General features: G+C 43.1%; 1 protein-coding gene and 2 long non-coding RNA genes across 4 annotated transcripts in view; all 3 read left to right on the top strand.

The window, feature by feature from the left end:
- The first annotated feature begins 20,453 nt into the window (after positions 1 to 20,453).
- On the top strand, positions 20,454 to 22,487 carry LOC146696219 (uncharacterized). The gene is made up of 3 exons (XR_014923080.1): positions 20,454 to 20,921; positions 21,726 to 21,881; positions 21,966 to 22,487. It is a non-coding gene; the product is annotated as an uncharacterized LOC146696219 (long non-coding RNA).
- Positions 22,488 to 28,585: 6,098 nt separating this feature from the next.
- On the top strand, positions 28,586 to 33,756 carry isl1a (ISL LIM homeobox 1a). 2 transcript variants are annotated; one of them, XM_085474296.1, is made up of 6 exons: positions 28,586 to 28,747; positions 29,087 to 29,276; positions 30,003 to 30,262; positions 31,119 to 31,405; positions 31,870 to 32,037; positions 32,960 to 33,756. In XM_085474296.1, exons 1-6 carry the CDS (start codon positions 28,720 to 28,722, stop codon positions 33,074 to 33,076), a joined length of 1,050 nt encoding a protein of 349 aa, XP_085330422.1. In that variant the 5' UTR covers positions 28,586 to 28,719; the 3' UTR covers positions 33,077 to 33,756. The 2 variants fall into 2 exon arrangements, with proteins under 2 accessions (XP_085330422.1, XP_085330423.1); XM_085474297.1 differs by having other exon boundaries at positions 31,122 to 31,405.
- A 36,421-nt stretch (positions 33,757 to 70,177) lies between these two features.
- LOC146696221 (uncharacterized) overlaps positions 70,178 to 72,089 on the top strand; it is a 5,779-nt gene continuing 3,867 nt past the window's right edge. The window contains exons 1-2 of the long non-coding RNA XR_014923197.1: positions 70,178 to 70,401; positions 71,512 to 71,646. This is a non-coding gene — a long non-coding RNA (uncharacterized LOC146696221). The remainder of the gene's footprint in view (positions 70,402 to 71,511; positions 71,647 to 72,089) is intronic.

A 72,089-nucleotide genomic window follows, 5' to 3' on the forward strand; every position in this document is an offset into this window, starting at 1 on the left:
GTCTGGCTCCGCCTCTGCCCAGTCGTACCTGAACAAAGTTATAGTACTGCTTCACCCCATTAGAGCACTTCATTCTCAAAGTGCGGATCTACTTGTGGTTCCTATTCCTAGTATTTAAAAGTAGAATGGGAGGCAGAGCCTTCAGCTTTTCCTCCAGCTTCCAGATCGTATTAGGGAGACAGACACTATCTCTACGTTTAAGATTAGGCTTCAAACTTTCCTTTTTGGTAGCAATTTAGATAAGGCTGTGTAACACCTGCTTAGTATAGTAAGGTTAAGCTTATAGAATAGATTCGAGAGGAGTAAAATAAGTTTGAGGGAACTGAGTGTAACAATGTTGCAACGGTGCAATAAACCAATGTAAACAACAAGAAAATTATACCAAAGATCGACAGAGAAGAGCGCTCTTTTGAAAATAACAACAAAATAAAATAAAATAAAATGAGTAGTCTCTTTAGACCTGACTCCAGATGAGCAGGATATTGGGAGTTCAATAGTTTCCAGAGAAACGATCCGTATGGAGGAAGCAGTTTTTGCTCTTGCTTATCTGAAAACCTGCGATTTGAAGTAATTCAGACTGTAGCTCTACTCCTGCATCCAGAACAGCTGGCCACACTGCTTCTGGATTCGCCAAGAGTTTTCACAGGGTCTGGCTCGCCATCCATATCCAGAACCACTTCAGAATCCAGATCCAGGATCACAAAAAACCAGTCTGCACATACAGTACAGAGCAATAAACAAAATAGTTCTTAACAGTTTTTCTAAATAAAATGAGATCTCATAACGTTTTCAAAATCAAGTACACTGTTGTTTTAACATTGTTCTGTCTCTATGAATTCAATTTGTATTGTTTTACAGCATTACAATCAATTGTATTTATATACCCCTTTTTAAGGCACATGTAATCACATCATGAAATGTTTGTAACGTAACTAGTTTAAAATAACTTATTTAGATTAATCAACCCATAACTGAAGTGACAAAGTGCAGAAAAAGCACTGAACAACATTTATGGCAAAAAGAAAAGTGCATCCGTCAGTAGTTTTGCGCATTTGTGAAGATGCAGCAGCATGCTTTTGTTGCATTCACTGAACTAGAGAAAATCAAAGTGTGTTCAAGGGGTGTTGGAAATAATAATACAAGGTAAAAACAAAAAATACCAGTAACCATTAGGGGTGCAACGATACACAAAATTCACGGTTCGGTTCGGTTCAATACTTTGGTGTCACGGTTCGATATTTTTTCGATACAAAAAAATGTTCATGCTTTTTAATTTGTCATTTATTAAAATTATAAATATATATTTTAACTCAGTTTTTAAATTTAATGTTGCTGAAACAACAAAGTAATAAAAGAATAAATCTATCTGATGGAGAAATCCCTCATCTTTGGAAAAGAGAGTTTATTACAGAGAAATGGCTCTTTCAAAATAAAAGCTATACTCTACGCTTCTTCTGGGCTATATTCTCAGCAGCATATTAAACATATCAGGTCCCCATAAGGAGAATCCTGTGCTAACGGCTGTCTAAATGACTCGGGTAAAGTTTGTAGCATGCTGCTTGTTGTTTTTGTCTGCTTCCACTTGTCTTTGCACTAGGATGATGTCGGAGTAAATGTGCAGTCATATTCGTTGTGTTCCCACTAGTGCTGTCAGCGTTAATCTGAAATGACGTTAACGCCACAACACGGCAAATCTCCGTTAACGAGCTACCGCCGATCGCCCCGTGCGTGGGGCTGGATGGCCAACATGTTAACGAGCAAACTGCGCTAACGCACTAGTTCCCACCCATGTAATTGAGCATTGCATGGCACATCCAACATACTGTTTTACTTTTGTCCATGACGCGCTTACCTTCAGGGTCATACGTCACATGAAAACCAAAATAGTTCCAAACGCCAGATCTGAATGAGGGTGGAGGAGGTTCAATTTGCCATGTTGCAAGGAGAGCTTAACTTCTGTCTCGCTAGCTTGCGCTGCGCTCAGTGAATCTGCGCTTGACAGTGCAGATTCACTGAGCTCTCAACACAGACAGCATCGTCAGAAGGAAAGTTGATAAAATAAATTAAAAATTTTGTATTGTTCATACATATGCGTACCGAACCGAAAGCACTGTATCGAACGGTTCAATATCGATAAGAGTATCGTTGCACCCCTAGTAACCATGTCTATAGGGGTTACAGCTATCAGGTGACTTCCCTGAATCCTCCCTTAGCTACGCAATATGTTTAGGCTGAAAGGAGATTTCCATGATGATGATGAAGGTTGCCTGGCTCTTTTCCACAGCGTGTATTTCTCCTGTCGTCCTCCCCTAACACCCAGAGAGCTGCCCAGCCAGGCAAGATAAACTTTACTCGTCACGATGAGACGTCTTCCCTGTCTCGCTCAGTCCCTGCATCCTTAAATGTCTCCAGTTGTCCCGAGTTCCCTGTGACTGTCTCCTTGGTGCATTTAAACCCCTGTTCCTCCCTGTCCTCATCGTCTGTTGTCTTCGTCTCCGTTATCAGTCATCATAATTTTACCATCTCTGAGTAAGTCTGCAAATTTCTTTATTAAATCATAAGATTCTTAAATTCATCAAGTCTCTCTGTGCCTGGGTCCTCGTCACAAAACATGACATCACTGTTTTGTACATTTTATCACAATTTAATCCCCATATTTGAGAAAGAAAAGCAAAACACTTTTTTGACCAGTCTGTAACAAAACCATCAAATCAGATAAAGGTTATTTAAATGCTGCAAACAAAGAATGGATTGGAATAAAAAAAAAATACATATCCTAACCTTAATTACATGTGAAATATGAATAAATGAAAATACACTCCAAAAATAGAGTCCTTGAAATGTACAAATGTATAAAATATTGATAAATAAAATTATAAAAATGGAGGAACTTTGCCTATGGTACAATGTATGAAAAGATCTTTATGTCATGGTCCTGGGCCATGTTGGCCCAGTTCTCTTGTATGTTTGTATTTTGTTCCCTATTTAGGCCATGTTTCCTGAGTTGCCCTGTTGTGTTGTTCCCTAAGTGTTTTCCCTTCGTGGCTTTTACCCCCTGTGTGCCCCTCTGTGTATCTGTGAGCCCTCGTCTCTCCTTATGTTTTATTCCATGTTTCCCCAGCCCGTTATGTCTGTTTTCCCCGTGCTCTCTCTCCTCCTGTCTGAACCTCCGTACTTCCTGTTTGACTCTGCCCGTCTCCCGTCAGTGTTATGTTCACCCCGCCCTGTCTCGTTATGGTTATTTGTGTCAGCTGTGTTCCCCGTGTGTTCCCACTTTCCTCGTTAACCCTCTGTGTATTTCTGTCTGCGTCTCCCTCTGTTCGGCGTCGCGTTCTCCCTCATGTTGTGTGGATCTTCCTGTGTCTACCTGCGAGTGTTAGTTTACTTTTCCCCAGTTTAGTTTTGTATTTCCTGTGTTCTGCCGTGCCAGCATTAAAGCTGTGTTTCTCGAGTTCATCCCCGTGTCTGTGAGTTTTGCATTTGGGTCCTCCTCCTGCTTGCCACACAGCGATCCATGACACTTTACTGCAGATGCTACTATGGCTCTGCAGATTTTTTCTTTTATTTTAACCTATGTCGCCTCACCTTGAGGTTGGCAAATCTGTCTATCACTTTTTGGTGATCAACTCTCTCAAGCAGTTTAACAGTAAATGTTGTGCCTGTCACTGTTCCCTGTCTGTTTTCTTACCTGGTTCTTCCTGACCTTGTACTCTCTCCTCACGTTCCCCTCTTTCCTCGCTCCCTCTTTGGACTGACAATCATACACAAATAGATTGTATTCAATTAGATGAAAAAATGACATTAATATGAAAAAAATATATATATTAAGATCACTACAAAAAAAGTCCTCTCTCAGTGTACTTTCAACCAAAAGGCAAATAACCAAACCACATGAACATCTAATAAAAGATAAATATTGAAACACTGATCCAACATTATTCTTGATTGACGGATCATTTGTTCTTATACTTTTACCTGAATGTGGCTCCTGGGTTTAATATCAGCACATGCACATATGACAAAATAAACAACTTCTCTCATTCCATTTCAAACAGGACAGTGGTAACAACAGCAGGCTACAGACAATTTCAAGTTTTAGATTTTAAATAGGCTGTATGAATTTCAATGGGAGCAACAGGACGGTCAAATGTCGCTGATTTTACTACAGAGCAGGACGGATTGTAGGGCAGCAAACATCGTCGGAAAACACGTTTCCAACACTGCAGGTTACCTGGTGTAATGTTTTTCAGCTAAAAAGAAACATGGCCTGACTCCTACCTAACTGTAGAAAGAGTAACTGAAGGTTAAATGCAGCTAACATGTCCTGTTTTAAGCCAGGCACTTACACCTCCGCTCAACTGCGTCTCAGCCACCATCGCTCTGGCAGCAACGGCGCTAGAGCCAGAGTAGGGGAGAGGCGAGCTGGAACAAACCATTTTGGGAGAGGGGGGGTTATCTATACTTTTGTTGTTAAAATGTTACGTCTGAATCAAGTACTGAATGCTTTTTATATTTTTAGTAATGTGTCACACAAACAGCAAATATTGTCAAAAAAAGTAAGAAATCTTTGGGGGTGCTTTGATTCATTTGATCTTTCTATAATCTTTTTATAGAAATAGAAATATGGAAATGTACTGATAAGTGATCAGAATTATAATATTTCTGACTGAGACAAAATTTCCCCGATTCAAATCGAATCGAATCGTGGATTGAATCGATTTGGGATCTTGCGAATTGGAATCGAATCGATTCTAGAAATCAGTGACGATATCCAGCCCTAATTTTATATTTATTATATTATTTTTTCTATAATTGTTTATTATTTTTCAGTATTTTGTTATGTTATTAATTGGTATATGTATAGAGAATGCACATCGTTTGTTAAACATGCTTACATGCCACCATGTGGTTTAAGACATTTTGACCAGTTTTAAATATCAAGGTTTAAATGAAACATTTTGGCGGTTTCCAAAAACCAGCTGACATCATGGTGACAAAGTCTTGGAATGTTTTTAAATCTTTTATATTCAGTCTATCGAGTCAGGCCCTGTTCTTGAAATACATCTAACTTCAAGGCAGTCCTTTCTATATTCATCTCAAGTCTCCCCCAGTCTCTGTGATTGAACTCTAATCATTAATAGTTGGATCTTTTAATCCAACGAGGCAGAGTGACTCGTTTTCTAAGGCGTCTCTATCGCCGACTTTTTTCTTTTCCTTTTTCTTCCTCCAGATATGTGAGATAAATTCAGTCCGCAGCACTCACAGCACAATCGACATGTTTGTGTCAGATCTGCTGGAGCACAGCTGAAGTTACATTTCTTCATCCTCTCAGATGCTCATTTACACCACACCGCTTCCTAGACAGTGCTCTCTGTTATTGTAAGTGATGCATTAGGGAAATTCTGAAATAATGATCATATAAATATTTGTAATATTTTTTTGAGTGAAGTGGAACTTGAAATAAACATTATTCTTGTTTAAAACCCTTTTAGTAGACGACTCGTGATGAGATCTCACTGCTTTGTATAGGAATGTAAACTGGACTGGGTTGTTTCAGTCTTCATATATGACCTGTGCGCTGAACTGCAGGACTCTTACCTGCTTTTCACTGTGGAAAATAATGGCCCATAACCATTCTTAATTCTAGTTCATTATTGTATCACAGAGTGCTGTCAGTGCTGCTGGTTTGCTAAGGCGACAGCTTCACATCAGAGCTCTGAAACCTGAAACTGGACACATTTAAACATTCACTGCTACTCTCCCAGAGAGCAGATGTGGACATCAACTTAGTTTGACTCAGATTAAAGTGAACAGGTATTCTCAGTGTGTATCCTGTGTTCTAGCAGCCAAGGGTACAGCTGTGTTAAAGAGACTTAGCAAGTTAGAATCAAATAATGTTTATAGTTTTTTAAATCGCCAAATTAATAGGATAACGAATAATGAATTACAGTATTAATTGAAAGCATTTCAGGGAGTTTTTAGGACTTCCTGATAATAATGAATTACAGTCGTCCAGCCTGGAAGTAATAAATGCATGAACTAGTTTTTCAGCGTCACTCTGAGACAGGATATTTCTAACTTTAGAGATGTTGCACAAATGGAAGAACGCAGTCTTACATATTTGTTTAATATGTGCGTTGAAGGACATGTCCTGGTCAAAAATGACTCCAAGGTTCCTCACAGTGTTACTGGAGGCCAAGGTAATGCCATCCAGAGTAAGAATCTGCTTAGATACCATATTTCTAAGCTTTTCAGGGCCGAGTACAATAACCTCAGTTTGATCTGAATTAAGAAGCAGAAAGTTAGCGGCCATCCAGGTCTTTATGTCTTTGCTAAACTGAAACTAGGAACATAACTTGATCCCAACAATTTGTATTTTTATTTCCTGAGCTGCAGGCTCCATGCTCTCTAAGTGTTTGAGAGGAAAGATTAAATATTAAAAGCAGAATTCAAACATAGTCTACAGACAAACTTGAAATGAGCTCAGCCAGTACAGTTAGGGTCCTGTTTTAGGATCATATAGTAATGCTCACAGTAAGATAAAAAATAAAGACCACAGTGCCATCCAGTCCAGCCCAGTCCTTGGTGTGGCACAGGCAGCAGCATATACAACAACAAAAAGGAAAAACTACCCTATTCACACAGGGTCATTCTTTCAGAAATCAGCCAACTTGCATCTACATCTATATTACAAAGTTTGAACTTAGGAGGGCTGTGAATGTTTTCTTTGTATAAAAAAACCTCTGCCAGTGTGGCTGTGGCTACAATGTAGCTGCCATCACCAGTGTGTGAATGGGTGGATGACTGGATGTGTAAAGCACTTTGGGGTCCTTAGGGACCAGTAAAGCGCTATACAAATACAGGCCATTTTTTTTTTACCATTTAGAACATTTTTTGAAAATATAGTCAGCTGACTTGCTTTCAAACCAGTTTGACATTAAAATCTGAATAGAATAGGAATCAAAACTGTTGAAGACAAGTCCTTAAAACATGAACCAAAAGTCCATCACTCCTGCAAAGTTGTATATTTGGGTACACACTAATAAAAACACTGTCAGTGACAATTTCTCAATAAACAAATATGACAATTTGTAGCACAAAAAAATATCAGTTGATAGTCTGATCAATAGAGATAAAAGATTAGAGTTGTTTTGAGTTGAAACTCTAATTATAATGTTGAAAATAACTCTTAAATCGAATTTCCCAGAGGAACCCACCCGAGGGATTAATAAAGTTCTATCTAATCTAAATATTTTTATTTTTTATTTTTTAATATCTGCTCTCTTTCTCTCAAATCATGACACATTTACATTTTCTGATCAGACATGTGTGACCTGCCTCTGACTTTTATGACTCAAAGTTTGTACATATATAAAGATTTCTTTGCAATTGTAGCTTCACATTTCAAACACTTTTTTAGACATTTGAAAAACAAAAAACAAACAAAGCCTGACTTTCACTTGTTTGTCACACTGAAATCAAAGGCAGTGTTCAAACATGAATATGTTACAAGTATTACACACAAACCCCACCCCCACACCCCCACACTCCAGCTTTAATCTGATAAACCTGCTCTCGCTCCAGTTTCTGCCATGATGCCACTCATCAAAACTAAGCAGCTCTGTAAACAAGAAAATGACCAAAACACCATCAAACTATTAAAATAAAAGTCCAGAGTGACCAGGACAATAGTGCTAACCAGTACACCAGTGCAAAAATACCAGCCTTAAACTGACTAATTTACTTTACACTAATTATGAACAGATAATGAAACTATTTGTTTTACTGAACGCCAGCAAACTTTCTGTGTGAAGCCTTCTTGTTCCCTGTGCCTGTGTGGTTTCTCTCTCTGTACTGACTCATGTGTTAGGTTAACTGGTGAGTCTGTGTTTGCCATTGATAATGAGTGTGAGAGGCTGTCTGTGTGTTTGCCCTATGATGGGCGTCTTACCTGTCTATGCTGTTAAAGTCTGCCTGCCTGAAAGTTATGTTAGAACCTCGGTGACCCTGAATTAGATAACTGATTAAGAAAAGGGATGGATGATTATTTTAAAGATCCATCCATCTTCATCCGCTTTATCCGCCGCCGGGTTGCCGGGGCAGCAGCCTAAACGGGCAACCGTGGCTCAGGGGGTTGGGAATCGCATCTGTAACCGGAAGGTCGCCGGTTCGATCCCTGGGCTCTCTGTCCTGGTCGTTGTGTCCCTGGGCAAGACACTTTACCCTACTTGCCTACTGGTGTTGGCCAGAGGGGCCGATGGCGCGATATGGCAGCCTCGCTTCTGTCAGTCTGCCCCAGGGCAGCTGTGGCTACAACTGTAGCTGCCTCCACCAGTGTGTGAATGTGAGAGTGAATGAATAGTGGTATTGTAAAGCGCTTTGGGTGCCTTGAAAAGCGCTATATAAATCCAATCCATTATTATTATTATTATTATAAGCACAGAAGCCCAGACCTCCCTCTCCCCAGCCACCTCCTCCAGCTTATCCGGGGGAACACCAAGGTGTTCCCAGGCCAGCCGAGAGATATAATCTGTCCAGCGTGTCCTGGGTCTGCCCCGGGGCCTCCTCCCGGTGGGACATGCCTGGAATACCTCACCTAGGAGGCGCCCAGGAGGCATCCTTGTCAGATGCCCGAACCACCTCAGCTGGCTCCTTTCGATGTGGAGGAGCAGCAGCAGCTCTACTCTGAGCCCCTCCCGGATGGCTGAACTCCCCTATCTCTAAGGGAGAGGCCAGCCACCCTTCGGAGGAAGCTCATTTCCGCCACTTGTATCTGCAATCTCGTTCTTTCGGTCACTACCCACAGCTCGTGGCCATAGGTGAGGGTAGGGACGTAGATCGACCTGTAAATTGAGAGCTTCGCTTTTACACTCAGCTCCCTCTTCACCACGACGGACCGGTGCAGTGTCCACATCACTGCAGCCACAGCACCAATCCATCTGTCGATCTCCGGCTCCCTTCTCCCATCACTCGCGAACAAGACCCCGAGATACTTGAACTCCTCCACTTGGGGCAGGAACTCATCCCCAACCCGGAGTGGGCACTCCACCCTTTTCCAGCTGAGAACCATGGCCTCAGATTTGGAGGTGCTGATCCTCATTCCCGCTGCTTCACACTCGGCTGCGAACCATTCCAGTGCGAGCTGGAGGCTCCCACCCGATGAAGCCAACAGAACCACATCATCCGCAAAAATCAGAGATGAGATTCTGAGGCCACCGAAATGAAAGCCCTCCGCCACTTGGCTGCGCCTAGAAATCCTGTCCATAAAAATTATGAACAGAATCTGTGACAAAGGGCAGCCCTGGCGGAGCCCATCACCCACCGGGAACGAGTCCGACTTATTGCCGGCAATGCGAACCAAGCTCTTGTAACGGTTATATAGGGATCAAATGGCCCGTAGCAATGGGCCAGACACCCCATACTCCCACAACACCTCCCACAGGACACCCCGAGGGACACGGTCGAATGCCTTCTCCAAGTCCACAAAACACATGTAGACTGGTTGGGCAAACTCCCATGCACCCTCAAGTATCCTGGAGAGGATAAAGAGCTGGTCCAGTGTTCCGCGACCAGGACGAAAACTGCATTGTTCCTCCTGTATCCGAGGTTCGACTAGCGGACGAACTCTCCTTTCCAGCACCCTGGCATAGACTTTCCCAGGGAGGCTGAGGAGTGTGATCCCCCTGTAGTTGGAACACACCCTCCGGTCCCCCTTCTTAAAGATGGGGAACCGGATGGGGGCAGTACCTGTGGATCTGCCAATCCACAGGTACTGCCCCTGATCTCCACGTAACATTGTAGAGGCGCGTCAACCAGGACAGCCCAACAACGTCCAGAACCTTCAGGAACTCGGGGCAGACCTCATCCACATCAGGGGCTCTGCCACCAAGGAGTTGTTTAACTGCCTCAGTGACCTTGCCTCCGGAAATTGGCGGGTCATTCCCCTCATCCCCACACTCTGCTTCCTCCTCGGAAGACGTGTCAGTGGGATTAAGGAGGTCCTCGAAGTATTCCTTCCACCGCCTGACAATTTTCTCAGTCGAAGTCAGCAGCGCTCCGCCAGCACTATACACAGTGCAGGTAGAGCACCGCTTTCTCCTCCTGAGACGCCTGACGGTTTGCCAGAATCTCTTCGAGGCAGTCCGAAAGTCTTTTTCCATGGCCTCTCCGAACTCCTCCCCCACCCGAGTTTTTGCTTCAGCCACTGCCTGAGCCGCATTCCGCTTGGCCTGTCGATACCTGTCGGCTGCCTCCGGAGTCCCACAGGCTAACCAAGCCTGATAGGACTCCTTCTTCAGCCTGGTGGCTCCCTTCACCTCTGGTGTCCACCATTTGTTTCGGGGATTACCACCACGGCAGGCACCAACCACCTTGCGGCCGCAGCTCAATGCAGCAGCTTCGGCAATGGAGATGCTGAACATGGTCCATTCGGTCTCAATGTCCCCAGTCTCCCTCGGAATGCTGTTGAAGCTCTGCTGGAGGTGTGGGTTGAAGATCTCGCGGACTGGGGCCTCTGCTAGACGTTCCCAGCACACCCTCACTACGCGTTTAGGTGCACCAGGTCTGTCCAGCGTCCTCCCCCGCCACCTGATCCAACTCACCACCAGGTGGTGATCAGTTGACAGCTCAGCCCCTCTCTTTACCCGAGTGTCCAGAACATATGGTCGCAGGTCTGGTGATACGATTACAAAATCGATCATCGACCTACGGCCTAGAGCGTCCTGGTGCCACGTGCACTTATGGACACTCTTATGTTCGAACAAGGTGTTCGTTATGGCCAAACTGTGATTTGCACAGAAGTCCAATAACAAAGCACCGCTCGGGTTCAGATCAGGGAGGCCGTTCCTCCCAATCATGCCCCCCCTCCCTCCCCCCCAGGACTCTATGAAGGCTGGGTACTCTGAACTGCCACTCGGCACATAAGCGCAGATGACAGTCAGGACCCGTTCCCCAACCCTAAGGCGCAGGGAACAAACCCTCTCATCCACCGGGAAAAACCCCAACGTACCGGCAGCAAGCCGAGGGGATATTAGAATACCCACCCCAGCCCGCCGCCTCTCTCCAGGGGCAACTCCAGACTGAGACAGAGTCCAGCCCCTCTCCAGGAGACTGGTTCCAGAGCCCAAGCCATGCGTAGAGGTGAGCCCGACTATATCTAGCCAGTACCTCTCAACCTCACGCACTAACTCAGGCTCCTTCCCCACCAGAGAGGTGACATTCCATGTCCCGATTGCCAGTCTTGGCAGCCGGGGATCAGTCCATCAGGGCCTCCGCTCCTGGCTGCCGCCCGGCACACAATGCACCCGACCCCTATGGCGCCTCCTGCGGGTGGTGGGCCTACGGGAGGATGGGCCCATGCCTATGCCTGGCTCCAGGCCCTATCCCGGGCAGGGTAAACTGTTCTCTCGATGTTTTCTTCATAAGGGTCTTCTAAATCGCTCTTTGTCTGGTCCCTATTTTAAAGATATTTTTGTCAAATTTAATCACAACAGAAAGACTCAAACATAGACTTGGGAAGCTAATACAAGTATACAAATGAATGAGTAAAAATAAACAGATTAATCGGTTAAACAGGTGACTGAGAGCCAGGCTTGCAGGCAGTCTTGCTTGGAGCAAACACAGTGTTTGTTCTGGTATTCTCACAGGAACACCAGAAGATGGAGGGAAGAGTGAGGAGGGTGAGAAAGAGGAAAGGAGGGCAGAGTGGCACCAAAGACAGAGGATGGAATATCTTTGATCAAAACATGAAATATTTCAATTAAAAACTATTTATATGGCAGTTGAAAACAAGCCCTGGTACATTAAAATCAAAGAGTGGTACCTGATGCTTTTATGTGTTGGAGCCCACCTGTACCTAACTTAATTCACTGAACATATTTCAGAATGGCTCAAAATGTCTATACAGGGTCTCAGAGTGGATTGTAGGGCATTATATCCATGTTCTGGGACGGACTGATACATCTTGAGGAACTCAAAGTGCTCACGAGCATGGTTGCTTCCATTATTAAGAAGCCCAGATGTCCTCTTATCACCCAGTAACTCAGTATCCCAGTATGCCGTGGTCAGGGTGGCTTTAGCTCAAGAGGTGGAGCAAGTCATCTACAACAGGGAGAGACCCCTGACAGGACCTCACACGGGGAAGGTCCTCTATCATGATTGGTTAAAGGACGCAGGGACAGAAGACAGAAGAAAAGCAGGGAAAGCAGGCCGTGAACAGGAAAAATCACAGCATACAGGACACTGACAACAAGTTAGCATTAAATGTAGTAGCACCACAGAAACACTGGTGTGTGTCTACAGGAGGATCACCTGTTTAAGCCCTAACGATAGGCTTTATGAAAAAAGAAAGTTTAAAGCCTGAAAGTAAAAAGAACATCTCCCTTCTAAATCCAAACTCGGAGCTCGTTCCACAGGAAAGCTCTCCCAGTTTATTTATGGAATCTCCTGGAAACACAAGCACACACTTTGAGAGCCCAGTTATTTATTGGCACAGTATCATTTTATGGGGTCTTTGTCAGTAGAAGACTTTGTCAGTACTGCAGTAGTGCATGCATGCAAGAATTATAACGAAATGTCTATATACAGATACAGTAGTAGTAAAAATCTAGAGAGCATCTTAGAAATAAACACACTGCTCAAAAGAAGTAACAGTTTTTAATCAGAGTATGATTCAATTACATTCAATTTTATTTATATAGTGCCAAAATCACGACAACAGTTGTCTGGAGGTGCTTTATATTGTAAAGACTACAATATTTAAACATGTTGATCTGGTTAGTTAGCAGAGGGGCTGTTACTCAGTTTCAGCTGCTTCAGTGTTAATAAAGCTAACAGGACAGTTAGGATGGGAACACTGAGACAACTTGTCATGCAGGTTGGGAATTCTGGATACAGAAGTTATAGGCTGTTTATTACAGGCAGAAAGTCTTTTTGTAGACAGGAGCTCCGGTGTGTTGTTGATGGGAGGTCCGTCTGCTTTCAGTGATTTGGCTCCTTTGGCTCAGAGTTGGCTTTTACACCTCTAAATGGTTCTTCATTTGGAGCTTTTTATTTTAGCCTAATTTAGCAATGATGAATTCTTTATGTGTTGGAAACTAGATTTTATTCAGTGTTTTTGTACGATATTTCTTTTCATGCGTTTAATAGGGAGAAAATAAATGGTTTTGAGGCCTGGACAAAACAGTCTTTTGCCCTCCACCATGGAAAATGACTGAAAATAAGGCAGATCTTCATTTTACAAATTCTGCACTCAGCTTTGCTGTCACCTGGATCACTGAAATGCAGCTTGTTGCTGCTACTTTCCATTTTTTCTTATTTCTTCACTTGTTTCTTGCATTTAAACCAGGCCCCTTTTCTCTCTGTAGAGAGAGCCAGTGGCTTGTACCACTACACTTACTGTCTTCTGAATCTCTTGGTTTTCTCACATAATAATATGATCCTAGTCTGTCTTTGTACGTGACTGCCACACCTGACTACATGGAGTCTTTGCATGTGGCTCTGCCCAATGGGGTCAACTTTTATTCACCACAAAGAGCAGGCTCATTCGTGAACAACACATCAGTGCTATTGGGGCAGACAGGTAATCCACTCCACAAATCTGACTCCTCTGAATCCAGCTGTATTTGCTCAGCAGTTTGTCTCCGTGTAGCCTCTGAACACAGCAGACTTAGGTAAGTAAACATTCTTTCTCAGGGGACTCACAAACACAGAGTGAGTATCTGCCAGCTTGTGACCAGAACTAGCTGGTGGTCGAAGGATGCTGTCAAGCTGAAGAAACACTGCTGTGACTCGGGGGGAACTGGCAGGTACCAGAAGGCTTGAGTGTGGTTATGGCAGGAGCTAAAGCAAGAAATCAGGTACGGGAGGATTTCAGTGAAATTATGAAATAAGACTTTGTCATGTACACTGAACTGGACTCAAATGCAGGACTCGAGAATCACAGTCAATCTGAATAGGGCTCCAGGGATCCAGGGATGGAGAAACAGACATCTGATATCCAACACTCTTCCCTCAGAAGCACTCACAGTCAGGCAGGCTCACCATCCAGGAGGGAAATCCAGGGAAGGTCTGTACATGGGAAGGAGAAACAATGTTAGAGTTCAGAGACGAGAAAGCGAGCTACAGACAAAAGCAAACAATGACAGATAGTAAGAGGGAGAGAGAGAAAACAAACCTTAGTGGAAGCCAGGGAGGACAGGAGGACCATGACAGAGTTTTTGCTTGGCCTTGATGAGATTCTGCCAAAATGTCAGGTGAATTAGGAGGAAGAAGCATTGCTCACATTGTGCAGAGTGGGGAGTGCTGCTGACTTCAAATGAGGACGTAGTCGGGCAAAGGAAGGAATACTTAAGGGTCTAATTAATTAATCTAATTAATTCACAGTTGCAATATCCTTAGAGGAAGCAGAGTATGGGGATGGGGGGGATGGCTCACTCATCCATGAGGGTGAGGTGGAAAGAAAAGAGTCTGGACCTCTTTGACTTTTGTGAAGATGTTTCATCCAAGAAGCTTCTTCAGTTGTAAGTTTAATTAGTGGAGAGTCTCAGATTTGTAAGCCCTACTGGGAGTGTCCCCATCATGGACCTAGTATTGATCCTCTGCCTCATCACACGAGCCAAGGCACGAGTCACAATCAGCCAAGGTTTCAGGTGGACCCACTGTAAGACCTAACCCCACCCTATGATGTGACTTACTGAGATCAGATATCCCAGCGTGTGAGTGGGTGTTAAGGTGTCTGGATTATAGATGGCAGACAGTTGGTGTCATAAGCCCCGCCCTCTGTTCAAAGATGGTCGCTCACAGTGGACATAAATGGCTTCTCTTACTCCTCTTTCAAACCATCTGTCTTCTCGGTCCAACATGTCAACATTGACATGCTCAAAGAGTGACCTGTGACCTTTAGATGCAGATGGACTGCTGAGTCTTGTCCTGTGGAGGTGGCTCTTCTATGTTGTGCCATGCGCTTGTGAAGTGGCTGTTTGGTTTCTCCTATGTAGAGGTCTGGGCATTCCTTGCAGCACTGCACAGCTACATTGCATTGTTAAGTTTGTGTTTGGGATGAACCAGTTTGTGTCTGAGTGTGTTGCTGGGTCTGAAGTAAACTGGGATGTCGTGCTTGGAGAAAACTCTCAAAGTTTCTCTGATAAACCTGCTACATAAGAGATGACAGTGTTGTTCTGTTTGTCCTTCTGATTCCCCCTCGCTGGTGTCTGGTCTTCTTTTCTGTGCCTCTTTGCTGACTTTAAGAACGCCCATTTAGGATAGCCGCATGTTTTGAGTGCTTCCTTTACATGTGTGTGTTCCTTCTTTTTCCCTTCAGGCTTAGAGGGAACATGTTCTGCCCGGTGGTGTAGGGTCCTAATTACTCCAAGTTTGTGTTCCAGAGGGTGATGGGAGTCAAAGAGGAGGTACTGGTCCGTGTGTGTGGGCTTCCGGTAAACTTCGATGTTGAGATTTCCATTCTCCTCAATGTGCACAGCGCAGTCCAGGAAAGGCAAACAGTTATCTTTTGTGTCTCCTCTGGTGAACTTGTTTTTATCCACTTACTTAATGTGCGCAGTGAAGGATTCCACTTCTTGTGTCTTGATTTTGACCCAGGTGTCGTCCACATATCTGTACCAGTGGCTGGGTACTCTTCCTTTAACAGAGCCAAGAGCCTTCCTTTCCACTTCCTCAGTGTAAAGGTTGGCTACAATAGGTGACACGGGGGAGCCCATGGCACAGCCATGAGTACGTCTGTAGAAACCCTGTGGTGGTAAAGCAGAGGTCTAACACTGTGCACAGCTGATCAGGGGTGAAGCGGCCTCTGTTTTCTAAGACATACTGCCTTGCACTACCAACCAGTGGTGGAAATTGCCTGCAACACTGGAAGTGGATGTTTTCAAAAGAAAGGGAAATACATGTACATGGAACCCATAATACCATTGTTACCTCAGTGCAAATGAACTAGCTTTGTAAAGTCTGCAACTTCACCCATTACAGAGATTGAACTAATTGAAACATAAGAGATTATGGCATGGTTATCTCGCTCAAAGTTAGTCCTGTCCTGTCTCCATCCTGATTGCTCTTGCTGATGTTGATGTATGCCCAGCCAAAATGTAAAAAAGCCAAATGTAAAGTATCTTCCTTCACATGGTCATGGGGAAAACAAGGACAAGAATAAGCCTCGGAGAGGCTTGAACTAGGAAGTGAACAAACACAGAGAAAACTGCAGACAAACTGTTCAAAATGTTCTCAAGCTGAAGAGTGAACTTGGAGACCTACAGCTTATTGGTCAGGGTTCTCCAAGAAAGGTGGCCTGCACTATTCAGGGATGCTCAGGTAAGGTTTTTTCCTTACCATCAAGAACTCTGTCCACTGATGTCTATCTTGGACAGTTCCTCCCGTTGTCCTTTTCCTTATTTACTAGACTAAAGAAGAGTTCAGTCATATCACAACAGTTTCCTTGGAGGAGACACCTGGATACCCCCCAAGGTTTCATTCTTACAACATGATGGAAATAGAGCTATCACTGTCAGAGCCAGCTTGTTACGATTGTGAACACTGGGTCTGTGCAGCAAGAAGGGACCAGCAGGCTGTGTTCAACAAACAACAAAACAAAACCGTAAAATCCAGTATCATGACCGATCGATATAGTGAGGCTCGGTATCTGGCCTTTCTGTGTCAGTCAGCCACTGTCCCAGAGCCGGTGCTGATTTTTTAAAACTGAAGCTTCCTTAATATGGTAGGAGCTCAGTAGTTGCTGCTAGCTCAAAGCTGTGTAAGGTTCATACTGGTGAGAACCCAGATGGTCCAGGTCGTCATCACGCAGGCACTGAGAAGTACTACTCAGCTGTATTTCCACCATTTTATTCAAGGGAAACAGAGTGAGGCACAGCTCCCTGTGGGGTGAAACAAAGCTAATGGTTAGTCAGGAGCTGGCTTGTGCTCACTGCTCGTGTCTTTCTTTGTCTTTATTGATAATAAGGTGTGTACCAGTACCAGTGTGACAAGTAAGTGCTACAATTCCTTTGTGCGTCTCATTCATTCCCACAATCTCTCTAAAAACTAATCCCCTTTTCCCTTTCAGATTTTCCCAGAGAAGTCTGTGTCATCTCTGTCTGTTTTAATACACGACCACTGCAAATAAAGTCTGCATTCACTTCAAACTTGTGTTTGTGAGTCCGTGCCTCGAGTCGACCCTTTGGCTCGACCTGACTGAACAATCTGGCTAAATTATGGAGCCTGCAGACTCTGCCTTCGCTCGTTAGGGAGCATGATGAACACGGGCAGGTGCAGCTCTGCATTGCTTTCAGCTCCTGCTGCGACCCCAGCTCCATCACCTAAACCTCCATGTCTCTCTCTTGTCCCCTTGGTCCATGTCCTCAATGAGGTTTTCAGTAAGCATCAAGCACTGTCACTTCCACCTCACCATCCCAATGAAACTGCGCCGTTGATCTCCTCACTCCCCTCAACAAACACTTAGAGGTGGGGATAATAAGACTATCATCTTCTCCAGTATGCACTGGCTTATTTTTTGTAGGTCATGCTGAATCATGCATTGACTACGGGGTTCTGCTAATGTCCTCTGCTTTTGAGCCTTTTCACTAGATTAGATCTGCAAAATGCCTATCATCTATTAAGAATGAGACAAGGCACTGAGTGGAAGGCCGTGTTCAACACTCCCATAGGTCACTATGAGTACCTGTTGATGCCCCTCGGGCTGACAGATGCACCCGCCATTTTCCAGACACTTGTTAATGATGCTTTAAGAGACTCTTTGAATCTGTTCGTTTTTGTCTGTGTAGATGTTCTAATTTTCTCGAAGACCCGAGCTGAACATACTAATCATGTGCGCCTGGTGCTCTAGCATCTACTGGAAAACAAACTGTTTGTGAAAGCAGAGAAGTGTAAGTTTCACACCACTTCATGACATTTCTGCTTTATTCAATTGAAAGTGGATTGATGAAGACAGAGCCAGAAAAAGGGCAGTTGTGGAGTGGCCTACTTTCTCCAAGCAATTACAGAGATTTCTTGGTTTTGCTAACTTCTGTTGCCATTTCATCAAAGGCTACAGTCGCATTGCTGCACCTCTAACTAAACTCGCCTCACCTTCCAGGGAGTTTTTGTGGTCCATGGAAGCAGTTCAAGCCTTTAAGGAGCTCAAAACCAGGTTCAGTTCAGCACCGGTCGTGTGTAGGTGGATGCTTCAGCTTTAGAGGAACACCAACACTGGCTGGAAGAGGCTGAACGACCATTTATTGTTTGAAGAATCTCTCTGCCTAATCACCCTTGAATTGGGCTGCCCAACCCACTGTTTGTTCCCTCATCTGTTTGCTCCCAGGTCCTGCAATATACCCCGTGGTAAGCTGCACCATCTCATTACTCAAGCGCACCTTTTGGTGGCCCTCTCTAGAAAAAGACACCAGCGAATATGTATACCACCCTGTGACACCTGTGCGCACGACAAGAGCCATCATCAGCCACCTTCAGGACTCTGATTAGCAATCCCTGTTCAGCCGGGGTCACACATCACAGTGGACCTCACTGGCTTGGCATGGTTTACCCTTTGGTGTTGTTTTGTATCAAGGCCTGCAGCTCGTGGGCTGCAGTACAAAAAGCTTTTTAAGGCTTTCCATGGTTATCTGGTTATCATCCTCAATCTAATGGTCAAACTGAACAGACAAATCAAGAGCTGGAGGCAGCGTCATCTCTTCTAACCCTGCTTCTTGGTGTAAATAGAATATGCACATAACACTCTCACCTCCTCAAAAGGATTGTCCCCTTTCAAGGCCTCTTAAGGGTACCAGCCCCGACTTCTCTCCCTGCAGGAGACAGAGGTAGCTGTCGGTGCAACATCTCCTGCCAAAGAATCTGGAGACAAAGGCTGCCTTCCTGCGTGCAGTGGAATAAACCACTGGGTTGCTGACCAGAGGAGGTCTCCAGCGCCACAGTATGCGGTTACGTGAGAAGGTTTGGTTATCCTCTGCGGACATTCCTCTCTAGTGCATGTCAAAGAAACTGGCCCCGTGCTACTTGGGACCATTTCCCATTGAGGAAATCAGCACTGGGCTGGTTGTTGCTGTTCTGTGTTTTCCTCTGTGAGCCAGTGTGTCCCTGGTAGAGCTGAGGCCCTCTCCCAGCATTGCCTTCATCAGGTTGGTGTTTCTAAAGCTGCAGTTGCGCACCCATTCTCTGGCAGATTGTACTATCTCTGTGGTAACACCTGGTTTCCTCAATTAGCTACTGTCTTTATTTATTCTGAGCCTCTTTTTAACCTGTCTGTGTGTGATCTCCAGCGCCTGTTCTTCACCGCTCACCACCTCAGCCATTCGGGTGATGTGCTTCACCCAAGCTCTGCAGCCCCTCTGATGTGTGCTGCAGCTGCCAGCCCCTGTCTCCTCGTACCAGTGTGACAGTTAAGTGCTACAATTATTTTGTGCGTCTCACTCATTTCTCTCATTCACTCTAAAATGCTAATACCCTTTTCCCTTCATTTTCAGATTTGTTTAGATGCTGTAAATAAAGTCACTTCAAACTCATGTTTCCGAGTTCACTCCTTGAATCCACCCTTCGGCTCGACCTGTGAGTATGCTGTGTCTTGTATTTTGGTTTTCTTTTGTCATCCAGTTCCAGAGAAAGATATTCATTAATGTAGAGGTGCAACAATCTATCAAATAACTGATTCTCCATTGTCAACAATTCTTATATTCAATTCATCGGCATAAATGTAAAAGAGTCTAAGAACTCTGATTCTGGGTTTTAAAATAAGTGATTTTTTTCTCCTTCAGGAACTAAACTAAATGTCACGGCTGGCGGAGTGAGCCGTGTGGAGTGGAGGAAAAGGAGGACCCAAAATGCAGCAAACTGATGATACGAGTGAAGTTTATTTACACGGTGGCAGTGGCAAAAACAGGCAATGAAGCATGAGTAATGACAAACCTAAACTGGGAGAAACTAAAGAGCAAACCTGAAATCTTACAAAACGGAGAGCGGAGCAGAGAGACGCAGACCAAGGACCAGGATACCAAGAAACACAGACGAGCCGACAACGAACACAGACCGACACCCACTATATATACACACACACACACACACACACACACACACACACACACACACACACACACACAAGGTAATCGGGTAATCGCACACAGGAGGGAAGAACAGCTGATCTGAATACACATGACTGGAGGACACAAGCTGAACACAATGACAACAGACACAGACTTTCAGAACAAAACAGGAAATCTAGAACCGAACCGGACACAAGGGGGGAGGACACAGAATAACTAGACAGAGGGAAATAATCACAAAACACAAAACGCTGGGTCAACGACCCAGGACCATGACACTAAATATCGTGTATTTGTGGGGAAAATGATTTTTGTGATTAGTCTAGGAGAGTAATCATTGCACTTCTACTTTGCTGTTCAATCAATTTGCACACACTCAAAAAACAGATTCAGGTCCTCCTTTCAAAGAACACATGCAAATTATGTTAGTTGTTCACAAATGCAATTAAAAAATACCAAATTAATTTGATTTTCTTTGTGTAAACCTAAAATTATTCAAAACCAGCAGAGGCTGATTCTGAACACAAAATGAATGAGTTTGTTGGGGCACTGGGGGTAGGAGGAGTACATTTTTGCACTTAAGTATTTGTAAACTCAAAGAAATCAATTCAAGCCCCTCTTTAAGCTTAAACATTATTTTTAATCTCATTCAACGCAAATGTAGCACTCCAGCGTTACTGCAATTATTATTCGTGTGGTGAACCTAAATTATTTTCTCTCAAAGCAGTCTTTGTCACAAGAACACAAAGTTACTGAGTTACACAACGGTCCGCCTTCTTTGAAAATTTTGCGCTCTTTCAGGATCACCTAAATGAATGCAGCTGCTCTTGGCCTCTCTGTACTTTTTGGATAAAACTACACCTTCAGGTAAGGTAACATATTATTTTTCCATATATCCAATTGTGTATTTCTTTATCAGCTAAATCTATAATGCTATTTATCATAGAAGCTTGTAACAGTTGTTTTTTGAACTTTTGGTGGTGCTACCATTCTCTTCTCTGCTTGAATACTATTTTTTTTTTTTGACAATATAGCCAGGTCTTTTCAAAAGTGCCTTGTTTTAGAGGAGAAATTGTGTAGCTGCCAACTTTTAAGTCGGAGCGTGTGCTAGCTTATTAGCAGCTAGCCATTGTGCTCAATGAAAGATGATGTCCTATAGCTAACTTCTTTCTTACTGTTTTCTTTTTATAATCTAAAAATTATGTATTCTGTGTTTATTATTATATGCCATTTTCTAGTAGAAAGTATTGTTTTGAGGTGTCTTTAAAAGCACTACATAGTTTACTGAGGGTGCTACCAAAAGCGAACCATGTGGCCGGAAGAGTAACTGCAGGCAGCACAATGCGCACTCCCATGACGTTCAAACCTATTTCTTATTATAAAAGATTTCGGCTACGTCCACACTTACACAGGTATTTTTGAAAACGGAGATTTTCCGTTTTCGTTTTAAAAAATAATCCCGTCCACAGGTAAACGCAAAAATGAAGGAAAACGCTGCTAGGAACATGCCAAAGCAACAGGTGGCGCTATATTCCTAAACTCAGCTACAAACAGTTTAGGTCTTGACAAACTTCACTGATGGTTCAAATGTTTAGCAACTTTCAGTGTGTTGATTCAGCAGTCTGTATTTAAACTTCTAGTTTATTATATTTATGTATGTTTTATTTCCAGGTGAATGCAGAGTTCCTGCAGATCACTACAAAACCCCTGCAGGCGAAGTTCTTGGCTCAGCTGGACAATTTAACAGACAAGCTGATGCAAAATTTTCAGGGGAGCAAAGGAGCAAAGGGCCAAAAGATCAAGGATATCATGGCGATCAGTAGTTTGGTCGGTACTAATGATAAACCCATCAATTAAATGCAATCAATCAATTCCATTTTTTTCACCATTTTTTTTCCACCCTTGCATTAGTATGATGACATCGACATAAAGAGGGAGCATACTCTTAAAAGCCTGGTGATCTACTTTAATGAAGATCCAGACCTACTGTTCAAGGAGTATCTGGTACGCTTATCACACCTTCTTTTCTAGATTCAATTTGAGTTAGGTTCATCGCACACAAAATCCTCATATATTCAAAAGAGACAATATAATTGTGAAATATGTATTATTCTTAATAGTCATTGTTGAAACTTGCACTGGAGAGCACTTTTTAAGGGGACAGTTTCAGCAAAAATTCAATTGTTCATTCTTTTGGTGCTGCCATGTAGGTATCTACTGCCTCTATAAACACAGTAAATGTGGACAAAACATTCATCCATTTTCTGTCAGTGTTTCAATTCAGTTTATTTATATAGCGGTATATCACAACAACAGTCATCTCAAGGCACTTCAGAAAGTAAACACTCCAGTGGAGTTCAGTTTATTATGCCAATTAGTAAAAAGTCTTCATTATAAGGAACACAGCAGATTGCATCAAGACACTAACTAGTGTCACTGCCATTACAGCAGTCTCCTGGTTTCAGGAATAATGTGCATAAAACAAGCTGTTTCAAAAGGTTCCCAATTGTGATGAAATAAGGGAAATTGACCCAGCCCACACACACACACACACACACACACACACACACACACACATATATATATATATAAAAAAAAAAAAACACCCAGCACGCCCCTGCGGGCGGTTTATCCTTCAAGCTCGGGTCCTCTACCAGAGGCCTGGGAGCTTGAGGGTCCTGCGCAGTATCTTAGCTGTTCCCAGGACTGCGCTCTTCTGGACAGAGATCTCCGATGTTGTTCCCGGGATCTGCTGGAGCCACTCGCCTAGCTTGGGAGTCACCGCACCTAGTGCTCCGATTACCACGGGGACCACCGTTACCTTCACCCTCCACATCCTCTCGAGCTCTTCTCTGAGCCCTTGGTATTTCTCCAGCTTCTCGTCTTCCTTCTTCCTGATGTTGCTGTCATTCGGAACCGCTACATCGATCACTACGGCCGTCTTCTTCTGTTTGTCTACCACCACTATGTCCGGTTGGTTAGCCACCACCATTTTGTCCGTCTGTATCTGGAAGTCCCACAGGATCTTAGCTCGGTCATTCTCCACCACCCTTGGGGGCATCTCCCATTTTGACCTCGGGACTTCTAGGTTATACTCAGCACAGATGTTCCTGTACACTATGCCGGCCACTATATATATATATATATATATATATATATATATATATATATATATATATATATATATATATATATATATATATATATATATATATATATATATATATATATATGTATATATATATATATATATATATGTGTGTGTGTGTGTGTGTGTGTGTGTGTGTGTGTGTGTGTATTTATGTATATGTGTGTGTATTTATGTATATGTGTGTGTATTTATGTATATGTGTGTGTATTTATGTATTGTTGGGTTGTTTCAAATCTTCAGTGACTGCCATACTATGGTGTGAATTGCAATGTTTAGTAGGTTATCATTGTGAATTTGCAAGTGTCACTATAAATATATACAATGATTCTGAAGTGAAATCTGATTTTACAGATTCCAGTTTGTTTTCAGTATTGCCTAGTAGTACAGAGGTGTGTGCTATTCAGATTTGACATTCATTACAAATGTACGTCAGCACTTTTTTGTGAGCACTTTGATTTTTGTTAAGGTTGATTTGACCATGTGACATGTATGTTTATTTACAAAATATTCTGTTTCTGCTTTTAATTCAAGTGAATAAACCTGAGTTGTAAAAACAAATTCATTTTGTCATTATTTTAATAATTAAATTAGTTTTCTGGTAATGAAAATTATGATTTAGTTGAACTCAAAATAATGATTTCAATGCAATGAAAATCTAGCTCAAGTGAATGACATTGTATTGAGTTGGACCAACCAAAACCTTTCACATCATTTTAATGTACTTTTTTTCATTTTAGCAGTATTTACGAAATTGTGTTCTACTGACTCAATTTAATTGAATTGTCATGATGTATGTAGATTAGGTTGGACCAAAATAGATGTATTACGTGGAAAACCTGCCATCAGTCCAATTGAGTTCATCCAATGACTTATTTTTTTGAGTGCATCTGGACTTACTGTTGTTTTTTAATCTCTCATTGCAGCATTTGTGCTTCCTAACCCTAATGGAGTTGAAACAGTTAAATGAATAATTATAAAAAGGTTTCATCTCTACAGACAGAGAGAGTTCTCATCTCTCCTATCTCTCCTTCTATCTCCTCTCCTTTCCTCCGTTCCCTTCACCTCCTTCTTGCCTTCTGTCCTTTCACCTACCCCAAAGGTCATTTTGTTTATGACAGAACTGTTTTGTGATCCAGTTCTTCAAAGTAGCACACTGAATTCAATTTTATTTATACAGCAAATAACAACAAAAGTTCTCTGAAGGCGGTTAATACTGTAAGGTAAAGACCCTACAAGAAAACAGAGAAAACCCCAACCATCATATGACCTCTGCGAGTGAGCGCTTTGGCAACAGTTGGAAAAAAAATCTTTTAATGGGAAAAAATCTCCAAGAGAAGCGGGCTCAGGGGGGGGCGGCCATCTGCTGTGAGCGGCTGGATGAGGGGAGGAAGTCATTAATGGTATTAAGACTGTTTGAGGGGGAAAGAAAGTCTTCAAATCCACTGTGGAAGTGTTGCATACACCTTCACCCTTTACAGAGCAAATAAAATCATTTTATGTTTTTGGATCATTTTACGGATTAAAAACTTTGACATAGTCATCGTCTGGTGTGTGAAGCTGCATTTCCTTGAATAATGGAGGTTAATTAGCTGAACAGATCAGCAATAAATAAATATTAATTAGATTAACTATTGTCTACTTGCAAAGAAGAGTTAGAATGATCAGTTTCAATGAGTAATTATTATAGGGACCTTATTTCTTTTAGTATTTTAAACCCTGTATTTCCTATTGCTATTTACTAGAAATATGTAGTAAAATGTATCCAAATAGTCCAAATGAGTGCAATTTTTCACTCATTTAAAATAAGTACAAACTGTTACCTCAAATTATTGTGTAGATTTTATGTGTTGTTTTTTATGGTGTAGCAGGTATAATTTTTCCATGGAAGGAGCAGGTAACATGCAACTAAAGGGAAACAACATCAATAGTTATCTTTATTCCTATAGCATTTTAAATACATGTAAACAACAATGAATAAAATCTACTAAAAAGATCATCTTTACAATAACTAAGAAAAAGAAATAAGGAGGGTTGCTGTGAGTTAAGCCTGGGCACAGGGTGTTTTAACTGAAAAATACAAGCAAAAGATTCATTATAGTGATTTAATATTAAGAAAAAGCGAGTATTTGTATGTCATCCTGTGCTGTACGATATACTGTAGAATCTCCATGTTGTCTCCATGTTGAAGGCTAAACTGTGGCCCAGTGTATTACTGACGTACTGTAGTTGCTACAGCTTTACACATGACACCACATGCAATTTTGAATTTTGCATTCATTGCAGCATTTATACTTCTGGTGGTAGGATTGGAGAAGTTAACATTAAAAGCAACTATAAGCTCTGATTACAGCATGCAAGTGAACTGAAGGACAGTCGTATATTATTTGGATTTTTTCCACACAAAAATCGAAATAATATCATTCATAACAAATAATAACATCTTACATTCATCTTCAGTGGGAACGTGTGTAACATTCCTTCTTGGAACTCCAGAGTTGCCTGACCAACAGTAGTTCCTGTTTTTCTGTAACTGCAACAGTGGAAACAGATACTATTCCTGGATGTTGCGCGGCAGCGTGGAGCTGCTCTGTCGTTTAGGCTCTGCTCCTTATATGTGATGAAATTTGCCTGCAGTCATGGCCCGCGGCTATGGCTGCCCTAGAGACAAAAGAAGATGGGCTGCCACCATCATGTTTAACCACCCCTGACACATCATCACCCTTATTGTGCCTCTCAATCTGAACACACACACAGCAGCAGCAGTAGTCCAGGGCAGCAGTGCTGCAGCACCATCTGTCAGCCTGGTGTCAAGTGGCCCTTGTCTCCAGTGATTATAAGAGCTCCTGCTGCCTCAGGTGGTCCATGGACCAGCACACCATCTAGAGGGCCAGGCCAAGCCATATGGTCTGTGGGGCACAAGGGGGCACCCAGGGGAGGTAGATCTCCTCTTGCCACTGGACAGTACAGACAGCATCCACAGCCCACACTCGTGACTGTCTGCTGAAATGTTCTCGTCAGGGTTGAGATGAGGGTGAAGGACTTGACAGATATGATTCAGAGTTTCTGAAAGAAGCTGAAGAAAACTGTCAGATAGGAGGACAAATCAGTCAGGCCAAAGCTAGCCTCTTATTGCCTTAATATTATCATCAAAGACAAACTTGTGGATGTTTCATGTAAAGGTTCATCCAGATAAAGTGATGAAAACCAAGTTTTTATTTAGAAAGTTTGGTGAGGCTGGATTTTTGCAAATCACAACAACCATCACCTCAGTGTAAGGTGTACAGTAATACAGACCCTAACACCCAGACAACCCCCTGTGAGCAAGCACTTTGGCGACAGTGGGAAGGAAAAACTCCCTTTCAACAGAATTAGGCTCAGAGAGGGGCACCGTCTGCCCCGACCGGCTGGGTGAGGAGGGACAACAGGACAAAGAGAGGGAGAAATAATACCTCAGTCTATTGTCTTAATCACATAAGAATAACACAGTTTTAGTCTGCTTTTCCTTACATCATCACTAATATATCACATGGAAAATTTGATTTTACAACTAATATTACAATTATATTACACAGTCTACTCTATTGACTGTGGGGCTAAAATCAGCAACTATTCTTTGCATGCGTGCTCACCCATAGAGACACATTTCAGCCTAAATAATATCCTGACAGTGAAATTTTAAAAGAGGCTTTTTCTGTTTAAAGTTAAAGAGAAGGACTATTTACACGTCCAAAAGTGTGTTTATATCGTTAAGCATCAGCAGATTTATATAATCTTGTTTTGATAAGTTTGACATAGATAAATCACTCGTAATATAATTGTATCAGCAAATCCAAAATGTTTTGTATCAATGCTTTCTGTTTTTAGTGGACAATGAAAAGACAGTGATCACATGTGTATTAAAAATAACACAAACTAGCATTGCAACAGGAAACAATAAAATCTTAGTTACTTCCTGTACTTACACTAAAAGGTTACAAATAAGGATCATCGTGTACACAGACAGGAAATAAATGGAAAAACCACACAGTGTCTCAGGAAGGTGCGCTGGGCCTTAACATGCCACCACCACATACTGACAGAAGTTTTTAGATCTCTGCTTTTGAGATGGAATAAAATTCTTCCAGAAAATATTCCCTCATTCTGGGCTTAATGATGGTGATGGAGAACAATGAAGGGAAATCTGAAAACAGTCATTTCATATAATAAAACTAATTGTTTGTGTTCATTTGTTCTTGTATTTGCATTTGGACATTTTGCTAAACTGTAGATTGTCTCAATCATCAGTCTGTCTTATGATGTCTCCACAGAGCTAAGAGAAGAATTCCTCTCGTTTCAATTTTGGGAATTTCTTCTTTTTTTGTTTTGATAATAATAATAATAATAATAATAATAATAATAATAATAATAATAATAATAATAATAATAATAATAATAATAAATGTTTAATGTTATTGGCCCGCCACTACATTAGTCTGACGGTAGCATGACACAATTCATTTCCACGACAGATTCTAGCGTGGTTGTGGAGGCTGCTGCAGGTGTGATGTGTCCACTCCCGCTGTGTTAGTAGTTACTTACTAACACAAGAGGGCGTGTTGGTGTGTGTCTGGGCGGCTTCGAGGGTCCCGGCCTGTCAGATTTCGGGCTTTCTGCTGAACACCGAAGCAGGACGCGTCTGCTCGTATCTTTCGTTAGTTTTCGTTACGTTACTTTTGTCTGTGTAAAGAACTCTCACGTGCAAGTTCGAATTGCTTTCTGTTTCTAAAAGCTGGCCGCACAGCTGTTTTCTGAATTTCCCATTTCGAGGAATTTAAAAGAAAAGAAAGTTTACGCCCACGTACAGTTGTGTTAACAGCACAGACAGCCCACGGACAGTTAGACAGACATATTCTATATACATATCTCCCACGAGGTGCAATATAATTGTGGATCTAACTGCACACTGATAATCGCTTTAAATCTATGAGCGTATTCAACAGTGCGCGCCCGGCGATTTTTCGCTGTGGCCTGCTATATGTTCCATCACAGAGACGGTAACAGTGATGTGAGGCTTTCCTTTACTGAAATAATATACCGTAACGATTAGCTATATGAACAATAAGCAGCTTTGCTGCAAACTAGAATAAAATGAGAGAAAATGAACAGATCAGAAGAGGGCAAAGCAAAGCTGAGAAACAATTGATATGCAGCAATAAGTGTGCCAGTGTGTGTGTGTGTGTGTGTGTGTGTGTGTGTGTGTGTGTGTGTGTGTGTGTGTGTGTGTGTGTGTGTGTGCTGGTCAGGGTCTGCAGAGCCAATCAGCTGCTCATGCAGATGACGTGCTGATGTCCTACGTCAGCCCCGTCGCTTGTCAGAGTTGCACACACACTGGAAACACACACGTACACACACTCCCTATCCGAGCCGGACAGTGCAGCTCCTGGTCCGGCAGCCCGGCAGCGGAGGACTTACCCAGGCTTCCAGGCTCCGCAGCCCGCTGTGACAGTGGACCTAACGTCGCCTTACTTTGTGGACATGGGAGACATGGGGGACCCGCCGAAAAGTAAGACATGTGTTCGATGTTGGATCCATGCTGGAACTTAATTCTTCAGAACTAAGAGTTGACTTGGTTACGTGGTGATCTCCGCAAACACAGTATATGACTTTCCCCTATTAAACTCGGCACACACACACACGCATATATATATATATATATATATATATATATATATATATATATATATATATTTATATATATTTATATGAAAGCTGTGTTACCTCCTATATAGTAGTCTTGATGATGATAATAATAATAATAATAATAATAATAATAATAATAATAATAATAATAATTGGTGTGCTAAAGAGTGTTTCATGTGTTCTTATGTTGTTGCCCTTCCAGAGAAGCGGTTGGTGTCTCTGTGCGTGGGCTGCGGAAACCAGATCCACGACCAGTATATCTTGCGGGTCTCTCCGGACCTTGAATGGCACGCCGCCTGTCTCAAGTGTGCCGAGTGCAGCCAGTACCTGGACGAGTCCTGCACGTGCTTCGTCAGGGATGGAAAGACTTACTGTAAACGGGACTACATCAGGTAGGACGGCCGGGACGGGACGGGACGAAGAACTGGAGCAGCTCGAAAATTGGAATTATGTTGTTTTGATATTTACAAGATCAAGTTGAGATGATGCGGACTCGTTTACTCTCCCTGGAGTCCCTTTGCCACCGGGCACATTTCATTTGACGTGTCAGAATCACAGTTACTTGATACAGCAGCTTATGTAGAAAGTAGCGCCAGCATTTCGTAATGCGGCGATAAGACGTGGTTTAACGTTCTGGAACAATATAATTCATCCAGACCACAACTCAAGGTCGCAGGATACTCCGGAGCAAAGTCTGAAAAATCACACAGAGCGAGAACCCGCAGGACGTTTCTGTGCAGACAGCAGACAGCTCACTCTCACAATTCCTGTTCAACTTCACCAAGCTCATTTACAAGTTCATAGTTTTATTTAATTATATTTGTAATAATAATAATCACAACAGCAGCAATAATAATAATAATAATAATAATAATAATAATAATAATAATAATAATAATAATAATAATAATAATAATTTAAATTAAAATGTGGACATCTCGGGCGTTTTGTAATTATTACAAATAAGTAAATATTAAACCATTATTATTATTATTATTATTATTATTATTATTATTATTATTATTATTATTATTATTATTATTATCATCATCATCAGTGTGTAGTGGCCGAGCTGTGTGCCGTGTGAATGACCAGCCCTGCATGTGTGTGCCTCGCAGGTTATACGGGATTAAATGCGCTAAATGCAACATCGGCTTCAGCAAGAACGACTTCGTTATGAGGGCCCGTTCCAAGGTCTACCACATTGAGTGTTTCCGCTGCGTGGCCTGCAGTCGGCAGCTCATCCCGGGGGACGAATTTGCTTTGCGAGAAGACGGGCTCTTCTGTCGAGCAGACCACGATGTTGTGGAACGGGCCAGCCTGGGCCCCGGGGACCCGCTGAGCCCCCTGCACCCCGCCAGACCGCTGCAGATGGCAGGTAGGACTGCTGCTGCTGCAGACCGGCACTTCAGCTCACACGGTGTGTTCAACGCTGACTTGGTGTTTCCTGTATTTTTATTTTATTTTTGTAGTCCTTAAAAATGAAAGACATTTCGTTTCTTGTGCTTCAAATCTGTCAAACGCAGGCTGCGATATCAGAGGGATTTACTGCCCATGTTTGATCTGTGTTTAACGCGTTTCCATCGAGGGGAACGTGTCCCTCCTGCCACAGAGAGTGGAAGTGTTCTGCTGTCATATTTGGTTTGTTGGCCTTATTTTAGTGGACCTGTTGTCTGCTCATGCTTTTGGCTGGTGTAACTTGTTTTCTGCAGACTGTGGGAGGATTAGAGAAAGGCCTGAGGTGCGCTTCTGTCCGAAAAAGTCCAATTATTCTTGTTGGAGGGGATCAGTAAACACGGCTGCTGGTCCTTCTCATAGTTTTGGTTATTCCTATCAATGTTTTAATGGCTTTGGGCAGCCTGCTCCATTCCTGCTGTAACAAATAATGGCTTTGGTTCCGATATGTCAGAGTGTTCTTCCACATATTAATCGAATATTGAATGAGACCGGAAGCTAATTAAATAACGAAAAAGCGTCTTTTCCAAAGGCCAGCTTTTCTCTGGATGTGTGAGCGCAGTTCTGAGGTTCTCTGATGCTCAGGGACCACAGCCGCGCGTTTTTTAATGTTACCAAGTCAAAAACATTTCTACAAGATGCTGAAAGAGATTCAGAATTCACAAAATTGTGGAAGAAGCATACGTGTGTGGAGAGGAATTAAAGGGAGTCCGCTCGCGTGTCCGTGTTTGGAGTCTACGTGTTTCATTTGATCGGATGTTTTTCACTTTTTTCCATAGCAGAACCAATCTCTGCCCGTCAGCCCGCTCTGCGGCCTCACGTACATAAACAGCCCGAGAAGACCACCCGGGTCCGGACGGTGCTGAACGAGAAGCAGCTGCACACGCTGCGGACCTGCTACAACGCCAACCCGAGGCCCGACGCTCTAATGAAGGAACAGCTGGTGGAGATGACCGGCCTCAGCCCGCGAGTGATCCGGGTCTGGTTCCAGAATAAGCGATGCAAAGACAAGAAGAGAAGCCAACTCATGAAGCAGCTACAACAGCAGCAGTCCAGCGACAAGACGGTAGGTGCTTAACGCGATCACCAGCCCACACACCCGATCACACACGATCCACTGACACCCCGTGTATCAAAGAGGCCCGTGATGTGGCACCGTGGTCGGCAGGCTGCTTCCGTCATTAATCAAGGTGTCAGTCCCAGAAAGGCCTCAGAGCAGATTTATTCATCAAGTTCAAATCAGAAGTTCCGTGACAGGCAAGAAGGACTGTGCACGAGCTCACCCGGGCTCTGAGGTCAAGCATGCACACACACACACACACACACACACACACACACACACACACACACACACACACACACACACACACACACACACGTCTATATTTATGTGAAATACGGACATAATGTGATTGATTGTTCTGCTGATTGAGCAATCGTGCACGTGAGTTTACACGGCAACACCCCCTCGCGTGTAATTCTCCCAGTAACTGTGCGTGGTGCTGAGCAGGATGCTTCCGTTTCTTGCAGAACATCCAGGGAATGACGGGAACCCCGATGGTGGCAGCCAGCCCGGAGCGGCACGACGGAGGCATCCAAGCCAACCCGGTGGAGGTGCAGAGCTACCAGCCGCCCTGGAAGGTGCTCAGCGACTTCGCGCTGCAGAGCGACATCGACCAGCCTGCTTTCCAACAACTGGTTCGTGATTTCCTGGTTCGCGCTCAGACATTAACACACTGCTGATATCAAAAGTGCTGTGATTTCAGTTTTTGAGGACATTCAGCAGCTGCTCTGAACAACTTTTTGTTTTTTTTAATAGTGTGTGTCGTTTGCGAGCACTGCTAGGTCCCTTATCTATCTATCTATCTATCTATCTATCTATCTATCTATCTATCTATCTATCTATCTATCTATCTATCTATCTATCTATCTATCTATCTATCTATCTATCTATCTATCTATCTATCTATCTATCTATCTATAGATATAGATATATATATAATTCTTAATCTGTTGAAGAATATTGAATTAGCATGGACACATAACCACTGTGACCACTGACGCTACGTTTTCTACGTTTATTTCAAGTATGTAAAATTTCGAGGGAATATGGTCAGATGCGCTTAAGCGCACAGACACGAGGCTGTGGGTAACCCGAAAGACCAGCAGTGTTTGTTCTCCACACCGGCCACACACGGCAAAGACACGTGCAGCGCACCCGGACGATGTAAACCAGCTTTCTAAATAAAATTAAAGCATTTTGTGTTTTTCCCGTTTGGTTCCGTTTACTCTCAAATTAACAGACTTTCAAATACCTGTAAAAGCGAACACCATGCCATCCTCGTTCCGCTTCTTTTATCGCGCAATTGTAAAGCAGTAGACTACAAATCTATTATTATTATTATTATTATCATCATCATTATTATTATTATGACGTCGATGGTTGCAGTGACGTTGACGGACGGATTTCCTTTGGAAACTTTGCTGACACACAGGCTGAACTGCGTCCCTGAGCAGCAGCACTGACCTGCCCACGAGTAGATGTAATCCAAGGCCTTTTAGTGTGCACGTGTAAAAGTTTCAGCTGTGCTTTTAAAGGTTCGCTTAATGTGCTCTGCAGGTGAGTTTCTCGGAGGGAGGACCGGGTTCGAACTCGACGGGCAGCGAAGTAGCGTCTATGTCGTCTCAGCTTCCAGATACGCCGAACAGCATGGTCTCCAGCCCCATCGAGGCCTGAGCCGGCGCTGCGTGGACAGACACACACAGCCCCTTTCATATCACCCTTCTCGACTGCACCAAGCAACCCCCTGGTTGTATTTTGACACTGTGAAGACAATCATGGGATTTACCACAGTCACACATTCTAACGTCCAGAGGAGATAACGCGACGAGTCCTCGCGGTCGGTCGGTGCTGCCCGTTTGCCAAACAGAGAAGGCATGAAGCTGGCTTCACCGATGAACGGGACCCGGCGGCGAGGAGAGAGCTCGAGATTCTCTGTACTCGCGACATGCCGCACGCGACTTTCAATAGAAACTGTTTTGTTTTTTTTTTTTTAATTCGACACACGCACCTCGTCATATAATAAATGACTGTGTGGGGTGTGGGCGGGGGTTCTCCATTAACTACATGATTTTCTTAAAGACCCAAGTACTAAAGCATTTGCAACAAGGTATACCTCTATTTTGCCACAAGCTTCGTGGGACATTTGTGCGAGTTAGTGTCCGTCCAACATTTTTTTTCTTCCCCAAAGATGTGTAAATTAATAATAACTTAAAAAATACTGTTAGCTCCGGAAGGAAATGTTTTGTTTGTTCCCGTGCAGCAAGATTATTTATTATTTATTGTCAACAAACTTGCCACCTTTTGTGTAACTTTCTTAACTGAAGTAAAAAAAAAAGAAAGAAAGAAAACCCCAAGGCGTTTGGTCTGTCGCTTGTTTGTCGGAATCAACAAACAAAATGACAATAAGGAGTTTACCTGCACGTCTGACGCGTGTTTCTCTGTGAGCGGACACACATCAGCTCTGGTTAAATGCCTGGATGGGTAGACTGTGGTTAATTGGGTGTCATGTTAGTGCAGATGCTGTGTCAGGTTACGTATACTCTGCTACCTGCTGCAGCGCAAAGTGCACCGCTAAACATCTCCAGCCTAACAAAACGCCCGACCTTTAAAATCTTCTTCCGTCTAAAATGTGCCGCGTGGATCTTCATTTGTACGCATAGCTGGATTACGTTTTAAGAGACACGGCCACACTCGGCACTGCACACGGTGCCATAACGTGGCCGCAACAGAAAAAATTCTACTTGTTTTAAGAAAAGTCCAAATTAAAAACACTAAAGCTATTCTTACTATTCCCTTTGCCATTAAATAACCGAGTCAAAAAGAAGGTGACAGAACCCACAAACGCACACGGTGCGTGCCGTGAATTTAAGCTTTCAGTATTTGGACAAATGTCCAAAGCAGTCTCAGGGTTTTGTGAACATCGCTGTTCTATAATGTTTCAGTGTGGATCAAAGTGCAGGTTTTAAACAGTGTTTGAGTTTATTATTTGGTGTATGGGAATGTGTGACTGCATGGCTGCGGTGCGGGGTGCTCATAGCAAACAATATCGACTTGTCTGGATTATACAGACACTCATTGTTTTCTGTTTGACATTAAAATGTATGGATTTGTTTTTGAACAAAAACAAACAAACAAACAAACAAAGAAACAAAGAAACCCAAAACACTGTAAGAAATGTAACATCTAAAAAACAGGAATCAGCATTTTGTCCTAACGGCTAATGTTATGATTTAGAAACGATATATTTAATATTTGAATGATTTCACTAATTTCTAATAATAATTACATATGTGTCTAAATTTGTGAATGAGAGAAAGCTAATTCTTTTTAAATGCAGGTTGCTCTGAAATGTAAAGTGGTGCTCCGCAGCGTCAGCAGGGCTGTCTGAATGCTTTTTACAATAAAATCTCACTGAGTCAGGAGGTTTAATGAAAAACAGAAGAAGACAAACTTTACAACACAACATTGTTTACTATTGTCAGAGAAAAGATGCCCGTGCCCTGAATCATCAGTATCCAGCTTTTACAATACAAATACTGTACTGCAAAAGCATTAACCTCCAATGCAGGTTGTAATTCGTGCATATTAAAATGCGGTTCTGTCCTTCATAGCTGGGACGTACAGTATATGATTAAAAGTCCAAGCTGTTATTACAGGGATGGCAGTGAACAGAAAAGCCAAGTTACAGGATGGTTTTCTTGATCATTTTGCATTTTACTCTGCATTACTGATCGAGCATTTTTAACTCAAATGTAGCAATAATTCCCAAAATCAAATTAAGAATAATGTTGGTAGCAGCTGCCAACCACAGCAGCTTCCATGCTCTGTGTCATCCGAGTAGAGTGACTGTTTATGTGGTTATTGCTTTGGCTTGATGGCGATTTGGAAACATCACCTTGCTGAGTTTGGGAGTCTTCAGCAGCATGTGTAAAAGACAGTTATCATGGTTAAACACCCATACGTTCCTGTGATGTCTTTCTCACCTCCCATCTTTGGTTGTGCCAGACTGTATTCACATGAACACCAGGCATGTTCTCGTCAAACTCTGACAGCCCAGAACATAATAGAAACGCTCAGTCTATACCTTACATGCACAGTAATTATTCAGCACATTTTCTGAGTCATTAGCTTTGTTCAGACTAAAGAAAAGCTTTGCCTCAAAGACCAGAGTCATATTTCAATTTGACCACAAATGGCAGATGGTAAGAGTTTTACATATAATAAAGTGGTTTTTTTTAAAGAGCTGCTATGTTTGCAGTGGGTAGAGATAGAGCAGATAGAAGGGAAGCTAAGCACCAGCACAAAGACTTGTGATAACGTACTCTACAGGTTTGTCTGGCTCAGGGACCGTATTCAGAGCTGACGAGGAACAAAAGCAGCAGTGTACCTTGGGCAGGCTGAGGGAAATAATTGCTGGCCTCTGGATGAGACCACATTGAATTGGCATGGGAAATGAGCAAGGGAACTAACCCTCCCAGAAATGTGGCGCCTGACCTCTCAGAGGCACCAAGGTTAGAAGAAATAGGAAGTCTGACAGAACGACTGGTCACAGGCTTTAAGGAGCTGATGCCACGTTTTCTTTAATGACAGAAACCTACATCTGTATATTTAATATGTGTTTTCAACATAACGCTGTCACTTATTATCCAAATTGCATAAAATTCTGGCATTAACACAACTCAGAAAATATTTTTGTTAAATATGTGCATATTTGTCATTTTGGAGAACTGAGTCCTTCCATCTAAAATCATCAAAATTGTATAACATTTATTCAGCTGAACCCTCGTCAGTTTGCCCAAATGTTTTATGGTCCAGAGTCTGAATAAATTGCTGTGAAATGTTAGCATCATATCTCAAATACTTTTCAAGATATATGCTTTTTTTGGAAAATGGTCTGCAAATGCAGCTCTGAACATCAAAGTCTCAAAAACTATTAAAGATAAAATACAGAATTCTTCTCTTGCCTTTTGTTCCAGGACCGGTAGTTTGGGGCAAATGCATTAACAATGTCTAAACACTGACTAGTTATGAAGAAACAAAATCAAGCTGCCCAATATTGGAGTGCACACTAAATACAAAACTTCACATCGCAAAAGACACAAAGTGACAGTGTGTGAATGGTGCAAAAGAAAATATATATTTCATTTTAACATCGAATTCTTAGTTATAAAAGTTACAAACATGGTATTTTCATTCAAAGTTCATGCTGGGTTGTGTAAATACCACAAGTTGTACTACAAATAAAAAAAAAAGCAGTAGATAGTCTAAACTGGAGTATGCAGAGGGTACTCTAATCATAACTAAGAAAATAATTTGGTCAATATTTATTTAATTCTTTGTCAAATCAACACTTTGACTACATGGTCTCTGATTTCCACAAACATTTAATGGTGCAAAGTTAGAAGAGATGTATATATATGTATATAAATATATATATATTTTAATATATATATATAAAATTCTGTGAAAGACATTAAATGCTTAATATATAAAATATTCTATGAACCCAGGTACCGACCACCTTTCTCACACATTAAAATCTGCTGGAATCCACAGCTCAAACGTAGAGTGAACGTGACATTTTCTTCATGTTAAACGGTTTTTTTAAATTATTTTGAGTGTACATAAATATTCACTTCACAGGATTTTATATTTTAACAAACCAATACTAAGACTAACAATGTAAAGTATCTGTCCTAAATTACTCATCCTGATTTAATGTGATAGTAAGAAAGAGAAATGAAATGTTCAGTTTTCCATTTTTAATTGTTTTTAGATATTCATATTCAAGTATTGCCTCTAACTCCAATGTGCAAAACTAAAAAAAACACATGAAAGTCAGCTGAAGAGGCCTTTTAAAATAAATAAAATACTATTTGATATTTGAATCGAAAATATCTAAAAATATTGAATCTAAAATCTCAGGTTGGGCTCACTGGAAAGTTCATGTTCTGTGTATCACACAGAAGTACGCTGGTTAAGAACCAAACTGTTTTGGCGCGCCCTGCTCAGCCAGAGGGAATCAAACTTTCTCAACACGTCTGAATCCAGCAGATATGCACGAAGTGTCTTTGGGCATTTCCAGTAACACGACGGATGGAATAATAACCGATGTCTCATGTAACTGATCTGTATTCATGATTTTAGAGGTAGTTGTAACTTACTGTTCACTTGTTGTCATTTGCTCTAAAACTGATCCTCTAACAGTGGACTCATTCCTGTGCTTGTCCTGTTAGACTTCAGTGCAGCGTTCCATACCAGCGATCACAACATTATACCACAGAGACTGGAATACACCAGCAAGTACACAAATATGTAGGACGCCTTCAGCTGCATTCAGGTCAATTTATATAGCAACAATTCACAACAACAGTCGCCTCAGGTCACTTTACATTGTAAAATCAAGACTCTAAAACATTAGGAAGAAATCCTAACAGTCACACCACCTCCTGTGAACGAGGACTGTGGGAAAGAAAAGCTTCCTTTCAACAGGAAGGAAGCTCTGGCAGAACCAGCATAACTAAGGGAGGATTCAGGGTCACCTGGTCCAGCCCTAACTATATGCTTTAGCAAAAAGGAAAGTTTGAAGCCTGATCTTGAAAGTAGAGATAGTGTCTGTCTCCTGAATCCAAACTGGAAGCTGGTTCCACAGAAGAGGGGCCTGAAAACTGAAGGCTCTGCCTCCCATTCTACTTTTAGCAACAACTACTGGTTTGACCCTTTAAACACATTCCTTCCTGGTTAAAGGGAGCGTTTTGCTTGTTAGTGGCGATGATCTGATCTGTGGGTTTTCTCTTTAATACTGTAAGGTTTTTGACATGCGATAGAAAGTGCCTTAACATAATGGTTGCTGAAATTTGCACTATAGGAATAACTTGCCTTCTTTTTAATGTTTTTATTAATCATCAATGAGGTCTGCATGCTAATAAAATAAGAGTTAGGCCATCTTCATCAGCAGTTCACTGTTTATGTGGATCTGCAGGGCTTTAGAGAGACTGTAGTCATCACACAGATAGGATCTCAGAAACCAAGGGAACACAAAGCCAGTGATCAGGGCAGACACCAGTGCCACAAGAAGCCATCTGACTGGGATTTACGTGTTTTTAAATTTGTTTTGTGTCAGAAAGCAAGACATAAAAATGGCATGTCAAACTATGAAAAGACGAGCAGAGACAAGGCAGAACATTACTGTAACGTTAACATTTAGTTTGCACTTATTTGAAAATATTTCAGAACATTTTGCTGCACACTTCCATGTTTCACTTAAAATATACAGAAAGTAAGCTGGTCCCATGGTCAGTACATCAGTGGAAATCACTGGACCTGCTACAAGACAAAAAGTATTAGAAGTAAAGTCGAAACTATAACAACAGGTGGAGCAAACAGAACAATAAAAATACAGAGCAGGAGCAAAATACATGTCAAACAGACAGACGGAGGCAACAACGAACAGAGGGAGACGCAGACAGCATTAGGACAGAAGCTGCACAGCACAAACAAGACGAGGGACGGTCCAAAATAAAACAGGAAGTAACACACACACTGAGACCTGAGAGATGTGAACTTCACTCAGGGACTGGAGATAAATGGACAGTGAGACGTGACTGACAGGGAGACAAAGGATGAAACACAGAGGGACCAAACTGACAACGGGACACAACTACAAAGACAGAAAGGGTTTACAAAAGAAGACAAATGGTAATACAAAAAGGCTACGAACAGACAAAGAACATTAGCACGTTACTGATATTACAAAAGAAGCAGACCAGAAATTCAAATTACTTGATCAATGACCCAGGACCATGACAGAGCGACCTGTAGCAAACATGTGTCATAAGCTGGGACACACAAGAGTGTCATTTCGAATGCATCACATTATGTTTGTAACTTTTAATTTCACCAGGAATTTCAATCCCTGAGGGAATCCCTGGAACTCAGCCAGCAGCAGGTGGAAACACTCGCTGCTGACAACGCCTCGCTACGGGACTCGGTCAAGTCTCTAACTGAGAATGCGACCCAGCTCTGTGACCCGTCATTGATCTCCAGGCCCGCAGCATGAGAGATAACCGTGCTTTTACTGGTATCCCAGGATAGTATTAATCAGTCAACCAACGATACGTCACACTGGTCTGAGCCTTCTGTCCTGAATAATAATAATACGCCCGTTTTACTACAAAAATAATTAGTTCATAAACTTGAATGTTGTGGGGTAAACAGGTGAGGGGGGGGCTTGGTTCCCCCACTAAAACTTACCAAAATGCTAGCAGGTCAAACACTCAGAGTGCCTGAATGTATTCAATGCACAATAAACAATACTGATGATATTTTGTTGCAATATTTTTTCCCAACTGTGCTCACACAAAGAAACAGAGACGACGTTTGAAGAATGTTGCCAATAAATGAAACAGTAACAGTATCAGATTGTGACTGTATTATCAGATACTACATTTTGTGGTATCAATATAGATGTTGGACATTAAAAAATCTTGTCTGTAATACATTTCAAAAAGAAAAAACCCTAACTCCTAACCCAGATTATTGACTGAAAATGTGTGGAAATATCATATTCTACTTTACTCCAGCTGGCTGATGTCCAGAACAGATAGGTCATATTAAAATTTAAACAGGTGCACCTTAGTCCTTACTTTAAGGAGCCAGTGAGCCGGGACTGCAATGCATTAATGATTTCTGACTCAGAGAAATGGTTTTTTATTCCACGTATCTACACAGTCAAACTATTTGCTCTTTGTGCTAACTTTGTATACTGTCCACTGAGACACCTGACGTGAAGCCTTCCACAGGTGATTAAACTCTGAAGCTGCATCATCAGACAGTTATTATCAATGAATGATTGTCCTTTACAGTAGCTGACTTCTAACCTTACCTCCGATTCACCTCAGACAACATGAATCTGTATATTTGATCAGTCATTTCTTACAGGAAAGACTATAAATATAGAGTCAGGTCAAGTGAATATTATTTTCATTATACAGTCTCTGCAGCTGAATGGAATACTGCTCTGTATAGATCAAGGTCTGATGGCAGAGGGTCAAACACGCTGTGTGTGGAGTGGGCGGAGTCCTTCAAAACAGCAGTGGCTGTGTGATGCATTGGCAGGGGTGGGGGACCCCCATAATCCTCTCAGCTGATCTCACCTGGACTGCACTGTGCAGCTCCCAAAGTACACAGTGATGTAGACGGTGCATCCACAAGAAGTTTGTTTTCCACAAGAAGAGCCGCACTACTGCGTCTTCTTACGACAGAACTAGTGCTGGCAGACCATCAGAGAGGAGCACAATAAAGAACTTGGTGCCTTTGACTCTTCAGAGCCCCTGATGAGCAGGCAGGGTGGCCAGTCTGTTACAGTTTCCTTGGTGTGGTCTGCATTAAGAGACAGACTGTTACTGTATCACCTCCCTCTGTAAAGGGCTTCATTGGGTTTCTGATGAGGCCCACTACAGTTCTGTCCTCAGCCCTCTGTACCAGGAGGTTGGATTCAGATGTGCTTTCATGGATGAGCAGCACGGACAGCAGAGGGCTGTCAGGGCTCCTGTGTTTATCATAGTCATGTCCGAGGTTCTGCTGCCAGCGAGCACTGACTGAGGCCTCTGTGAGGATGTCTAGAATCCAATGACTCATTGGGATGTTGAAGCCTCACATCAAGACTCATTCGCTGTTGGGGGATGATTGTATTAAATGCTGAACTGGAAATGATTCAAGGGAATCTGATGCATGTGTCCTTATCTGACAAGTTTGATAAGGTGGAGTGCAAGTGTAGGAGAAGGTGTCATTAGTAGTAGTACGTCCCATGACCAGGACTAGGGGGGATAGTCATTAAGGAAATTCACCGTTGACTTTTACATCACTGGGAAAGTGGGAGAGTGAGATCTCACAGGCCTTTTGTGTCCTTACTGGAGGACAGCACACTTTGCTCTGTGGAGGGTACGGACCTCAGGTAGACTACAGTTATGTCTCTGATGGACTTCCTTATTCTTCCCTCTCACATTCCTCCAGGCAGCTGTGCCGGTGGCTGCTTCCCTGGACATGGTCCACAGTGTGCTCTTACACGTCTCGCCCAGTGTTGCCGTGCTCCTGTATGGGCTACTGGCCAGGTCTCGTTCAAGTGCAATGAGACTTTTTATCTGAATCTGGATACACGTAAATGGTGTTCGACCTGTAGCTGGATGTCTGTGTCACGGATGCCGTACAGCCATGTTTGATTGAAGATAAACACACACCAGGTCCTTGCTTCAGTCCGTGCGGTCTGATGAAGTCTGGGGTAGTCCAGTTGATTTTCCAAAGAATGTACGCTGGTCAGGAGTAAAGACAATGGATCTAGAGGATTAAAGTAGTGTAGTGAGCCTTTGCTTGACAACCTTCCAGCTGTCACACTGCTTTCAGCATGTTCACTCTACATGCAGAAGCAGGCCTCGGTTTGATTAGTATACCTAAGCTGTGTAACTTCCCTGTTAACAGTGTGGTCATAGGTACAACTTGCTTGTGCCCATACTGGGCTTCAGTACAGTCCTCGCACATAGTGCATTAACTGAACACCTAGCACCTATTGTTGCCAAAGAGGCCACTACATCTGAGTGCACTGCCAGTTTGTGACCCAAGCACGTGTACTCAGCCATCCCAGACTTGTGAGTGGAAGGCCTAACCCTAAGTGTTTTACCAGGCACAGTAGTCTAATACAGGGATCAGGCCAAATCTTTTCTATACCATGTAGCAGATCGCCAACATGGCGGTGCAGTTCCTTGACTGAACTTGCCTTTTCCAAGTCCACAAAACACATGTAGACTGGTTGGGCAAACTTCCACGCACATTTATCTAGAAGATAAAGATATGTTCCAAAGTGTTGCAACCAGGACAGAATCTGAGGTTTGACTTCCAGATGGACTGTCCTCTCCTGTACACTGGCACGGACCGTCCAGAGAGGCTGAGCTGTGTGATCCTGCTGTGACTGGAGCACACCCTTTTTTAATTCAGAGGCACAACTCCAGATCTGCAGCCAATGTTGCAGGTGTGAGTCAGCAAAGACAGCACCATAATATCCAGAGACTTAAGGTAATCAGAGGTAATCTTAACCACACTGAGGGCCCTGCCACCAAGGACTTCTTTAATTACATCAGTGACCTCAAAAGTGGCTGTAGCTAAGAAGGCAGAGCGGTCTACTAATCAGAAGGTTCAATCCCTCGCTGCTCCAGTCTGTGAGTTATCTCTCTTGTCCCCAGGCTGTGCTTCCTCTGTGGAAGCTGGGATGGTGGAGATCCTCTAGGTATCACTTCCATCGCCTGACACTTGAAGTCAACAGCACCCCACTCCCACTATTCACAGTATAGGTACCATCTTCCCTTCCTGTGGTCCCTGATGGATGATCTGATATCCTCGTGTTGGTGTTGTTCCCACATCATCATAATAAATGTTGTAAGTGACCAATCACATTGTTGTGACGTCCCCCTTTTATGCCTTTGAAAAATACCACCTTAAAAAAATCAACTTCACTTGCGAAAAGAGAAACCGCTCCTGTCCGCCGATCCAGGGACTTGAATTCTTTGCATTTCAGGATACTTTCCTTAATAAACGGTAAGCATTATATTGTCCTTACAGAGGCGCTTTCTCTTCTCGCAAGTGAAGTACATTTTTTTAAGGCGTTTGTTTTTTTCAAGGTCGCGGATGACGTCAGCAGAAGGTGATTGGTCACTTGCAATGCTGAACCTGGAACAACATTATTTATGATGACGAGGAAACAACACGAGGATATCAGATCGTCCTACAGGCAGCAACCAGAGGCACATGAGTATCCCTGCCCACTGCCTCTCAGCAGGGACCTTTCCAGGTTGGAACAGAGTGCAGCTCCTCTCCAGGAAGCTGGCTCCAGAGCCGGAGCTATGCTCTGACATGAGCAGAATATATGTTTACCTGGATCGCAACTTCAGGCACATTGCACCTGTTCCTGGAAAATGTGCCAGTTTAGTTGATTTACAGGTGTTATTTCAGTCGCCATGTTGGTGATGTCATGTCGCTTAACTGGCCCTAATTTCCTTCAGGATTATTAAAGTATTCTGATTACTCGCTTTGATACAGATTTTTACTTGTTGTATAATCTTGTTTGTTTTTGTTTGTACCTTCGCTTTATTAATTTTAATCTATTTTAATTTTTTTTAATTGATATCTTTTTCGCCCGCACACACACACACACACACTCACACACACTCACACACACAGGACACACACTCACACACACTCACACACACAGGACACACACTCACACACGCTCACACACGCTCACACACACACTCACACACGCTCACACACACTCACACACACACACACACACGCTCACACACGCTCACACACGCTCACACACACAGGACACACACTCACACACGCTCACACACACAGGACACACACACACACACGCTCACACACACGCTCACACACACAGGACACACACTCACACACGCTCACACACGCTCACACACACACTCACACACAGGACACACACTCACACACACGCACACACACACTCACACACACAGGACACACACTCACACACGCTCACACACACTCACACACACACACACACACAGGACACACACTCACACACACGCACACACACACTCACACACACACACACACACACTCACACACGCTCACACACGCTCACACACACAGGACACACACTCACACACACGCTCACACACACACTCACACACACTCACACACGCTCACACACACACTCACACACACAGGACACACACTCACACTCACTCACACACACACTCACACACACGCTCACACACACACTCACACACACTCACACACGCTCACACACACACTCACACACACAGGACACACACTCACACACACTCACACACACACACACACACACACACACACTCACACACACGCACACACACACTCACACACACAGGACACACACTCACACACACAGGACACACACTCACACACACGCTCACACACACAGGACACACACTCACACACGCACACACACGCTCACACTCACTCACACACACACTCACACACACACACACACACACTCACTCACACACACACTCACACACACTCACTCACACACTCACTGCAGCTCTCTGTATTTGGCAGCAACAGGCTGTCTGCTGTCTGACCTGCATTGGAGCTGCTGGAGTAAAGTTTGCTGTTAAATGGAAGTTTTTGCTCTGATGGAAACTAAATCTGACTTCCAGCTGCTTCAGCTAACGGCGCGTTAGCATGCTGCACAAACAAGGCAGAGTGGCAGTGCTACAAAACAAATCAGGTATGGCGTTAAAGCACTTGAAGTGATGTGCTGTCTGCTAACCCTTTATCCTCTGTTACTATCACAGCCTCTCTCTGGGTGAAAATGAAAACACACTTGGCTTTGCAGCACTCAGACAAGCACAACACCTGAGAGTTTTGACCTTCCTTGTTTTGATAGGCTGGATTTTTGTGCTCAGGGTCACCACTGAAATTGGCACAACAACACTGAAAACCAAAACAAGCTTGACTGGAAAATCATTCAAAATGCTCTTGCCTGGTATGCATATCACACCAGAAATTGATTCTGCCCCATCAGCACCAACTGACAGGGACAGTCAGGAGGGATTCTCCCACAGCTAAGCCATTGTTCACATGGTAAGCATGGAATTATGCTTCATGCTCTATTTATGCACAACACATATAGATACACACAGTACTTTGCTTAGAATCAATAAAACTAAACATGTAAGCAAAGCCCCCATAACAGAAATAAGGACAGCTCCAGGCAATAACACACACAGGAAAATGTAGTTTCTAATTTTCTATTTCAAAAAAAAATCTTAATTCTCAAAAATAAGAGTAATTTTATCGTTGCCTCAACACGCGAGAAAGCAAAAGTATGTTCATGGACTGCAGTGGAAGTCTAAAGATAAATGAGATGCGACTTGTTTTCAGTACTTATTGTTAAAGATGTAATAGTTTATTAGTGATTCAGTTCTCCACATGTAATTCTGCTTTAATAATCATCCCAAAAATATCCAGTCCCATCAGGATTATAATTTCAAACGTATCCACACCCGTGGTTTGATATATGGAACAGAAGCTGAATTAGTATCCATTCAATAGAATAGAATAGAATAGAATTCAACTTTATTGTCATTGCACATGCACAGGTACAGGGCAACGAAATGCAGTTTGCATCCATCCAGAAGTGCTTTAGTGATATAGATATATTACAATATATATTAGCAATAATATAGATATGTGAGTATATTACAGAAATGGGTCTATTATGGTATGTTATAATGTACACGGTATGAAGTATGTTGTGAATATTCTATAACTATAAGTATGTACAGGCTGTAGTGAGTACAAGCTATGTACAGGCTATGAACAGGATATAAATATGAAAAACTATACAGAATATGAAATAAATAACTTTACAGAATCTGGGATATACAGCTATACAGAAATGGGAACTATGCAAGTTGTAAACAGTTGTAGGATTAAAGATTATCGAATGTACAGAATGATTATTTACACAGAGCTATACAGTAGTGCAGTTAAGATAAGTGAGGGTGTAGATAGTTTCTACAGAGGCTATATAAAGTGCTAGTGGTTGTGAGTGGTGGTTCAGTCCATGTTATTATTGTGTTTGAGGGTACAGTTGTCCATCGTGGGTGTGTGTATGTTCAGTCCATGTGTTAACGTGGGTCAGATGTCAGGAGGCAGAGTTCAGGAGTCTGACAGCTGTGGGGAAGAAGCTGTTCTGGTACCTGGTGGTCTTAGTCCGGAGGCTCCTGTAGCGCCTCCCAGAGGGCAGGAGGGTGAAGAGTCCATGTGATGGGTGACTGGGGTCTTTGATGATTTTCCCAGCCCTTTTCAGACACCGCTTCCTGTAGATGTCCTTTATGGCAGGAAGTGGTGCTCCGGCGATGCGCTGGGCAGTTTTCACGACCCTCTGCAACGCCTTCCGGTCCGAGGCAGAGCAGTTCCCGTACCAGACTGTTATACAGTTGGTCAGGATGCTCTCGATGGTGCAGCGATAGAAGTTCACCAGGATGTCTGAGGACAGGTGGTTCTTCCTCAGAGTCCTCAAGAAGAAGAGGCGCTGGTGAGCCTTCTTGACCAGCTTGGAGCAGTTGGTCGTCCAGGTGAGATCCTCGGAGATGTGGACTCCCAGGAACTTGAAGCTGCTCACACGCTCCACAGCCGTCCCCTTAATGTGGATGGGTGGATGTGGGTCAGCATTCCTCCTGTAGTCCACGATGAGCTCCTTGGTCTTCTCGGTGTTAAGCAGCAGGTTGTTTCTGTCGCACCACTCAGCCAGACGATCCACCTCCTCCCTGTAGGCGGCCTCATCGTTGTCACTGATGAGGCCAATCACCGTGGTGTCATCTGCAAACTTAATGATGGTGTTGGAACCATCAGCAGGTCTGCAGTCGTGGGTGAAGAGGGAGTAGAGGAAAGGGCTCATCACACAGCCTTGTGGTACACCGGTGTTCATCGTGATTGTAGATGAGCAGCGGTTATCCAACCGGTTGGTCAGGAAGTCCAGTAACCATTTGCAGATGAGGGAGCTGATGCCCAGGCCTGTCAGTTTCCTGATGGGTTGTGAGGGGTGGATTGTATTGAACGCTGAACTGAAGTCTATAAACAGCATTCTGGCGTAGGTGTTGTTGTTGTCCAGGTGTGAGAGGACAGAGTGCAGTGCGATGGAGACTGCATCCAAAGCTCCTTTATGTAAAAATGTATGATATTTATTTATAATAGTGAACCAAAAATACTGAAAAATTATGTTATTGGGCGTAACTACTGACCTCGTCATGGCTGCCTATCCTGCATGTGATAGCAGTCGTTTACTACATAGACTAGAATAAAACGCTGGATTTGTCCAATTTGAAACAAATGAGGAGTTTTCCTCCAACAACATACATTAGAAACACTTGATACATTTGATACTTCCATCCATGCATCCATCTCTTCCACTTACCCAATTCAGGATCACAGGGGGGTGGAGCCTGTCCCACCACCACAGGGCCAGAGCCAGTGCCTGTGAACCCAGATGAATACAAGTGGTCTACAAACATGTCTTAAAGACCCAAAGGCCGGGGTGATCTGACTTGACTAACTATATATTAAATAACAAAATACTGAACCTGGATGGCGTTATCCAGGATCCAGTGGTCTTTAATGAATAGTTAAGCTCATACATAAAACTAATCTCTACCTTTTTAAAGCTGCAGAATTTTACCATAAAAGATTGTGTCTTAGAGTGATGCTAAAATCTCCTCTGTGCAGTTTTATTTCCAGGGTTTACTGTTGTAAAAACCTGTTCAGCTGGTACAGGGACTGTATTCTTCCAAACAGTGCTCTTTGCTACCAGCTTACATGTGGTGCCTCGAGATCAGCAATAAAGCTCCTCTCCATTTGTTATCAGGAAATAGACATCATCTCTCAGGGACGAGGAAGTGGAGTGTTTTTAAAAAAAATCAAACTTATAAGTTTTACTTTACAATATTATTTCCCAATAGAAAGATGGATTTGAATTTAGAGACAGAAAGCGACTGCCAAGACAAACATCGTCTGAAGAACATTAGTAAGGCATCAATGACAGAATTATAACAAGCAAAGACTTTTGACAGGGCTTTTTCACAAGGAGTACTTTACATTATATTCCACACTATGAGGAATCATCCTCAATGGAAGACCTCATTGGATGATTGTAGGGACGAGGCCAAGGCTCTTTGAGAGGCACTTCCCTGCAGCTCTTGAGTTTGGTACAAGCTTCTGCTCTTGAATGATGAATAGCCTCCTCAACTAGCGGATGTGTAATGAGCCATTCGCAGCCATGACAACTGGAGGCTGCAAAGGTCAGAAGTCTTAAAGAGAAAGAAAAAGCATGCTTTCGTATACACACACACACACACACACACACACACACACACACACACACACACACACACACACACACACACACACACTCATAAAAAGAATTTACTTGAACTTTCAGTAATGTACAAGTTCTTTTTATGAGAGAGTCATAGATATAAACCTGCCTGTCTACATATAGACATACGCTCTGTTTGAACACTCATTTAAAAAAAATGCGTTATTTTGTTCTAGATGTATCTTTTCCAAAACAAGAGATAGATTATTACCACTATGCTGACTTTTTGAAACATGGCAGCACTTTATTTTCCAGAATATATTCTGTAGTATTTTTCCCTTTGCTTTAAAGGAGAGAAGACAACAAACAAGGCCTGTATTTTTCCTTCAGTTGTGGGCCTGCCCCTTGTGACTGCAGAGCGGTGGGTGGTGGTTGCCTGTTTGTCAAAGGCCCACTAGCCTTGTCCATTTTGACATTCACATGGGAGCAGTAATGATCCTAAAAGCTGCAATTAAGCTGACTGTCGCGTTCCGGGGAAGTGTCTGGTGCTGGCACTGTGCAGCACCTATTATTCCCAGTGGGAATACTCTCTAAAGAATAGCATTTCTTCTCTTCTCCTCTTCTCTGCCCCTACCCCCATCAAATAACTTTTATCTGTCTTCAAAATGTTTAAACCCTAACACATACAGATTTTTCTAAGGTACTCGTGAATAATTATTTTTATTTCATCAGAATGTCTGTTTTCTGTCGACAGCAGATCACCTGCCTCCATCTCCTCCTATCCAGCAGTCTGTCCTGCCTCGTGGCTGAGCCGAACCAGCTCACCCTGAGCCGTCCCTCTAACGTACTCACTTGTCCTCCTGTTCATGCTGGTCACTACTAACATCAACCTTAACAGCTTCAACTCTGCCACCCACAGCTCCACCTTTTGTCTCTTGTGCCACCATCGCTCTGTGGCTGTAGCTCAGAAAGTCCAGCTGGTCATCTTCTAATATAGCACCAATGGATAAACAACTGAATCTGGACTATTAAACATGAGATATTGCTCTTCTAAATCCCTGTTAGTTAATGATTTAATAATTAACATACTAACATTTGGATTAATTTTGCCTAATTTTGCATGGTTACATACAGCAGGATGGTTTAAACAGGTCAAGTCATCCTAACAATCAGAAACCTTGAAGAACAAACAGAGAAGCAGCAATCTTTTACTCCAGCTTATTAATCATCCAAAGACCCAGATAGTTTGAATTTATATTAGAGTCAGACTCTTAGCCTTCATTTCTCAAACTATTCATATTATGTTATTTAGTATTACTCAGTTCTAATAAAATAATCATTATTATATAACTATGATTAGTATATGATTTAAGCATTCATGCAATGTGAAAACAACGAAAACAACACCTCGGTTTTTAGAGGCAGCTGGCTAAACTCAGAATGTAAATGATCACATTCATCATCTTAATCACACTCTGGATCTTGTCCCAACATATAGCAAAGAAACTGAACATTAAACAGCAAGTCCTCTTTTGTCTAACCACTTTTTAAGACACCATTAAATTTGGAAAACATTGAATTTCATTACACTGTCTGTCCACTGTTATCTCCTTCAGTGCCATGTGTCAGCACAGTCTAGACCTACCTAAACTCCCCAGAGGTCGGTAATCTCATCAATAGTGTTTCATCCTCACTACCCTGAATACTGTGGCTCTTCTGAAAAATAAGTCAGATTTTCAAACATGCACCTTAAATGAGGTAACACACAGGCTGGAGAGGAAATGGTGTTTTTCACTAATCTAGAAACAGTTTGTTACGTTATAAAAAACAGTCCTCCATAAGGCTAGGCCATCTTACTGACTGATAGGTCACTGATCAAAGAAAACAGGAACAACCCCGTGTTTGTTGTCAGCACTGTAGCCATGCTGACAAAATCAGAGCTCTGTTGAGCCAAGTATTCCTTAAACCTTAACTAGGAATTGTCACCCCAAGTGTGGGGGATGGACACAGAGGACCCAAACACAGGACTCTTCTTCATACGTGGTTCCCGCTGGTACAGCGTCCGCGTTGACGATTTTAAGTTCCTCCTTAATTTTGTCCATCCACCGTTTCTTCGGTCTGCCTTGAGGCCGGCATCCTTCTGGGTCGGTCCTCATAGCTGTTTTTGCTACAGAGTTCTCATCGCTTCGAATCACGTGTCCATACCACCTCAGGCGGGACTCAAGCATCTTTTCCTTAATTGGGGCTATGCCTAGTTGCTTCCGTATGTCTTTGTTCGTAATACGGTCCCCTCTTGTAATTCCCAGGCTCCATCGAGCATGCGCATCTCCATGGTGTTTAGAGCCTGTTCATGTGTGGTCAACGCGGGCCAACATCTGGAACCATACAGGGCTACTGGGTGGACCACCGTTTTGTAGATTTTTCCCTTGAGTCGATCTGGCACTCTTCTGTCGCTAAGGACACCAGTGACCTGTCGCCATTTTAACCATGCTGCATTTATTCGTGCTCGGACATCGGAGGTGATATTTCCATCGTAGGTGATGACTGAGCCCAAGTAGCGGAACTCTTCTGTCTTCTTCAACTCTTCGTTGTCAATTATGATGGTGCCATCAGTTTGGCACCCCAACCGGTCGCAGCAGATGGCCGCCCCTCCCTGAGCCTGGTTCTGCCGGAGGTTTCTTCCTGTTAAAAGGGAGTTTTTCCTTCCCACTGTCGCCAAAGTGCTTGCTCATAGGGGGTCATATGATTGTTGGGTTTTTCTCTGTATCCATGAAGCGCCTTGAGGCGACTTTTGTTGTGATTTGGCGCTATATAAATAAAATTGAATTGAATTGAAATTGAATTTGGGGGCCTCCTTCCAGGTATTCGGTCTTTTTCGTGTTGAGCCGCATACCATATTCATCGAGCCAGGTCTTCCAGAGTTGAGTCGTCGTTTGGGTCTCCTCTCTGTCTTTGCTGGTGAGGAATACGTCATCGGCAAAGAGGAGAGACCATGGATGAGGTAACTGATGGTGTCCATATGAAGAGGAGGGGTGACAGAGCTGATCCTTGGTGGATCCCAACACTAACTGGGAAGGGAGGCGATAGTCCAGCGCCGCATCGGACTGAACTGGTGACGTTGTCGTAGAGGAGCTGTATCCATTTGACATTCGCCTCAGGGACACCATGCGATCTTAGGGAGTGCCATATGAGGTCATGGGGTATCCTGTCGAAAGCCTTTTCAAGGTCTAGGAAGGCCATATGTACCGTCTTGTTCTTTTCCCTATGCTTCTCCAGCAGGAGGCAGGCGGCGTGCATGGCGTCAGTTGTTCCGCATCCCTTTACAAAACCGCATTGTTGGGGGTGACATTGACAATTTCCCGAAGACGTGCATGGATGACTCTTTCGAATGTTTTCACCGTGTGACATAGTAGGCGAATAGGACGATAATTTGAGCATTCGGCTACATCCCCTTTGTTCTTCCATATGGGTGTGGTAATACTGGTCATCCAGGCCTTCGGGACTTCCCCTGTGCTGACAATGTTGTTAAACAGTTCTGTCAGGATGGCCATTCCCGGTCGCCCGAGAAGCTTCCAGACTTCGGTTGGGATATCGTCTGGTCCAGTTGTTTTTCCATTTTTCATCTTCTTGACGGCCGTTTCCACTTCAGCGGGTGTAGTAGGCAGGACTGGTCCGGGTACTGGGTCGGCGCTTATAATTGGAGGGTGAGGGAATTCTTTGTTAATGATCTCCGAGAAGTAGTTGCTCCAATGCCTTAGTATGGTGGGCGGATCTCGGAGGACCTGATGGTTGTTGTCCTTGATGCATTTGACCCAAACGCAGGACTCACAGGTTTATTATTGAGACAGGATGAACTGAATTGAGCTAGACTGTAAACACACGAGGAATTGATGATGGCGATACAAGGAACCGAGGAAAACTGAGGGCTTAAATACACTGGATAATGACGATGACTAGAAACAGTGTGAACACGGCTGAACTAAATCTAACTAATGACCCAGAGGAAGTAGAACTAAACATATTGCACAAAGACAGCCTAACGCATCTTTTTGCTTTTTTCTCTCTGCTTTTCAGTTTCAACCCTGTGTCACTGGGAGGAGCTGAGAGGCGGGGCTTCATGGCTGAGTCTTGTACAGTGGGGCAAAAAAGTATTTAGTCAGCCACCGATTGTGCAAGTTCCCCCACCTAAAATGATGACAGAGGTCAGTAATTTGCACCAGAGGTACACTTCAACTGTGAGAGACAGAATGTGAAAAAAAAATCCATGAATCCACATGGTAGGATTTGTAAAGAATTTATTCGTAAATTAGGGTGGAAAATAAGTATTTGGTCACCTCAAACAAGGAAAATCTCTGGCTCTCACAGACCTGTAACGTCTTCTGTAAGAAGCTTTTCTGTCCCCCACTCGTTACCTGTATGAATGGCACCTGTTTGAACTCATCATCTGTATAAAAGACACCTGTCCACAGCCTCAAACAGTCAGACTCCAAACTCCGCCATGGCCAAGACCAAAGAGCTTTCGAAGGACACCAGGAAAAGTATTGTAGACCTGCACCAGACTGGGAAGAGTGAATCTACAATAGGCAAGCAGCTTGGTGTGAAAAAATCAACTGTGGGAGCAATCATCAGAAAATGGAAGACATACAAGACCACTGATAATCTCCCTCGATCTGGGGCTCCACGCAAGATCTCATCCCATGGGGTCAAAATGATCATGAGAACGGTGAGCAAAGATCCCAGAACCACACGGGGGGACCTGGTGAATGACCTGCAGAGAGCTGGGACCAAAGTAACAAAGGTCACCATCAGTAACACACTACAACGGCAGGGAATCAAATCCCGCAGTGCCAGACGTGTTCCGCTGCTGAAGCCAGTGCATGTCCAGGCCCGTCTGAAGTTTGCCACAGAGCACATGGATGATACAGCAGAGGATTGGGAGAATGTCATGTGGTCAGATGAAACCAAAGTAGAACTTTTTGGTATAAACTCAACTCGTCGTGTTTGGAGGAAGAAGAATACTGAGTTGCATCCCAAGAACACCATACCTACTGTGAAGCATGGGGGTGGAAACATCATGCTATGGGGCTGTTTTTCTGCCAAGGGGACAGGACGACTGATCCGTGTTAAGGACAGAATGAATGGGGCCATGTATCGTGAGATTTTGAGCCAAAACCTCCTTCCATCAGTGAGAACTTTGAAGATGAAACGAGGCTGGGTCTTCCAACATGACAATGATCCAAAACACACCGCCCGGGCAACAAAGGAGTGGCTCCGTAAGAAGCATTTGAAAGTCCTGGAGTGGCCTAGCCAGTCTCCAGACCTCAACCCCATAGAAAATCTGTGGCGGGAGTTGAAAGTCCGTGTTGCTCGGCGACAGCCCCAAAACATCACTGCTCTCAAGAAGATCTGCATGGAGGAATGGGCCAAAATACCAGCTACTGTGTGTGCAAACCTGGTAAAGACCTATAGTAAACGTTTGACCTCTGTTATTGCCAACAAAGGTTATGTTACAAAGTATTGAGTTGTATTTTTGTTATTGATCAAATACTTATTTTCCACCCTGATTTACGAATAAATTCTTTACAAATCCTACCATGTGAATTCATGGATTTTTTTTTCACATTCTGTCTCTCACAGTTGAAGTGTACCTCTGGTGCAAATTACTGACCTCTGTCATCATTTTAGGTGGGGGAACTTGCACAATCGGTGGCTGACTAAATACTTTTTTGCCCCACTGTATGTCATCTGCATATAATTTGCATCCCGCCAAAGCTACTAGCTGCCCATTATACATGATGAAAAAATAGTTTTTTGAGTTCAGGTGACTATCTGCTACCCTTAATGTAATCAAGGTTTAGCCAGTCCAACATAAGGCATCACTTCACATGTAACCTGTGAATAACACAACATTTGTATATTTCAACTTGTTGTCCAAGAGAGTTCACAAAAACAAGCAAAATTTCTTTTTAAATAAATTAGAACATGAGCTTTAATGTTCATGGCTGAGCAGTCCTCACCTTTGAAAATAATCTCTTCTCTTCCTTTATTCTTACATTTTTCTCAGCAACAGTTTGTTTGTATGTTGAACTGTTTGAAATTAGTATTGAATGTTTTTCAAATCGTTTGAGCCCAGTTTAACCCCTGGGTTTCACATGTGTACAGGGTAATATTCTGTAGATAGTTTTGTCATTAACAAAGTAAAAGTATGGTGCATGATACTGTTATACAGACTGAAAGGCAGTTAATAAAGAGTGATCAGGCTTTGGAAAGTTTTGCAGCTCTAAAATGTTCCACTTTATTTTTCATGTTTCTTTCTTCCAGTTAAATTTTAAAATGTTTTTTTTAATAAATGTAAAATAAATTTTACATTTACTTTGGCTGTATTAATCTTTTCTGAAAAAGCTAAAAGAAATACACCAAAAGAAATCATGAAGAAATAATTAACTTAATCCAACTTTAATGCATCTCACAATGGACTTCAGTTGTGCTCCTATTCAGTGAAATACACTTGTTCTGTCAGGTATCATAAGTAAAACAGAATCATTTACAGAATAGGCAAGATCAGGACATTATGAGTGACCAGTCTGTGGCTGAGTCATTCTCTGAACCACAATGCCTGGCTGAAGGAAGCTGTCAATCTTCAGAATCCCTCTCAGAACAATTACTGAGACCTGCAGCTAACAATGCAACGATACAACAGCTGAAATAACTGAAAAGATGTTTCAGATGATGTGTATTAGTAATCTAACGGTTAATGAACCTGCAGTGTCTGATAATTAGTTATGTGTGTAAAACAATGTCATAATTCAGTTCTCTTAGTGTTACATGTTTATAACAACAAAGCTCATTCTTGATGTTGTCAGCAGTTTTGAAGAGGTTTGTACCTTTCCAGGGCTGATCCCACAGACAGGCTCAAGCATTATGGTTGAATGAGAGTCCAGTGAGCATCTTCAGCTCTTCATGAAACAGAGGTGCACACATTTCAAACCGACCTGTATTACAAAAGACAAATCAGAAGGCCTTCAAGCTGGTAGTAATTAAAATGTTAAAAAGCCATCTCCAACCTTCCTTTATATCAAACATCCTTGAAAGAGTAGTTGTCAAACAGCTAACAGATCATCTGCAGAGGAATGGTTTATTTGAAGAGTTTCAGTCAGGTTTCAGAGCTCATCCCAGCACAGAAACAGCTTTAGTGAAGGTTACAAATGATCTTCTTATGGCCTCTGACAGTGGACTCATCTCTGTGCTTGTCCTGCTAGACCTCAGTGCAGCGTTCGATACTGTCGACCATAATATCCTATTAGAGCGATTAGAACATGCTGTAGGTATTACAGGTACTGTGCTGCAGTGGTTTGTATCATATCTATCTAATAGACTCCAGTTTGTGCATGTAAATGGAGAGTCCTCTTCACACACTGAGGTTAATTATGGAGTTCCACAGGGTTCAGTGCTAGGACCAATTCTGTTTACATTATACATGCTTCCCTTAGGCAGCATCATTAGAAGACATAGCATACATTTACACTGCTATGCAGATGACACCCAGCTCTATCTGTCCATGAAGCCAGATAACACACACCAATGAGTTAAACTGCAGGAATGTCTTAAAGACATAAAGACCTGGATGGCCGCTAACTTTCTGCTTCTTAATTCAGATCAAACTGAGGTTATTGTACTCGGCCCTGAAAATCTTAGAAATATGGTATCTAAGCAGATTCTTACTCTGGATGGCATTACCTTGGCCTCCAGTAACGCTGTGAGGAACCTTGGAGTCATTTCTGACCAGGACATGTCCTTCAACGCACATATCAATGCACATGTTCAATCCAGAATTGAATTCAAAATCCTGCTCCTCACATACAAGGTCTTAAATAATCAGGCCCCATCTTATCTTAATGACCTTGTAGTACCATATCACCCTATTAGAGCACTTTGCTCTCGCTCTGCAGGCCTACTTGTTGTTCCTAGAGTATTTAAAAGTAGAATGGGAGGCAGAGCCTTCAGTTTTCAGGCCCCTCTTCTGTGGAACCAGCTTCCAGTTTGGATTCAGGAGACAGACACTATCTCTACTTTCAAGATTAGGCTTCAAACTTTCCTTTTTGCTAAAGCATATAGTTAGGGCTGGACCAGGTGACCCTGAATCCTCCCTTAGTTATGCTGCAATAGACATAGGCTTCCGGGGGATTCCCATGATGCATTGAGTTTTTCCTTTCCAGTCACCTTTCTCACTCACTATGTGTTAACAGACCTCTCTACATTGGATCATATCTGTTATTAACCTCTGTCTCTCTTCCACAGCATGTCTTTATCCTGTCTTCCTTCTCTCACCCCAACCAATCACAGCAGATGGCCCCGCCCCTCCCTGAGCCTGGTTCTGCTGGAGGTTTCTTCCTGTTAAAAGGGAGTTTTTCATATGATTGTTGGGTTTTCTCTGTTGTATTATTGTAGGATCAAAGTTATAGTAACATGGTGTTATTACCGTCACCTCAGAGCAACAAGGGCTCCAAGTCAAAGTACAGTGCTGCCGAGTTCGACTCCACCACCTGGCTGGGCCTTACTGTGTGGAGCTGGCATGTTCTTTCTGTGTTTGCATGGGTTAGGGTACTCTGTCTTCCTCCCACAGTCCAAAGACATGCAGTTAGTGGATAGGGTAATTGGTGAGTATATATTGCCCATAGGTGTGTCTAATGGGTGTGTCTCTACGTGTTAGCCCTGTGATAGACTGTCCAGGGTGTACCTCGCCTCTCGCCCAGTTACTCACCAAGGATGTATTCAGAATACATGACATCCCTTTTGACATTGTCTCCAATGTTCACTTCATGCATCTGGAAAGAATTATGTTCAGCACAGGTTAATCTATCGTCTGACTTCCATTCACAGACAAATGGTCAGACCGAGCATGCCAATCAGCTCCTCGCTGCGTGACCTCATCCAACCAATCTACATGGAGCTCACAGCTAGTATGACCCAACCTTCGCCTCTGTCACTGTTTGTGGAGGTCCATCTGGTAAGTCCTCAAAGATACAAAAAAATGCCTGGATGATCGACACCGGAGCCCATCCTACCAATCAGGTCAGAAGGATTGGTTGGCTGCAAAAAATATCCTGCTTCACACAGAGTCTGGGAAATTTGCACCCATTTACACAAGACCATTTAAAATTGGGACCATCGTTAACCCTGTCACTGCCCGTTTAAAACTATCACACAACATGAAGGTACACAATGTGTCTCCCAGATAAAGCCAGCCCAGTCTGGCTCTATCTGCCCTCCTTCCAAGGCACCTTCCCACCTGGGCCATTGACAGCAAACGGCGTTCTTGAGCACATGGTTTATGAACTCCAGACAGTGTGGGAGGGGCTTCCAATATTTGGTTATGTGGGAGGAATGGTCTTGTCTTTCACCTCACACACCCTGATCGGGTCGGTTAGTCGTCAGGAGGCTATTGTTAAGGGGAGGTTAATATCACTGTTCCTCTGTCCTCACTGGTCGACTTGCTGTTTTCAGTCATTCTGTCCTCTTGTTGCTCTCTCTCCTCTGTATGTGTGTGTATGTGTGTGTGTGTGTGTCTGTGTGTGTGTGCCTCCACACAATGCTTCAGTAGTTTCTATATCTTTGCCTTGCATTAATTCCTTGAGATTATGGTTCCTCTTACCTGTCTTTTCCCTGTTCCAAGGTTTCCCTGGAGGATCCCCTGTGAACAGTCTGGATTTGAGAGAGAGTCTGGAAAATATGGAGAGCCATAGTGGAGTCTGGGGCCACCACAATTGTTCTGATCATTTTGAAACTGTTAATATTCACTGTAAATAAATGCACTACGCTTTGACTTGGAGCCGTGTGGTGGCAGCTGTCCACCACAACCACTGGAGGGGAAAGAGAAGAGAGCAGTGAGCAACACAGGACAAAAGGCAAACTATAAAGTAAGCACCATGCCCTCCCGTGTTTTAAATGCACTTTAGAGCAACACACAGCAACACTACACATGAGCGGGAGGAGGGAGGTACACCCCCCCCCCCCCCCCCCCCCCCCCCGTTCTCTGCTGGCCATCGGGGCTGGGGGCTGGGAGGAGGTGTTGGCCGTCCGATTGGGATCTGGGATGCGGGCCTCCCTGCTGCTGCGGAGCCTGGGGCGGTCTGCTTGCCTCCACCCCGGGGGAAAGGGTAACATCTCCTGGGTCTAGATGTCGTTTCCCCCTCTGGGGGCGAGGGTACCTGGACCCGTGGTATAGAGTATGTTTGGGGAGTGTGATTGTGTGTACTGTGTGCTGAGTATTTGTATATGTGTGCATGAGGGTGGGAATGCATATTTGTATCTGTGTGTGCCTGTTTGTCTGTGTCTATATGTCAGGTCGGGTCTTAGACTCCACCTCTTTGGGAACTCCCAGGCCCTCCAAAGTGTGGAGGCCTATCTCCCCTCACCACACTCCCTGCCGGTGGCTGATGCCCACAGGGGTCGGTGCGTTGGTGGTTCTTGGTGTCCGGGGCTGGCCCTCTGGGCCTGCGGCTCGGTTCACTCTGGCACAACTGGCTGCCGGCAGAGCCGGCGGGCACGCCAGTGCAGCCCGCTCTGGCTTCTGCTCTATGGCTACTGGGTGACCCTTGTCTGGGGCTCTCCTCAGCTCTTCCCAGGAGGGTGGCACGGATGCCCCTTCATCTTTCTTTCTCCCTTTCCTATCCCTCAGTCATGTCTGTCCCATCTGTAACAACTGAAAATAAAATAAAATAAATAATAACAACAAAGGTCGATCAAATGGACCAATACGGCAATGCTGTGATGATCCATTTGGCAAAGTAAATCCATTTGGTATCCTTGCTGGTCTTCAGAAAAAAAAACTATAAAGTAAGAGTCAGTTTAATAACGATTAAAGACTGTAGTGGTATATAACCACACGAGAAAAGAAAAAATGCTGAGTGCATCATGGGAAGCCCCCAGTGTAATGCTGTAGGTCATTATACTAGGCTGCTACTGCAACTGTATCATTAGCATTTATAAAAAAGCATTGTCAAGCTCCACACACACAAAACAAAGGGTTATTGATTATCTATCGCTTTATCTCACAGTCCAGTACAACAGTAATCCTGCACAGTAGCCTGGGAATAGTACAATTGCTTTGTTAAAAAGGCCTGCACACAGGGTTTTACCTGCTTTTTTGCCCCAACATGGGGGAAAAGCAGGAAAACGAGATGTACAGTAAAACAGCAGGTGGTCAAATCTATCAAAGCCCTTTGGCAAACACAGACAAAAAGGGGGAAAAATCATTTTAATTAGCAGAGTGAATGCGATTTGCTGAATGTGAGGGGAGCCAGGCTCTCTGCTCTGCACATTAAATTGGTCTAATTTTCTGTGCAGAATAAGTCCCATCTGAGCAGCCCTGGCCACAGTCAATCATGTTAAAAGCCACGGGTGCTTAATTTGATTTACCAATATAAAATGCAAATTAGGTGATCAAGTGGAGTGGAAGCCAGGAGTAGGAGGCTCTTTTAAGCCATCAAGTTAAATGGGTCCAGACAGTAGACTGGCAATGTAAAGAATGTTTTAGCATATTCGTTTGATTAGCCATACAAAAATTTAATTAGTATAGCTAATTGTTAAACAAATTGCTCTACATCAGAACAAAATGCGGAATATATTTTTAATACACTAAAACACCTCACAATGGCCATATTCTCTCAACCCATATGTGGAGTTTTCATCCAAAACTGGGCCTTTCCAATAAGTGAAAAGCCAAATTAAATAAATGGAAGATGGCACAACAGTCCCTTACAATAGTCAATGAGATAATGCCTGTAATTAGGCTTGCACAAGCCTGGCCATATGCCTCTGTATAGCACTTAGGCTGCAACTGTAGGAGCAAATCGAATAACTGTGTGTAGGGAATGCTCCTGGGATTCAGCCATCTTATGTTAAGTAACCACACCGTCTATGCCGCATGTGAACAACGGAGATGTTTCCACCAAAAGGAACGAGATGTGCCGTGAAAACTAAGTTAGTAACAGTACATGCTTAAACAATGTTAGTGTATGCTGTTTGGCATATTTGGCAGCAAAATCAGACTGAAGTGTCTATCTACAGACTAAAATAATAGTCTGTTGCCTAGAGACAGGTCTAAAAAAGACAACCCACGTACTGCACAGTCACACTGAGACTTATTACATCTGACATTTAGTGTTATCATCCAGTGTCATTGACTTCCTTCACATTCGCCTAGCTATCCAAAATTCCAGTCTGATCGCTGTATGTAGAACAAAAACATATTGATTAGAATACACTTTATGAAAATGTGAGTGCCAATAACCATTTGATTAAACTGTTTTATACTAAAGAAGAATGAATAATGAACATTTTATTATTGTGTTTGCACTCGGAAAAGATTATCCAAACTCTGCCGTCATATAAATGTGCCAGCTGAGTTCAGACTGACTTACACAAAGTTTAAGTGCATGCTATTTAATGGAAGAATGTCACTGCCTCTCAGGGTGACTAAACATGAGGCCTCACATTCAGTTCTCGTAGCTCTGATAACAATAGCCATCGGCTATAATAAAAGAAAAATCTAGAATATAGGCAGTGAGGTGGTTAGATGGGCTAGAGAGAACATAAATCAACATTAGCTGAGAGGCCATTCTGAAAGCTGCAGATTTGATCCCTAATGGCTTTTCAGATTTTTGGCTTTTGTCGAGATTAAAAAGGGGATATAAGATAGTCGTCTGCAGAGGTGGTGGCAGAGGCAAACATTCAGAGATGTCGCTGTTTCTGAGTTCCTGTTCTATGATGTTGTAGCCATATATTAATCACTTCTTTAATGTTAGTTAGTGTTAAAATGCTGCATTCCCCACTTTAAGATACAAACTAACAGTAGCATTATTTTATTTTTTTCAGTTTTATTTATATAGCACCAAATCACAACAATCCCCCCTGGAAGCTTGATACTGTGAGGTAAAGGAGTTAAAAAGGAGGTTTTCCTGTCTACTGTCACCAAGTGGTCGTGTGATTGCCTCTGTATTATTGTGGCATCTTTAACATACAATAGAAAGAGCCTTCAGGCGGCTGCTGACCATATGACTACTAAAGAGTATCTATTGTAGTATTTTTAAACTTGTATTTGTAAAAGAGCATTTAACCTTTAAATGACAGCTGACAGCAGCTCTGCTGTTAATGGGATGTTGGATATGAGACCATACATACACATACAAATACATTATTGTTGTATCTTGACATTATAAAGCAGCTGTTTTTGTGATCTGACATCATATCGACAAAACTGAACTGAAAACATATCTACAGTGCATTCCATATGTAATTATTTCATTCGATGGGTCAGGGTCACAAAATCTTAATATCGTCCTTTGTTATTGAGCAACTAGTCGACTAGCTGACTAACAGTCACTGTTGTTGAACCAGACTTACTAGTCGTTTAATCTAATTATGTCACGGCCTGGGGAATCAGCAGGATGCTGATCGGCCATTTCTACCGTTTTCTCTCTCTCTCGCTCTCTCTCCTCCTCTCTGTCACCGGGGCGGAACTCATTGTGGGTTCACGCCCTCGGCCCACGCCCACAGCAGGGGACCACACCTGATGCCCATCAAGGCGATTGGCATTTAAGCCAGGAGGAGACTGCTGGTCTTCGCTGGATCGTTGTCTGCCACGCGTCAGTGAGAGTCAAAGCTACAGCACAGCTAAGTCAAGAGTCTATTGTGAAATTTGTAATTAAATCTCGTTTTCTCGTCTACAGACCTCCTGGACACCTTCCCTGTGTGAATCTTTGTGTCGAGTGTTAAGAGTGGATCTGCGGTCGTGAGTGTGGAGAGTTGGAGAACGAATGACTACCCCTTTGGATTTCCCTGGAGCCCCGTCCCTCGCTTTGTTGTATATAGCACTGCCCTGCACTTCCTGTATATACACCTGGTGGATTCTGTAAATAAATTCTTGTGTACAGTTGATTCTGGAGTCCTGCGCTTGAGACCCCCACATTGAACTGTAACATAATGATCCAGTCATACTATGGACTCAGCAGACTCAGCCCCCGCTCAGCAGCGCGTCCTTACGGACAAGGAAGTTCTGGAACACCACAAACAAATGCTGCAGCTCATCAATCAGCAGCTGGCCGCGTTAACGCAAGCCCTCGCTAAGCCCATACTTCTGGTAAGCCCAGTAGCCTCTCCTCACTCTGTCTCTTCACAGTTACCAGTTTCCGAGCCTCCAGCACCCGGGCCTCTGGCCCCACCTCAACCCACTCCCTCGGAGCTTTACAGGCACCGGAACCCTTTGCGGGTGAGTTTCACAAATGTGCGAGTTTCCTGACCCAGTTGACATATGAAACAGATGGGGCTAAGATTGGCTTTTTTGTCCAGCTTTTACGCGGGCCAGCCTTAAACTGGGCTCAAGCTGTTTTAAGAACTGACGCTGAAATAACGTACCAGGATTTTCTTGCTTCAAATGTGTGTTTGAGAGAGGTACCGGCGCAACGCAGCTGCTCACCATTTGCTAAACCTTAAGCAGGGAAAACGGAGTATGGCGGAATACTCCATCGAGTTCTAGACATTGGCCGAAGAGACCGGGTGGGGGCAGCCGGCATTGATAAGTACTTTGTTGAACAATGTGTGTGACGAATTAAAGGGCAAATTGGTGATGAGAGAACTACCTAAAACTTTGTCTGATGTAATAACGTTGTGTGTAAAGGTGGACGAGCATCTACGAGCGTGCGGCAGGACTGATGTTATCGAACAAGGTAATTTGAGGGCGGACCCTGCCAAAGTTCAGGCTGTTGTTAACTGGCCCACTCCATCCAATCATAGGCAGCTTCAGAGTTTCTTGGTTTTTGCTAACTTTTTCTGCCGTGTCATCCGCGACTATAGCCGGCTCGACCTGCCTCTGACTTGCCTCACCTCACCCATGGTCCCATTCTGCTTCACTCACCTGAAAAAGCGCTTTGCCTCAGCGCCCATCCTCATCCAACCCAACCTCAGTCAACCTTTCGTCATGGAGGTGGATGCCTCGGATGCAGGAGTGGGGACGGTGCTCCCCCAGCAACAAGGTGGTAAGCTCCATCCTTGTGCTTACTTCTCTCGCTGTCTCTATCCTGCAGAGAAAAATTATGACATGGAGGACCGGGAGCTACTGGCCATCAAGCTGGCCCTGGAGGAGTGGTGTCACTGGCTGGAGGGCGCTGCCCAACCATCCGTTGTATGGACGGACCACAAAACTTTATTTGTAGTACATCCGGTCAGCTAAGCGGCTCAACGCCAGGCAAGCCAGGTGGGCCCTGTTTTTCTCCAGATTTCAATTCACTATCACCTACAGACCCGGCTCTCTTAATGTCAAACCCGATGTCCTCTCATGCCAATTCGTTGCCTCTGCAGGCAACGAATTGACTCCCCCATCCTTCCTCCCATGTATGTTGTCGGGGTTCTAACCTGGGAGATTGAGTCGGCTATTCGAGAGGCCCAACGGACGAAGCCGGACCCTGGGACGGGTCCCCTGGGCCTACTCTTCGTTCCCTCTTCAGTCAGGTCACTAGTTCTGCATTGGGCTCATACTGCCAGATTCACCTGCCACCCTGGCGTCCACCACACCATTACCTTTCTCCAGCGCTTCGCCTGGCGGCCATCCTTGGCTAAGGACGCCTGCGAATACATTGCCGCCTGCCCTACATGCGCTCAAAACAAGAATGTCAATCAGCCCTCCTCCGGCCTTCTCCAACCTCTATCGACCCCTGGTCGTCCATGGTCACACATTGCAATCGACTTCATCACGAGCCTCCCTACCTCATCAGGTAACTTGGTCATCCTCACTGTCATTGACCCGCTTCTCTAAAGCTGCTCACTTTGTTGCCCTCCCCAAGCTCCCCACGGCTCTAGAGACAGCTCGGCCTTGACTAACCACGTGTTTCGTCTTCATGGGATTCCCACGGACATCATCTCGGACAGGGGGCAGACAGTTCACGTCACGGGTCTGGAAAGAGTTCTTCAACGCCCTCGGAGCTCAGGTCAGTTTCTCCTCCGGTTTCCACCCACAGACCAATGGCCAGACAGAACGGGCCAACCAGGAACTCGAGGTGGCTCTCCGGTGCTTGGTGTCCACCAATCAGACAACTTGGAGCGAGAAACTCCCATGGATCGAGTATGCCCACAACAGTCTCACCTCCTCAGCCACCAGAGTGTCCCCCTTCGAAGCGTCTCTGGGCTACCAACCGCCTCTCTTTCAGGCCGTTGAAGGTGAGCACTTTGTCCCCTTTGTCCAGCAGCATCTTCGGAGGTGTTGATGTGCCTCCACAACCACCTGAGCCGCCCTTCTTCACACAGCAGATCACAACAAGCACTTGGCGGATCGTCACCGGACCCCTGCACCCTCCATCTACCAAATTCGTTCCTCTCAGATCTGAATCCAAGAAACTGTCCCCCACCCTCATTGGCCCGTTTGTAATCGACTCTCTGGTTAACCCAGTCTCTGTCTGTCTCAAGTTGCCCCGAAATATGCGGCTCCATAACGTGTTCCATGTGTCTCAAGTAAAACCCTGCCAGTCCAGTCCTTTGTGTTATTGTGTCCATCTCCTACTGATGGCCCACCAGTGTTGCCTCAGATATGTTAATCTACATCAGGAGTGTCAGACTTACAGCCTGCGATACAGTTAAATCATGCCCACGAGATAACTTCATATGTCAGTCATTAATGGCCCATCGCTATGTGGGAGTCAAATCTTTTGCTGTGCTGTGAATCCATGCAGGCAGGCGTGGGACTTTGATGGGCACATCATGTGGCCAATCACATGCAAAGACAGACTAGGATCATACCATTATGTGAAAGAAGGAAGGGGGGCGGATGTTCCGAAGTGTAGTGGTACAGGCCGGGGACCAGGGAGCCGAATTTAAATGCAAGTATGTTGGAAAAAACTGAAGAAACGAAGGAAAACATAAAATGAGCAACATTTGGCTGCATTTCAGTGATCCTGGAGACTGCAACACTGAGTGCAGAATTTATCAGATTAGGAGCTGGCTAAAGTAATACCCATTTTTATTTTAATCCATTTTTCATTGCAGAGGACAAAAGGTTTCAAACTTGTACAGGCCTTAAAGCTCATGTGTGTCCTGCCTGGCAGAATAGCATAAAAATAAGGCTTTTAGGAAAACGCTGGATAAAAAATTTGCTTCCCTGAAAAAGACTAAACTTACAGTTCAGTGTTGAATTTAAGATAAATAATCCATAACCGAAGAGTCTCTGAATGACAGAGATGCAGAAATGTGTGCATGTAGCACAGAGCCATGGCTCAGTGTCTGAATGAGTCTCGCAGGTCTGAATGTGAAGTCATTTATAATTCTTAACATGTTTGATCTGCTGCTCACCACAAACATGCACAAGCAGAGTGTTTGGACTTTTAACTGTGTTTTCACCAGTTTTACAGCTTTTTCTACTAATAAAAAAAACGTGTTTTTTTTTTTTTTTTAATGTAGCTCATTTCTGGGGGTTTCTTACTTTTACTCTAGTCTCTTAATCTAATTTCTTTTCCCTCAATTTAGCCAACTAAGACATTAGTTGACAGCTGGGAACATGCCTAGTATAAAGACACTGCAAGGTTTCATTATGTGATCATTTCAATGATAGTCATAAAATAATAATAAATAATAAAAAAGTGAAGAAACAGTGACATGCATGGTGTAGCAGAGATATTGTACAGTAAGCCATCTTGGTATCCAACGTATACCTGCTCAGTTCCAGCTGAAGGCTCTATCATTGTTATAATAATACTAATACAATTACTGCTAATAATAACAATAATACTTGGCAACCAATCATGATTTCTCCCGCCAGGCCCTGAGTTGTTGTTGGCTATAGGAGTACTGAAAAGATCTCACAGGCTCTGATAATTATAACCTGAGAGCTTTTAAATGAAGACTGCAGGGTTTTTATATAATTAGTTTCAAGTAGTTCACAAAAAAGAAAAAACATTTAACAATGCCATTATCATGTTCCCATTCAGTTCATCTGCCTGTTCACGCACTTGTATTCATTGATCATAAAAGTAAAGGTGAACTGTGATGCTGCCCTGTAAACAGCTGAGTCAATGGTGTTTGCCCTTTTTGGATTTCATATTGGAGTTGTGTAATAATGTAACTGTAGTAGATTGTCATTACAGAGCTCATCAGATAAAAGATGCATTCACATAAGAGCAAATACACTTATCAATCTTTTGTAAATTTACTCTGATGGTCTGTCATGACAGACCATCAGAGTAAATGCTCCGGTGGAAGCTGCAGGCGACGGTGATGGCTGGACCGGCTCCTCGGACGCTCCGGTGGAAGCTGCAGGTGACTGTGATGACTGTACTCCTCGGAGCCTCCAGCAAAGATGGAAGGCTGAAGCAGCTCCTCAGACCCCCAGCAATGATGGAAGGCTGAAGCGGACCCTCCAGCAAAAGCAGGAGGCTGGATCGGTTCCTTGGACCCTCTAGTGGAAACAGTCACAGAATCAGCAGGCACGCAGACCTCTGGCACACATGAGACAAACTGGAGCTGCGCACGCCGGAAACCACTCTCTGTAGCCCCTGTCTCCAAGGCGTGACGAAACTCCTTCTGCTCATGCCCGAGCCACAGGCTAATCCACCTCGAAACAGAGTCAGTTAATTCCTCCTGAAGCTCCTCGGAAGGTACGAATGCCGCTGGGTCCATGTTTGGTTGTGTTGTCTGTCACGGCTGGGGTAGCAGTGTGGTGTTGAGAAGGAGGACCCAAGATGCAGGCATAGACTGTGATGCGAGTGAGCTTTATGCTCAAAATACCCTGCATTTAATAAGGCTGTTGTGTTTTTAACATGTTTTAAAGCTTTGTATCTTGTTTTAATCAATCTGAACAAGCCCCTAAAAACACTGTCGGCCTCTCTCAGTTTTTATTACCGCTAATCATTTTAAAGCTCAGTTTTTAAATCCTTACAATGTAACTACAGCCCAGCCCATGCAGCAGTATGTTAATGACTAACCTCGTATTGTGGATGGATTATCTCAGTTGTTCTCCTGGCTTAAGTTTGGTCCGTTTACAGCATCCTGCCATGCGATTGCATTTGTCCCTAACCACCGGGAGCCCTCATGTTAACTTTTATCAAGTGGAAAAAAGTTAGCATTCATCCTCCAGCTTCACTGTTTATGCTATGCTAACATAGCTGTGTCGCTAGCGATCACGTCGCACATCATTATATAGCAGCTAGCCAAACTTCAGTAACCCTACAAACGTCACTGCTGTTTAGTTTTCTGTCTTCATTTATGTTGGAAGTGATAGCAGAGCTGTACGTTTTAATCTTTTCAGAGATCGCTCAGTCAGAACATGCTATATCATGTTTAGGTGGAAACTAGCGAGCTAACTTCCTGCTAACTTCTAATTTATGGCGTTATTTTTATGCCACTATTCTGAGCACACGTAAAAAAGATTTTAATGCACGTAAAAAAAAGTTTGCAGGTGCAAGTGTTGCATTTTGAGGAGAAATTTATTTCGAGTGAAGAAAAGCTGAATTTGAGTGAACAAAATTCATTGCTGCGTGCAAAAACTGTATTTCAGTGTTTGCTATTATCCACACACACACCAGCAGCCCCTCTCGCTCAGTTTTTGCATTTGTGCTCGCTCGCAATGTGTTGCTCGCGCTCTCAACATTTCTGCCTGTGCACGCTCAACTCTTTCTCTACACCGTTATATTTGTGCCACAAAACCAGCCAATCACAGACTTGGATGCAAAAAAATCTGATTGGCTGTTCTGGTCTCCAATCAGCTCGAAATGACGAAATGCAATATCCCAGAATCCATTTCGTCCAAAGCTCAAACGAGGCAGTGGCGGAGGAACACAGAGTGGCGGAGTTTGAAATATTACTCTTTCTGCGTCACAAAATAAACTTTTAAGATATTTTCATGCGAGAATGTTTCTGTGTAAACTTCAAATACCATCACATATAATAGACATCACATATTTGCACAAGTGCTCTGACGTTTTCGGAGATGCCTGTTACCCACCAGCTGACCGGGTGGTCACTCGTGTTAAACATAATATAAAAGGCTGAACTGACAAAAAAATCACCGACTACACCACCAGGTATTATAGGAAAAACCATAAAGCCTTTGAACTAAAACAAACACTCTTGTGACAGTGATGTACACTGTCTTGTTGGTATATATGCCTGATTTGTATCACCTTCATGTTTCCAAACCGATATCATGAGCAGCAGCTTTTACAGCTGTGACCAATGACCATGACCAATTGGCTAATCCACCACCTTTCATTGTTTATACCATTACAAAAACAAACATAAAAATGAAAAATTACCATCGGTCCACCGGGCAAATGCCCGGGATGCCCAATGGCCAGTCCAGCTATGCGGTCAGCTGGTGGGTAACGGGCATCTCCGAAAACGTTAGAGCACTTATGCAAATATGTGATGTCTTGATAAATGGCTGTTAAACTTAATTGTTACAACTGGTAAAGCAGCAATGCTGATCATTTGATTAAAGATGAAAGAATTTAGACAGTTTGTAACCTTCAGTGATGTCGCAGTGTTCGTTTGACTCTGAGACCTGTAGCGGAGTTTGGGCCCAGTCACGGCTAATGATGTCAGACTTAAAGACCGGATAGTTATGAAGAGGTCCCAGGGCGCATCTTCCCCAGCCGGCAGTCGTCCGGCAGACTCCACCAGTACAACATCGTCGGTAAACACTTTACCGACATCCTGGAGTCAATCAATAAGTGATTGTCCAGCTTCGATGCGAGGTTGTCCCTGGTGGAGATTTTACACCGGGAATTTAAATCCCTGAGGGAAATCAGCCAGCAGCAGGTGGAAACACTCGCTGCTGAAACCATCTCACTACGGGACTTGGTCAAGTCTCTAACTGAGAATGTGACCCAGCTTGATATTGAAAATGAAATAATAAAAGAGACTGTAATTGATCTCCAGGCCCGTAGCATGAGAGATAACCTTGTGTCTTCTGGTATCCCAGAGTCTGCTGGAGAGGATGACGAATCAACGGTTAAAACCTTCATTAAGACCCACCTGAAGCTTCCTGAGGACACCATAAAGAACAACTGCTTCGACTCAGTCCATCGTATCAGAGCTATGAGGCCTGGTGTCGGGAGACTGTGTCCTATTGTGGCCAAATTTAGTCTTTTCAAGCAGAAGGAGCAGGTGAAGAGTCGCAGCAGGGAGCTGAAAGGAACGGACTTCAGCATGAACGACCAGTTCCCTAAAGAGATCCTGGAACGACGCAAGGTCCTGTTCCCAGTCACGTCTCTGAACACCTAGATTGCACACTTGGTCTTGGGGAAAGAAATGTAAAGGTTCAAAACAGCAGGACCTCAGCGCTGTCAGCAGTACACAAATATAATCAAACAGTATATGAGCCACTTTGGGCTTTGCGACACATGGCGCTCCCTTCACCCCAACAGTAAGGAATTTTCTTTCTTCTCACTTGCCCATCGCTGTGATGAGGGGGAAAATAATTTCTTTCTCATCACATAAAAAGAAAGAAGAAAACAAAAACATTCAGCAACTAGAAAAAAACATCAAATCTTTAGAAGAAGCCTACGTGTCCGACCAAGGTCAGGAAATAATGAACAAAATGCAAGAACATAGAACATAAGATCAGTGTTTATGGAGATGATGTGTTGCTTTTCCTCCAACATTCACAAACCAATCTCTCTGAGATAGTCACGCTAATAAACTCTTTTTCAAGAGTTTCAGATTATTCAATAAACTGGTTAAAATCTGCAGTTCTTCCGTTGAATTGCTCCTTCCATAATTCTTCTTTTGCCCCACTGCAATCTGGAAATATTAAATACTTAGCTATTAATGTTTCTACTAAGCTTGCAGATTTAACTAAATTAAACCACATCCCAGTTCTAAAGAAAGTACACTGTAAAAAAAATCCGTAAAAATACAGTACAATCTACTGTATAAACGTGAAGGAATTTTCCGTATTAGTCATTTACAGGTATTTTTCTGTATTTCTCAACTACTGCAATGCATTGTGGGAAAAAGAACCTGAAAAGGAGGGAAAAGTAAGCGCAAGAGCAGCCATTAGGCTTCTTTCAGGCTTCATCTGGATTTTGGATTCTGAAGTTGGAGAAACTGCCTTCAAATTTCTGTGGTAAGTATTAAAACTCATGTTTCGTTTTATTAAAATAATGTTTTTCAAAAGACTCCGTGTTTTTATTTAGAAAGAATTGTTAATTTATTTGTTAACTGGTTTCGGCTGTCTCCAGACAAGTCAGGAATATTTTGCTGACTCATTTTTTAAAATAATTGTTATTTAGGTTTAACATGACTTAAGCTTTATTTTAGTTAATGTTAAAATAATTTTTACTGTGATACCACCAGTTTTGCCCTTCAGTGGCTGAACCAGTTTTCATAAATATTATAGTTAGCTGTCTGTGTCTCTCTGGGTATTACACAGCTGTGACTGCTAACTAGCTAATTAGCAAAAGTCAGCGATGTGGATAACTGGGAAAGTGAGAACTTCATGGTTCTAGAAATTATTCTAGGACTCTAATAAGTACTGTATCAATACCTGTGTTTTACAGTTGGCTCTACTGTACACTTTAAAGGGTTTCAGGCAAAGTTACACTAACCCTAGTTTAAGCCTCAGACCTTCCTGGCTGACGCTAGCAAATGCTAATGTTAGCCTCTGATTTGGGCTGCTAAAGTAAAGACTTTTAGCTAGCTGACCAGCATAGATTATTTCGGTGGTTAACAGACTGTAGTGGTAATATTATTGAAAGTATAGTTTCACCTCACCACATGTCTATTTTGTAGCACATAGAAATGTTTAGTTAATATTTATAGACAGACACATTTTCCCTGTAACTGTGTTTTTACTCCAACATTTGTTGAAAATGTAATTTATGAAATGCTGAGCAGCATTTCTTGTATGTGGAATATTTTTGTCACCCCACTGTGCTAATGTGATTAAATACTAAAAATTATTACTAAAAAAATTCAATAATAAATCAATAATAACTATTTCTTGATTGAACTATAATGTAAGTGCAGTGCTGGTGTGCAGGGGCTCTATATGCCTTGTCTATATCAAGCTTTTAGCCAAATATAAGCAGAGATATTTGTATCTTTCTTAAAAATCCAGATCCTTACAGATTATTTGAGAAATGGATCAACAGCTATCACTACTTGAAGCACTTTAAGTCCTGCAGTGGAAAAATATCCCTTATTTCACCTTTGATCACACACTTTGGTTTTCCAGTGCAGAGCAATGGCCAAGAAAAGGAAAGACTTCCCCGAGTGAAAAAAAAGATGAAGATACAAGCTGGTGATGATCCAGAGCAGCTGGTCTCAGGAAATGAAGAAAAACCCTGATCACCTTCTCTACAAACACAAGGTGAGTTTAATGTTGTGGTTGATTTAGTTTTTCAAGGTATGTATGTTACTTTAATTATAAACTGCTTTTTTTGCAACAGAATGGTGTTATGTGTATGCAACTCTACGTGAATTATAATCCTTTGTAGGGCTGCGTGATATGACCAAAATCTCATATCCCAATATAAGACGTATCTCTCCTGATAACGATATATATCACAAAATAGTGCATTTTCTGTAAATTCTGTGATTCTCGGGCAACTTGACTTATGTGAAATGTTTTCAGTTGGGCGTCGTGTACCTGGAGTCGAGTGTTTTGACCGATGCATGAAACTATACATTTTTAGACATGAGTTTAAATGGCCGCCTTTTTCTTTCTGAGTATTTATTAGACGGCGTGCTGCAAGGAAAAGCCTGTTCTAACGTTTGAGTCTAAGGATTATTTTGAGCACCTGACGACTCTTT

The sequence above is a fragment of the Copadichromis virginalis genome, linkage group LG12, assembly GCF_057382275.1.
Source record: "Copadichromis virginalis isolate Kocher_CV1m ecotype Utaka linkage group LG12, C_Virginalis_male_GT1.1, whole genome shotgun sequence".
Lineage (NCBI taxonomy): Eukaryota > Metazoa > Chordata > Actinopteri > Cichliformes > Cichlidae > Copadichromis > Copadichromis virginalis.

Bases quoted from the DNA above. Each gene is read 5' to 3' on its own strand.
- isl1a (XM_085474296.1), top strand. From the start codon at position 28,720: ATGGGAGACATGGGGGACCCGCCGAAAA. The intron at 29,277-30,002 runs GTAGGACGGCCG...TGTGCCTCGCAG, and splicing joins TGTAAACGGGACTACATCAG to GTTATACGGGATTAAATGCG. The intron at 30,263-31,118 runs GTAGGACTGCTG...TTTTTTCCATAG, and splicing joins CAGACCGCTGCAGATGGCAG to CAGAACCAATCTCTGCCCGT.